At 42.6% G+C, this 71,229-nt stretch overlaps 3 protein-coding genes across 4 annotated transcripts in view; 2 read left to right on the forward strand and 1 right to left on the reverse strand.

Annotated features, from left to right (window-relative positions):
* Positions 1 to 4,408, reverse strand: part of BRCA1 (breast cancer 1, early onset) — a 74,367-nt gene extending 69,959 nt beyond the window's left edge. For both annotated transcript variants that reach the window (XM_006832701.1, XM_006832700.1), the window contains exon 1: positions 4,353 to 4,408. In XM_006832701.1, coding sequence (XP_006832764.1) covers positions 4,353 to 4,381 — 29 coding nt within the window. In that variant the 5' untranslated portion in view covers positions 4,382 to 4,408. The remainder of the gene's footprint in view (positions 1 to 4,352) is intronic.
* Positions 4,409 to 10,749: 6,341 nt separating this feature from the next.
* Positions 10,750 to 31,546, forward strand: NBR1 (neighbor of BRCA1 gene 1). Its single transcript, XM_006832702.1, has 20 exons — positions 10,750 to 10,854; positions 13,940 to 14,002; positions 14,716 to 14,734; positions 15,650 to 15,672; positions 18,051 to 18,245; positions 18,589 to 18,666; positions 19,275 to 19,489; positions 19,974 to 20,141; positions 20,410 to 20,619; positions 22,358 to 22,517; positions 22,612 to 22,902; positions 23,825 to 23,974; positions 24,382 to 24,457; positions 24,940 to 25,050; positions 25,293 to 25,457; positions 26,560 to 26,977; positions 27,752 to 27,846; positions 28,533 to 28,590; positions 29,276 to 29,381; positions 31,373 to 31,546. The coding sequence occupies exons 1-20, from the start codon at positions 10,753 to 10,755 to the stop codon at positions 31,544 to 31,546; spliced, it is 2,877 nt and encodes a 958-aa protein (XP_006832765.1). The 5' UTR covers positions 10,750 to 10,752.
* A 2,879-nt stretch (positions 31,547 to 34,425) lies between these two features.
* Positions 34,426 to 39,053, forward strand: TMEM106A (transmembrane protein 106A). The gene is made up of 7 exons (XM_006832703.1): positions 34,426 to 34,636; positions 35,272 to 35,335; positions 37,149 to 37,302; positions 37,781 to 37,921; positions 38,030 to 38,073; positions 38,617 to 38,670; positions 38,933 to 39,053. The coding sequence occupies exons 1-7, from the start codon at positions 34,426 to 34,428 to the stop codon at positions 39,051 to 39,053; spliced, it is 789 nt and encodes a 262-aa protein (XP_006832766.1).
* Positions 39,054 to 71,229: the final 32,176 nt, after the last annotated feature.

Below are 71,229 nucleotides of genomic sequence, written 5' to 3' on the forward strand. Positions count from 1 at the left end.
TAAGTACAATGGAGAAAAATTAAGCAAGTAAGGGGATAAGGTCAGGGGTGCGGATGCTGCAATTTAAAATCAGGTTGTCTGAAAAAGCCTCTCTGAAAGGTGGGTATTTCAATCAAGATTTCAAGCCATGCAATTACCGGGGAAACTTTCTGGGGAGATAGAGATGTTTTATATCTTAATTGGTGTTTGGGTTACAACACTTAGCAAAATTCACTGACTTGCACAATAAAGTATGTAGATTTCACTATATGCAAATTATACCTCTGTTTTTTTTTTTAATTAACCAAATATTCTAAATCTATGATTCATTTTACAGATGAAGAGAAACAAAGGCCAACTCAAAGAGACAGAAATACTTGCTAAAGGACTTTGAGTATGTGTTTGTGAAAACATTTTTATTTTTTGGGGGGTGGGGGTATGTATGAGTAATGAGTTAGAGTGAGGCTAGCTCTAAGTCTTTGCTTAGCATTGTTAGGGTTATGGTTACGACTAGCATTAGTGGGGTTGAGCTAGGGCTTGGAGTAAGACTTGGCCTAGTTTTAGAGATGTAGTGGTGGCTGTGTGCCATGGAGTCGGCTCCGACTCATAGCGACCCTGTACAGGGTTTCTGAGGCTGTAAATCTTTATGGGAGAACTCCTCATCTTTCTCCTGCAGAACAGCTGGTAGTTTTGAACTGCTGACCTTGTGGTTCACAGCCCAATTTGTAACTGCTATGCTACCAGAGTAGCTAGGTTAATTTATTTTATTTTGAAATCAACTTGATTTCATCTTCAATTGGTAGTTCTAAAACCACATTGTCTCTTTTATTTTGTAGGGTTTTTTTGTTGCAAACAAAAATCTCTGGTTCTTAACTTTTAGTATTGTAGGTTTGTTTCACTTTGGATACTTTTGTATCTGGGTTGAGTTCTGGGTAATATTGTCATGTATATTGACCTCAGGTTGTTGGTTCTCTGTCTAAGGAACTCCCTTTACTATTTTTTTCCGTGGTTGGTCTACTTTTTCAAATTCTTTTAATTTCTGTTTATCCAGAACTGTTCTAATTTTGCTGGGAATATTACTCTTGATCGGTAATTTTTTTCTTTAATTTGGTTTATTTCATGCCATTGTCTTCTAGTCTGCATGGTTTCTGGTGAGAAATCAGAACATAGTCTTTATTAGCTCTTTGTAGGTAATTTTGTTTATCCTGAGCAGCTCAGAATTCTTTGTCTTTGGTTTTGAAAAGTTTAATTACATGAGTGAATAAAAAATTATCTGCACTCTGGCTATAGAATTTATTTTAATCAACTTTTAGAAAAGCCAAATATATAAGTTGTTCAACATGATCTCCATGCTTTTCAATACAAGCTTTTGTATTTCCTTATTAAAAAATGTTTTAGGCTGAGCTGTGAGCCACAAATGCATTGTTGTCTTCACTTTATCATAGATGAATCTTCGCCCTCGAAGGGCTGTTTTTAGTGGGCCAAACAGGAAAAAGTCTGATGTAGCAAGATTAGGACTATAGGGAAGATTCTTTAACACCCCAAGACAAAGTTTTTGCAGTGTCAACAGTGTGGGCAGAGGTGTGTGGACATGCACTGCCATGCAAGATCATAACGCCATTGAGTAGCAGTCCTTTGCATTTAATTGAAACTTTATGCTTCAGCTCTTCAGTAAGCATCTCACTGTAATGACCACTGTTGATTGTTGAACCTTTTTTCCTGATAATGTTCTAATACTGACCCTTGAGAATCCCCAAAACTGTAAGCATCAATTTTCCAGCTAATGGTTGACTTTTGAACTTTTTCTTGGTCAGCGATTAAGGATGTTTCCATTCCATACTCTGTAGTTTACTCTCAGGCTCACAATGATGTATCCATGTCTCATCACCAGTATACTTTTACCTTCCTTCGAGTACCAGTCCAAATTGTTCACAGATGTGCAAGCACTTCTGTTTATGCTCTTCTGTGAGTTGTTGCGGTACCTATCTCACACAAACTTTTCAAAACTCAAGTCTGTCATGGATTATTTCATAGGCAGAGCCATGATTGATTTGCAAATGATTTTCCACATAATCTACTGTCACTTGGCTAGTCGAAAAAACCATTTCCTGTGCACACTCAATGTTGTCATCATTCGTGGGTGTTGACAGACATTTTAGTATAACTGGAATGCAGATAATTTTTAACTCACCCTTATAATATGTCTTGGTAACTTTCTTTTGTGGGGTCTATCCTGTTTGGAGTGCTTTCAGCTTCTTGAATACATATCTTCTCATCTTTCATGATGTTAATAGTTTTCCTCCAGCAACTCATTGACGAGACTTTGGTTTTTGTTTGGGGAGGGGGTGGATCTCTTACTATTCTTGAATTCCAATCACACTTAAGTTATTTCTCTGGATGGTGTCCCAGATAAGCCTTAGGTTTTCTTTCGAGTTTTTTGTTCTTTTTTTTCTGATTGTTCCTCTAGCAGATGAATTTTGAGAGATATGTCTTCAAGATCATCAATTTACCCTTTCATTAACTGAATTCTACTTCTTAGCCTTTCAATGCAGTTTATTTCTGAAGTTCCAGGCACCGTGGGCTAATGCACGGGACTGCAAAGTCGTTTGAACCACAAGGTCAGTGGTTCAAGCTCAACAGCTTGGAAACCCATACTGGGTCGATATGGCTCAGAACCAACCGATGGCACTGAACAAGTATTATTAATCTTCAGACTTTCTCATTGCTGCTTTTGTATGGTTTCCAGTTTTTCATTTGTCAGTTTGTTTTTATAGTGTTTTCCAGAATTCAAGTTTTATCTATGTTTTTCTTGATCATTCTCTCAATTGTTGAAGGTATCTAAATATCATTCTTTTAATTTCCTTATCTGGTAATTCCAATACCATTTCTGGTATTATATTTTCTGGTTCTCTATTTTGATCACTTGTTTTAGGGATTCTGTATTGTTTCTGTGTAAGCTGACATTGTGGTCTCTGAGACATTGTGATATCATTGTAATTATATGTAATTGATGATTTATGTTGGTGTCTTCTCCTGGTGGATGTGATAGAGACCCGAAGTGTGTACACAATGATCTGGTCACTGTTTGTGTAGTGTAATTCAGGGTGGCTTTGTCTGATGTTGGCTGTTGATGATCATTGATCAGGTAGTCATGGAGTGAACAGTGGCACTTACCCAGTGGGGTGGAGTCACAGGAAGTACAGATGTGGCTGGGCCATATAAGCACAATAGCTATCTCCCCAAAACAAACAACAGCAATAAAAGATCTAATGAGGTAAAATTCATGCATATCCACATTCAGGGGTTTTAGGCCTGACATCAACCCTGAGCAGAGCAGAGATGCAGGATTACGTACCACTAGCTACTGGCCAGGTGAGAGGGGAACTAACCATGCCCCTGGTTGCCATAAGGGCTCAGGGAACAAGGGAGAACCAAACCCTCCTTGATGCCAACCTCCGAAACGCTCCCTGTGTCTCCAGGCTGCTGTAGCGAAAACTGTTCCCAAAAGCTCAAGATGGTCATGCTGCTCCAGACCATCTTGCTCCTGCTCAGCTTCGTCATCCCATTATCACTCAATCCACCTCTCTATCCTATCCTTCAGAGCTCAGTATTTCAGGATCACCATCCATATCTGCTTCAATCTCTTGTGTCCCTGTTGCAGCGTGTCTGCTGACTCTGCCACGTTGCCCATAAACCCTTTGATGACTTGCAGTGTTTTCATTTATATACATAGGGCTACTTTCAGTCAAGGAGTCCTGGTGTAACACTGTAGGAAAAGCACTCCACTGCCAGGTCAATTTGAACCATGAGGTCAGTCGGAACCAACTCGGTGGCACTTAACAGCAACAGTATCAGTGAAAGGTTCTCCTAAGACCTATTCTCTGTTATTGTTGTGAAGTGCCATCAAGTCAGTTCCAACTCATAGCGACCTTGTATAGGGTTTTTGAGGAGTGGCTGGTAAGCTTGAACCTCTAGTAGACACCAATCATTCATGATTTTATTTTACCATCACGAACTATGTCTACTGCAAGTGATAAAGCTAGTTTTAGAGCTAGAAGCTCAACTGTCACTTAACCCAAACAAGATTCCTGCCCCGATGCACAATCAAGACATCTATGGATTGGGAAAGATAAAGGGTTGTGTGCTTTGAGGGGGCCGAAAAGAGGGGAGGAGTAAGAGTGGAGAGAAAAGAGCTATTTTCTATAATTTAAAAACTATTCAGTTAAGAAAAACAACAACTATAATAGCCTGATCTTAAAAACTTCTTAGAGTAACTTTTTCTCCCTCAGCATAAATAAGATCATGTCTACTCATTTGCATATGAAATACTCATGTAAGGAAAATTTTAAATCAATACTCTTCTGTTGACTTACCAGATTGGACACTCTAAGATTTTCTGCATAGCATTAAGGACATTTTGTACTTCTTCAATGTGAGCCAAAGGTGCATCCATTTCTTTCTGTTCCACTGAACACATAAAATAAATGCAAATACATTACTTAAAAAGGCTTATAAACACAAAAGCTGAAATTTGTGCCATTTTTAAATGACAGAAGCTTAAGACTGAAGTGATTTGGAATTACAACAATCCTGTAACTGACAAAAAAAATGTCACAGAGCTCGGAGCCCGGAGCCCTTCCGGGGCCTGTCTGGGCAGATGTTGTGGCCTCCTCTTCCTGGTTATTTTCATGTTTAAAACCAAAACCAACTAGAGCTTCCAGTTCCTACCCTAACTCATTTAGTCAATTCACCTGTACTCATCTCTGAATCCTCCTCAAGCACATCACTGTCCTCCCTTCTCCTTTGGAATATTCCTGCCAACAACACTTGCTACATTCAGGACCTCCTATTTCCCTTTCTTCAAACTTTTGACTTTACTCAAAAAGGCATATGAACCCAGTTCTTAAATTAAAAAAAATTTTGTGGACTGAGTGAGCAAATGCATTTCCCATTCAACAATTTACACACATTTTGTTTTGTGAGATTAGTTGCAATCCCGTCAAAGTAACAATACTGTGCCCACTCCTCTCTAGGTTCCCCATCTCTATTTGCCCACCTAGCCTGCCCCTTCTTCTTGCCTTCTGAATTTTGGTTTTGGGCAAATGCTGCCCTTTGGTCTTATACATATGGTCGGTTGTTCTGAGAAGCATGGTGTTACTATCCACTTTCTAGGTCTGTCTATTGTGTGGCTGAAAGGTGATCTCCAGGAGTGGGTTCAGTTTCAGGTTTGACGGTGTCTAAGGGGTTTCATCAGTCTCCATCAGATCAGTCATTTTTAAAAGCCTGGTCATTTTTTAACTTTGATTTTTTGTTCTACATTTTTCTCCCACTCTGTCCAGGGCTGTAGCAGTTCGAAACTACCAGCTGTTCCGCGGGCGAAAGATGAGGCTTTCTGCTCCTGTAAAGCTTTACAGGCTCGGAAACCCTGTACAGGGTCGCTATGAGTCGGAACCGACTCCATGGCACAAAACAACAATCAGCGTAGTCAGTGGGAGCTGTGGACCATCTAGTTCTGGTCTTGGGCTGTGTGAACCCAGTTCTTTAGGTCTCTTGGCAACAACAGCCTGTTCCTCTTCCTCTGAGTACCTTTCCCATTTCTTCTTTAGGGTTTCCCCCGCCTTCCAAAATAAACCAGGTCATCTTCTTATCCTCATGTTCCCCCAGACACATTCCGTACCTTCTTCCTTCTCCTCAGTGTCTTCCTCCGGTCACCGGTACCTGCCCACCTCCCCAGACTTTTCCCATAACGTTCATCCCCCACCATATAAACACCCATCTTGCTCTCCTTCAAGGCCTCTCCTTTAGGGTTCCTCCCCTTTCACTCTCGAAAACCAGTTTCCCGCTTGCTCCCAAAACACCCCTTCAGGGCCCACCCACTCCCGGCCCGGGGCTCTCTCACCCTAATCCAAAGCAAAGCTTCCGGGGCCTAGTTATCGGTACAGCCCCTCTGGGCTGTCTCCGCTCAGAAAGCGCCCAAGAGTTCCAGCCGAGAAGTCGCAGTTTCAATTTATCTGGAATTCCCGCGCTTTCCAGTCGCCACGGAAACGGGCGGCTGCTGATGAACGTGAGCCTCTCAGAAAGCAAGAGCTAGACGCGTCAGCGGAAGGGCAGGGCAAAAGGAGCCCAGTCTTTCGGGGCTCGGATTGGCCTCCCGTTCTTTCCCTGAATGATGTAATTAGACAGAGCCGGAAAAGAAAGAATTCTACCCGTGTTTTCTATTAGGCACCGCCCCTTCGTCGCCACGCTTCTAGGTGCGGGTTATTACGTCACAGTAATTTCTGCCCTAGGGGCAGAATCGCTAGCTGTGGCCCGAATATGGGCCTACGGTAGTGCCTAAAACAGTCGCAAGAAAAGGGCCTATTCCCCAGCCCTTTCCGTCGCAATGGAAGTATTCAGTTTAGGTAAATGAAAGGGTCGTAGAGGAAAAACTACGATTTCCAGCATGCATTGCGGAACGAAAGGCCTTAACGACAGTGTTCCTTGGAAACTGTAGTCTTATGGAGAGGCACTGCCAATACCGGAAGCAGGCACGAATCTCACGGAACCAGAGTTGCTAGATTAGAGACTTCCGCGTGCTTGTGGACCTTGACACCTATGGATTGGAACGGTATTATGTTTTCGCATCTTGACAGCGGAGAGTAAGCTAAAGAACACACAAATTTTAGGAAGACTGCAATTCCAATCCGGCCCCATCAGTCTCGGGCTAGTAGTCCTCTCAGGTCAGTAACTGGAGGGAACACAGAAAGTGCCGTATTTGCCCAGAACCTCTCGGGCCCACGTCTGCACACGCCTAGTTCCGCCTCCTCTCCTCCAGTGTTTGTTTTTGTTGTGCGATTTAGGTTGCTTCTGTCCCGCCCCCACCGGTGCTGTCTCAGCCAATCAACGGGGTGGTAGCTTTGAAGGACAAGTATTACGAACCAATCTCCTTGTTGGAAACGCAAGAGAACCAGGACTAGGCCCTGTTTCTGTCCGCCATGTTAGATTCACCCCGCAGGGGTAGAAGCAGAGCAGGCAGCGGACGGTCTGTGCACTGGTCTCCGGCAGGCGCCCCCCGGGGGCGGGAAGCTGGTAAGGTAGCAGCTGTGGTTATCTCGGGCTGGGGTCATGTCGCACTTAGTAGGCTGGGGAAGGTTCAAGGGAGGAATTCTGCAGAGGAGAGGGGCGACTTATTCCGTGTGGGGGGGGGCAGCCAATCTTTTCAGAGACCTGATGAGAGAACTGTTCTTGACCGAGGGAGTGGATGTAGCCGTGGAGATTAAGCGTCCGCAGCTTAGAACATCCAGCTTCTGCGGCTGGAAGGCCGAAAATTCCCAACACAAAGAAGGCTAGGCAAAGAAAATGAGAGGAAATCTTCAGAGGGTGGTGACATTATCTTGGGGGCTTGGAGTGCTAGGGAATGATTCTGTACGACAAAAATGAAGTCTGCAAGAGAAAAAGAAATGACTTGACACTACTCACACAGATTCCGCCCCCTCTTTTTGAGAACCTTATAAAGAGGGCTCCTTGTTAGGGAACCTCCTGTTTGGGAAAGCCACCGTTTTTCCTTTTTGTCAAACATTCAACTTTCAGGTCACCCATTTTATTTTAAGCCTATCCAGTAATCAAAGGTCGGATTCCCAGTTGTAGGTCTGTTTTATTAAAGGGATTTTTTTAAGGTTGAAAAAACTGACAAAAGGGGAAAAGATGACTTTGTGCCAAGCAAAGGTGAGTCAATGGCAGGAACTTAGTAATGCCAGTTACGAAATCTCAAGGCCTAGGCCCATGCTGCCTGACTGATCTGACTTCCAACCTATAGGGACAGATTGAGCTAACTAGTTTTGGAATTTCCACAAGTTTTGATGAATGATCTTGCTGAAAATTTTCACATAAAAGGCAAAACAGAAATAGCCAGTTCTTTATGAAGACCTGGATATGATCCAGTTAAGTTAGAATCTCCCACTTCCTGTTTTCTCCCCATCAGCAGAGCAGCTGGATGCCTTCCATATTATCTCAACTAATTTCCATTTGTGTAATTTGAGAAAAGAGCAAGATTTCGTTTCCTGTAGAGCTCTCTAAAGTGTAGAACTGTGTTTTAGAAGTCGGAAAGTAGGAATGTATTTCAAAATAACCCACTTTTGGCAGACTGAATCAGTCACTTCCAGTCCCTGATTTTTTTTGTTTAAAGTTCCTGGGGGAGCTGGACATTCTCTCCAAATTATAAGACTCCAAGAATTGCATTCCTTGTGAATGAAATCTACAGGTCAGCAGGAATGGTGCTCAGGACTGGTCTTTTGGAGGTGAACTCTTGTTTGAATCAGTTCCCACTTAAAGTGACGCTTTATCAGGTTTCTCTAAAGAGCAGCTGGTGGGTTTGAACTGCTGACCTTTTGTCGAAGCTCAGTCTGGATCCAATAGCCCTACACCAGGAGTCTGAACTTAGCTGTAGGTGGAGACAAAATGGAAAAAACTCTTGATCCTCAGAGTTCAAGGTCATTTTGAATGACCCTATCAGCTGTGTTGCTTCACAGGGCCGTGGATGATAACTATGAAAATTAGGATTGTTTTAGGTTCTAAAGGTTGATTTATTATAATAAATTTTTATATCTCAATAACATGGTACTGTAGGATAAGCACTAGACTGCTAACCACAAGGTCAGCAGTCCAAACCCACCAGCTGCTCCTTGTAAACTCTATATGGTGTCGCTATGAGTGAGAACCAACTAGACAGCACCCATGACTCACGGTGATCCTATATAGAGTTTCCAAGGAGCAGCTCGTAAATTTAAACCTTGCAGTTCAAACTGACCTTGTAGTTGAGTGCTTATCCTACAGTGCCACACCAGGACTCCACTTAACAACAACAATGACATTTCTTAGGAGTTTGCTTGGGCACACATTGATCTTAAGATGATATTATGAAGTGGGCAAAACAGATATTAGAACTACAAAGAGGTTAAATGACTTGCTCAAGATTATATGGCTGCTAATTTACTAGAGCCAAGTCTGGAACCGATTCCTTTGCTCCTCATAACAGTGTAAACTCCCAAGATCTCATCTTGCTCCCCTTCTATATTTTGTGTGTAGAGCTCATTAAATATTTGATGCTGAATATGTTTAAGAGCTGACTTCTTTCACTACAACTTAAGTTCAGATTTAAACAACTTAAGCAATTTTTCATAAGGGCATAAATACAAACTAGTTGACCAGTGATAAACACAAACAACTGACCCCAATATAGAGGTTTGATATCTATTAAGGAATTATTAACTTTTAAAGCATGCTTATAGTATTGTGAAGTCCCATTGTGGTGCTGTAGATAAGCAGTGAACTGCTAACTCCAAGGTTGGTGGTTCAGACCTACCAACTGCTCCTTAGAAGCCCTCTATAAGGTTGCTGTGAGTTGAACCCACCTCTACGTCACTTAACAACAATAACATAGTATTTGGTTCTGTTTTTTAACATTAACTTTTATAGGTATGTGCTCATTTATGGTTGAAATGATGAAATTCTATCAAAATGTTCCTAGTAAGTCCTTTATTGTTGTTGTATGCCATTAAGTTGGTTCCGACTCATAGAGACCCTGTATAGGGTTTCCAAAAGCAGCTGATGGGGTTGAACTGCTGACTCTTTTGTTACCAGTCCAGTACTGATCCTATAGTGCATGGGCAGATAAATTGTGGAAACTAGGTTATGGATCCATTGTTGTTTTGTGCCGGTGAGTTGATTCCGATTCACAATGATCCTATATAGGGTTTCCAAGGAGCAGCTGATGGATTTGAAGTTTTGACCTTACAGTTCAAACTGACCTTGCAGTCTAGTGCTTATCCTCCAGTGCCACACCAGGACTCCATAGGGGTTCATTATAGTATTCTGTCTACTTTTGTATAGTTTTGGAATTTCTGATGAGAAGTAGATTTGTTTTGTTTTTAATTAGGTAATTATCACTTGTTTAAAACGTTGTTAAGTGCCATAAAGTTGGTCCATGGTGACCCTGTATAGTGTGTTTCCAAGGAGCAGCTGGTGGGTTTGAGCTGCCAGCCTTGTGGTTGGAAGTCCAGTGCTGATCCTACAGCGCCACACCAGGAGTCCATTAGCTGACTACAGTCAATTCAGTCCTGGTGTTGACATGGGAGCGCAGGGGATGGGATGTAGCTGAAATGAAGGTAGCTCTGAATTGGTTGATAGTACTAATTATTCATTGCTCTCCTCTTTTATGTTTGAAATTTTCTAGTGGAAAAAAATCACCAGACTATAAAAATACACCTAAACTAGGATGAAAGGTGCTGCGTGCTACTGCCCTCATGTTGCTTTGTTAAAATTGATCCAATGGAGAACCTCAGTTTAGTTTAGGAAGAGGCTGTTTCTTAAGAAAAATGTTGAATGTAACTTATCAGTCTTAGAAAGGTGTTGAGTTCCCTGAGGGTAGAGACTTCATCTGTTTTGTTCATCTTATGTAGTATTTCTTACTGGTGGCACTATGGGTTAGGCACTGGGCTGCTACCCACAGGGTCTTGAAGTTCAAATCCACCAACTAACCCTGGGGAGAAAGAAAAGGCTATCTGCTCCTGTAAAGATCTACAACTAACATTAAGATTTGATTTAAACTCCCCACTAGATTGTAAATTTCATCACAGCAAGGATACTGTCTATCCTGTCCAGTGCTGTAACCCGTGCCTGGTCCATACTGGGTGCTCAAGAAGTATTTGTGGAATGACTAAATGTTTATACAATTGATCGGACCCTTTCTAATGTGTTTTTATCTCTCACCTACCCTCTCAATGCTAGCCCCACAGCATGGAACCACCGGTTACTCTGAATGTGACATTTAAAAGTGAAACTCAGAGCTTTCTGGTTTCTGATCCAGAAAATACAACTTGGGCAGATGTAGAAGCTATGGTGAGTGTTACTTTGTTTTGTTTCTCCATCATTTAAGCAAAGACATTTTTTCCAAAGGTAGCTGTTTCTTTCTTTCCGACCATGTTATTTCATAGCTGTAAGAGTCGTCATGTTTACTATTTCTGGGTCATTTTGAAATTGTTCTTGTCAGGGGTTCAGTAATCAGATAAGAGATGTGCCCCATAAAAGGCAAAAACAGGTTAAGTTCCTTTTGGAGAATTTAAAATGAGAAGATAAAAATTATTTTTTTTAGTGAGATGATTTTAAAAACCTATTTATTTTGGAAGCAATCTGAGGAATGAATTGGTTTGGGTCTCAGCCCAGCTAGACCCCAGGGGAATGTCCGGGGAGCAGATAGGTACTGTTGTTTGTGGGCTACCAGTGATCTAAGCTGTGTTTTGTAAAAACTGATGGATTAGCTTTGTTGCTATGTCAGAGACTGAGTGTCTCAAAACTGAGCAGAAAAGCCTCCCCTCTGTCATTAGACAGCAGGTCGACGGCGCCTTTTTGTTTTTGTTACTGCTTTCTCTGCTCTTGGTTTGCCCTTTGTACTCAGGTTCCAGGGGTGAATGTTTTACTTCCTGTGCAGCTCTGTTTATCTAACAGAACTACTTCGTAAAAAGCCTACTTTTATCTGGTTATGTGTGATGGTAACTAAAAAGAAAAAGAAATGATAGAGACCGGAAGGGGATTTGATTTAGTTCTCCACCTCCCAGCAGGCATCTGTACTTCCTAGACAGATGGTTGTCCACAGAGAAGTTGGATCTTGTTTGCCAAGTAATCTGAAAATCAAACCGTCAGCTTTCTTTTCTTTTTCCTTAACTTTTTATTTTGAACTGGGTGGCGGCTTACAGACAAGATCATCATCAGCTCTACATTCAGCAAACCGTACCCCTTGTTTCATCTCAATGATTGCAGTCCTTCCCTGCAACAACATTTATCCCACTTCCTATGGCTCCCCATTTACACCTTATATTTCACCAACGAATAAGGCAAAAACACTTGATGTACACTTACAAAACAAGAGAATTATATATTCATTTAAATGTCCAAAGAGCATGTTCTGCCAGCCAGCTTCCTGCCACAGGCACACAGCCACCTTCTCTGATGGCACTGCTTTCTTTTCATAGTGAGAGCTGGAACCGGGGTAAGGTGGGAATCTGGTAGAGAAGGAAAACACAAATATTTTCAACCAATAGCAAGCGATAGAGAACTGCCCTGTCAAACATGGAAAACTTTCAAGCCCTGGAGAAACAAGTCAACTCTCTTGACATCTGGCTCTCACAGGTTTCACTGTAGTTAAATGAACTGGCAATTTGCTTTTGTTCTTAATTGTAAGTTTTAATTATAAAAGTAAATGCTGATGATGCATGCTGTGGAGTCACTTCCAACTCACAACAATACTATGTCGTGTTCCTGAGGCTGTAAATCTTTACAGGAGCAGAAAGCCTCATCTTTTTCCTGAGGAGCAGCTGGTGGATTTGAACTGCTGACCTTGTGGTTATCAGTCCAACACGTAACCCACTATGCTATCAGAGCTCCTTAAAAGTATAATACATACCATTACAAGTCCTGGTGTGATGCTTGTAGAATAAGCATTAGGCTGCTAACCAAAAGATCAGTGGTTCAAACCCACAAGTCGCTCCTCAGAAACCCTATACAGGGTTACTATGAGTCAATACCTACTCCACGGCACTAAACAACAACATAAGAAGTCAAACAATCCAAACATGGACGGGTATTCCTGCTTTTTGAAAGTTTGCCTGATGCCACTTCACTTTTATGAAAAGACCTACATTACTACCTTACTTTGACTGACAAAAAGAATCCGAAGATTTTCATTTTAGGGGAAAAGGAGACAAAACTAATGTCCAGTGTTTGTTTTGCAACAAGCCATTAAAGAGGCAGCTGGCACCCTGAGCAGTAGTACTTACGTCACCAAGCTTCTTTCTCCAGGAACTGCACACAATGTCAAGATGCCATCACTTTGAACTGTGTCTGTGAACACTATATGTTAGTGTGAGTTTAGGTTTCATGTGATATTTGGTAGGTTATATTTTGGGTGGAACACTCAAAAATTTCTCCCACATAAATGAACGGTAGTTGCATCTTTGCTTTACAGTATTTTGGCTTATAAAAGTTTTCATAGGAACGTTCTACTTTCGAATAGTGGGGGAAACCTATAAAAAGGAAAAGTTCATGTTCCTCCTCACCCCCTATATTCCCACCTTTTGGGGATTACCAGTATTAACAGACAACCCTCTGTGGACTTACCTACATTTTCCATGTTCATATGATTAGCAACCCAGTGCTTATCCTACAGCGCCACACCAGAACATGGTATATAACCTTATAAGTGAGATTTCTACAGTAATGAACTCCAAGGGAGAAGGATGAAGCTGTCTGCTCCTGTAAAGATTTACAGTCTTGGAAAACCTACAAAGAGTCACTATGAGTCAGAATCGCCTCAGTAGCACTGGGGTTGGTTTTGGTTTTAGATTTTTATTGTCAGATTTCTTTGCAGAACAATTGTTAGATGCCGTCAAGTTGGCTCAGATTCATAGTGACCCTGTTTAGGGTTTCTGAGGAGTGGCTGGTGGGTTTTGAACCGTCAGCCTGTGGTTTAGCAGTCCAGAGGTTATCCTACAGTATGAAACAGATTGAGTGTCCTCAATTCTGGACAGTACTGCATTTTAAGGCTTTAATTTTTTTTGCTGTTCTGATAAGATGGCATCTCATTTCTTAAATTTGCTTTGTTTTGACTATTGTGAGGCTGAACAGATTTTCATCTATAAAGTATGCTGATCTCGTCTATGAATTTTCAGTACATTTTTGCCCATTTGTACCTGTGTTAGTCTTATCTTTAGTAGTTTTGCAAATGCTCTTCATTTATTACAGATATTCACCCTCTGTAAGGGGCTATGCATGTTTTTCTCCATCTGTTACTTGGGTTATGTAATTTATCATATAGACATTTAAACTTTTCATATACAAAGTAGACCCATCTTTTTCTTTTTGACTTTTGACTTTTTGTCATAATTTGACATTTTGATGTCTTATTCACATAGTGTATTTTAATTTGTAGGTAAAAGTTTCATTTGATCTGAACACTATTCAAATAAAGTACCTGGATGAGGAAAATGAAGAGGTAAGGGATATTATGGTACTCGCTGCCAGCCCTCCAGAACAGGGATCTTACCTTTCAAGAGTGATTGATGTGTGGGGCTCAGAATGTTCAGAATAGTGTTCATCTCATTGGTGCGGTGATTTAAATGCATTTGGTAATTGCATGTTCTGAGCAGAGTAGTGGCACCTGTGATGGAGTTGAGACCTAGGGAAGTAATAATGAAGAAGAAAATCTGAGAAATAACTAAAAAATAACATCATGTTTTTAAGTTTAAATATAGTGTAAGATTCCATTTAGGATATTATATAGAATTAATAACCTTTGTTAAGTGGCTACAACATGTCAGACTAACACCACCACTATGTGTGAGTTACATTATTCTCATCATTGCTGTTTTACCCATGAGGAAACTGAGGCACAGAGAAGTGAAGTAACTTGCCCTAAAGTACATAGTTTAGAAATAGTGGAGTAACAGTTTAATCCGTACCCTCTGACCCCAGAGCCCAGGCTCCTAACCACTCTATTATGTTGTCTATTAATATGACTGAAATAAAGGAAGGCACAGGAGTTAAGCAATAAAATTCTTTAATTATTATTGATGTCTGGCTTGTGATACTGGAACAGCTGAACCCCAGGCTTGAGATTTTGTGTCTATTCCGTGTGGTTTGTTTAGTTCTTGTCTTACAACTGATTGATGAGATGCTTCTAATTCGCTTCACTTTTTCCCTTTAAAGGTATCCATCAACAGTCAAGGTGAGTTTCTGGATAACTGTTTTACTTTTATTGAAAAACTGGGCTTATGCATTTCCAAACTTTTTGACAATATGTTGTTGTTGTTGTTGTTGTTAAGTGCCGTTGAGTTGATTCCGACCCATAGCGACCCTGTATAGGGTTTCCAAGAAGCAGCCGGTGAGCTTGAACCACCAACCTTGTAGTTTCAACCGACTGCAGTCTGACGCATTAGCCCACAGCACCACACCAGGACTCCTTTTAACAAACAATATAAGGAGCTTTAAAACGTTTGTGGGGAAAATAGCGTCAAAAGATAATGGAATTCCTCGGTGCACTTTCTAATTCTAAGCCCCCTCAAATTCATTTTAGATTAGAATTGCATATGCAGTAAAATGACACTACATTCATTCATCCACAGGCATTAATGACATCAGGGTTTTTTCTTATATAGTAGCCTTTTATACTAGGGTGATGAACTTGAATAGATCCTAAGGACCGCTTTAATGAGAGCTTCTCTTCATAGTTAAGATGCTGCTACACTGAAAATCATAATGCTTCCCAGTTTGACACACATAACGTGCTCTGATGTTGTATATGTTCCTGACTTCTACATATGTTGGTGTCAACTTATAAACATAGTAACACTATCCATGAACTCCCTGGAGTCCTGAGCTTCAGTAAGCCTCCTATGAGGGAGTGGGGTTGAATTTTATAACTGGAGGGATACCAGTAACAAAGAAAGGAATTTAAAGCAAAGAAGTGTTCTGTAATAGCTTATGCTTGTGATGGGATGAGAGGAGAGTTTTTCAGCAAAGAGGTAGTAGTGGGTCATGTATTAAGAATGTTAAAGATTGTAAAGTCTTGGTTGCCTATACGTACTAGAATCTTTTTAGGCTGGTGAGGAAATATCACAATGTTTATTCTTTGTCCTTTTAGGGGAATATGAAGAAGCCCTTAAGGTAATGGTTATTTAGTCTCATTTTCCAAGTAATTTTGTTTGTGTTAACTGACTAAAACTCACACCTGAATTCCAGTAGGCTGGCAGTGGAAGTAATGAATATAAACATAGTGAAATTTATTTTTAGGGAGATTCAAATGAGTAGGGCATGCCATCCAGCAAAAGGAAGCGCCTGGTACAAAAGGTTCTTTCCAGTTATCTTCCCATCTGGTCTCAGTGCCACCATCCAAGTGTTTAAAAAATACAGCAAGCACTCTGATAGGATGCTTTCTGGTTCATGCTTGTCATTTTCTCTAGTCATGGTATTCTCTATGGGATGTTGCAATGAAATATGGGAGAATTTAGAGTTTAAACCATAGATATGCATACAATCTCTTATTATAAATTAGTTATACCGAATTCCTTGAGGTCATTTATTCTTGCTGGTATACCAGTCTATCTTTTCATTACCACTTTGGTGATTAAGGTTTTTCTTTAAGGTTTGATGATCTTTTAATGAGCTTTTAGTAAGGAGCTCTAGTAGCATAGTGGTTACGAATAGGACTGTTAACCTGAAGGTCAGCGGTTTGAAACTACCAGCTGTTCCACAAGAGAAAGATGAGGCTTTCTGCTCCTGTAAAGATTTACAGCCTCAGAAACTCTGAACAGGGTTGCTATGAGTCGGAACCGACTCTGTGGCACATAACCACAACAACAACAGTCCAAGACTAAGCTATTTTTCGTAATCATTTTTATTCTACGGAGGGAAAGGCAAGATATTTTTCTAACTGGGATTGGGTCTACCCTTTTTCGCTGCTGGCAGTGGGACCAGTGTCTTATAGCATTTTTCTCAAGTTGTTGTTAAGTGCTTGTGAGTCAATTTTGACTCATAGTGACCCTGTTTCCAAGGAGTGACAGGTGGTTTGAACCATTATCCTTGCAGTTAGTAGTCCAGTGCTTATCCTGCAAGTACCATGCCAGGACTCCTTTTTCTCATTGGCATCTTTATTTATTGGCATCACACTTTGCTTTGGATATTCAGACCTTTCTTTGGTTTTCCTTAGTTGAAATACTCATCTCTATACATAACTTCTCATTTCTGGTGGGGTTTTTTCTTAGCTTCAATTTTCTTGTGATTTTCTTATTTCATCGCTTCTTTTAAGCTATTCTAACATGCTGGTCTCCTGCCCTCTTCATTCTTATCCTGCTTTTCCTGGCTTTTTTCTTTTCCTATTTCAGAAACTAGAGTAGTTTCAAGTCTTCTAAGGAGCTCTGGTGTGGAACTAGATAAACACTGGACTACAAACTGCGAGGTCAGCAGTTCAAAACCACCAGGTGCTCCTTGGAAGCCCTGGAGTCAGAACCGACTCGACAGCACTTAACAACAAGGTTTTCTAACTTTTCTACCTTTCCCACAGCCTCTGTTAGCTTACCTAATCATGCCAGGAAGCTCAGTCCAAGTAAGCCTGTCTTGCCCTGGAAAGCAAGAATATATTTTGATATATTTCATTACAATCTTTTCTTGAGCAGTTTTCCCCACAGGCCCTCCAAAACATTTTATTAAAAGTTTCTTGGTTAACAAACTTCAGCCTGTCTTGTAAATAAAATTTCATTGGAACATCGCCTTGCCATTCATTTATGTGACTTCTGTGTGCCACAACAGCAGAGTTGGATAGTTGGGACTGAAGCCGTATGGCCTCCAAGCCTAAAATATTTGCTATGTGTCCCTTTAAGAAAACATTGGCTGACTCCTGGGCTAGAACTATAGCTTTCAAACTCTTTGGCCATTACAATGCTGTCTGTAAGTGTGTAAAAGATGAAAGAAGAGCTGCTCTGGTTAGCAGTTGAAAGCACTAGGACCCTTCAGAGTAGTCCCTGCAGTCTAGACCCAGAGGTATCCTCATGTAACTCCCAATGCCCCTTAAAGTATCGTGTTCAAATTGGTTTCATGCACTTCAAGCATGTTTTCCAAAATACTGTTCTTAGTGAAAAAGTAAACAATTACAGAACTTGGTTTTAAATCTCTTGAGTTCTGTTAGCATGAGATTGATTTTTTTTTTTTTTCTACAAAATTGAGATTCGAGTTCCTAGATATGAATCTTATATAAAACTCATTACACAGGAACATTGTAAGCCAGCTATTTCACATGAAACATTGCATCTAATCAATTATTACACTATGAACTTTCATTTGTGTTGTTTTTTGTTAACAAAACCGTTCCTAATGAAAATTCTTGGCAAAGTATAGCAGCACATTGTATGTGTTATTTGATAAAACAAATACAAATCCTGACATTGTCCCATGTTATTGCTTATACTCTTCTGTTGATGTGTTTTTTGAAATTCCATTTGGGAAAGGAGACTCGCAAGATAATTTTGTTTTATAATGTATGCTCTCAGATGGCAGTTAAGCAGGGAAACCAACTGCAGATGGAAGTCCATGAAGGCTGTTACATTATGGATAAAGGCCCAACCCCAGTTGTATCAGAAAAACAACTAGCTTCCAGGGCAGGCAAGAAGCCACTTGCGCATTATTCTTCCCTGGTGAGAATCTTGGGTTCAGACAAGAGGCCCACAGTGGAGAGTGCTGCACAGGTATGAAGGGAAGGGATCTGTCTTTACAATTTTATTAACCTTATGTTTTCTCGTCTTTGCACATGGACATTCATCAAAGATTTGGGGGACATCGTGATCTTTCTCCATCTCTGATTGAAATTGGTAGCAGTGCTTGCTTCTAGAAAAGGGGAGTGAGTGGGATAGAGATTTTATTTTCAATACTTCATCATGCTCTTGGGTGGGGTTTAGGTTTTATTTTGTTTTGTTTGATCATATGCTTATGTTACTTTACAAAAGATAGCTCAAAATAAAATATTTTGGGGAAAGTATTTTAAATGGAAGCAAAGTAACTGCCAAGACTTTAGACTGTGTTTTCTTGCAGCAGTTTCCACTTGCTCCATGTGATGCAGACCAGCCTCAAGACAAGCCCCCAGACTGGTTCACAAACTACTTGGAGACAGTGAGTGTTTCCCCTTGCTTGGGATTTAACAGCATTGTTGACACAGGTAGAATGTGGAGGAATAGAAAGCCAAGCCCAAATGCACAGGTATGAAGAGTTGTAGCTGATATTGTTTTATCTAGAGCAGTTCCATGGAAAAACGCCTTTAACTTTTACAGTGAGGTACCCAGAAAAAGGAGGAATCTAATTCTAAGAATATTCAAGAAAGGAGGACAAATCTCTGCTTAAGAAGAAAAAATTGGAAGAAATATGCTCATTGAAAATATGTCTTATTGTTATCTCTGAATCAGGTTAGCTGAAGGAATAGACCTTTTGCTCCATTTTTGTCCATTCACTCAGTAGCTATTAGCTATTTATTGTTCTGGTGTGGCACTGTGGGATAAAGCACTAGACCACAAGGTCAGTTTGAACTACAAGGTCAGCGGTTCAGACTCACCAGCAATGCCTTGGAAACCCTATACTACAGGGTCGATGTGAGTCGGAACCGACTCAGTGGCACTTAACAACAAATATACTAGAGATTGTGAGGTTTCAGGTCTCATTGGTATCTTCATATCTTTTTCCAGTATTGGAACTGAATTTTTCCCCACCTTCTGCTCTGTATCTAGTTCAGAGAGCAAGTGGTTAAAGAAACAGTTGAGAAGCTTGAACAGAAATTACACGAGAAGCTTGTACTCCAAAGCCCATCCTTGGGTTCCTGTCCCTCAGAAGTCTCAATGCCTATTTCAGATGAAACACTGTTTTTGCCAGAAAACCAGTTCAACTGGCATATTGCTTGCAGCAGCTGCCAAAGAAGAATCCTTGGTGTGCGCTACCAGTGCAGGTAAGCAATAACTTAGAGATAGTTGTCTTTGGTCACAAGCTTGCTGGCATTCTATATGGGTGAAAGAAATTGGATGTATTTTATCTCTGAACATTAGATGTAGTAGCACTGACTGGGAGATACAAATTGCTCTTCACTCATTTGCTTTCTGGTTTCAGAGTTAAGTATTCAAATTGTTGTGTTCAGGTATGCACACTTGGATTAATAGGCAGAAGTATGTTCTCCAAAACAAAGCTAGATTACCAGAGGTTGTCTCCCTGTTCTAAATACAGTCATATCTTACTGCATCCTATAGATTTCTCTTTGAAATAGATACAAGTTAAATGTTATTATCCCCACTTTATTAATGAGGAAAACTGAGACATGACATGGTCAGATGACACGCTCAGGTTACCAGCTAGCTGGCAATAGAGCCAATACGGAGGTCTAGTCTCCTGTCTGTCTACCTCGGATACTTCCCACTGTGTCATTCTTTCCTTCACAGCCTGTGCCCATCCTATAATATATGTGAAGATTGTGAGGCAGGGCCATATGCCCATGACACTAACCACATCCTGCTGAAATTGCGGAGACCTGTTGTAGGACCCTCTGAACCATTGTGTCACTCAAAGTTCTCCACTCCTCGTCTACCTGCCGCTTTGGAACAAGTCAGGTAAAACATAGCTCTCTGCTTTCCTGGTTCTGGTGAGAGGGTATGAGTCACAAAACTATAGCTCATGTCTATAGTTCCTGCGTAGTTTCAACTGATGTGCACTAATGAAGACAATTATCCAAAGCTAATGAAATGGAAATGGTAGCTAGAGAATGAAATTAAGAAATGAAACTAGAATCTCATGCTCATGAAGACTGCATGCAATTGGCTCAAAGTACCTTCAAAGCTAGGATGTGAGGTATATTTTATTTACGACTTTATCTTATAGGCTCCAGAAACAGGTTGACAAGAACTTCCTTAAAGCAGAAAAGCAAAGGTTGCGAGCGGAGAAGAAACAGCGTAAGGCAGAGGTCAAGGAACTTAAAAAGCAGCTGAAACTCCACAGGAAGATCCATCTGTGGAATTCTATCCATGGACTTCAGAGCCCCAAGTCTCCTTTGGGCCGACCCGAGAGTTTGCTGCAGTCTAACACCCTGATGTAAGCCTCAGGCCCAAAACGGACCGTTAGTTAACTCATGTCTCATCTATTCAAACTCCTAACACCCAAATCCTTGCAACTTCTTGTTGTTTGATCCTAGCTTTATTAACCAGTGGTTTCGTTGTTAGCATTTGGGCTTCTTTACTAGGCTTTTGTTTTTCATCTTTATTTTCTTAATTTTAGGTTTACAGAAAATTGTGCTGCTGAAAGTATAGGATTTCCACATACACACATTGTTTCTCCTATAATCTTGCATTCCTGTGGTACATTTGTTAAAATTAAGGAATCAGTACTGGTACACTATTATCAATTTCTGGAGTTTCTATTAGGGCTTACTCTGTTGTACAGCCCTATGGGTTTTGACAGGTGCTGATATCATGTGTCCACTATTACAGTATCATACAAAATAGTTTTACTGCCCTAAATATTCCTACGCCATACCTGTTCATGGAGTCCTGGTGTGGCTCTGTGGGTTAATGTGCTGGACTGCAAAGTCATTTGAATCACAAGGTTGGCAGTTCAAGGTCACCAGTCACTCCTTGGAAACCCTATATAGAGTTGCTGTTGGTCAGAACTGACTCAGCGGCACCTAACAATGACAGCATTCCTGATCATCCCTTCTTCCCCCTGAACCTCTGGCAGCCATGTCCCATTTTACTGTCACTCCTGGTGTGGTGTGCTGCTGTGTACTGCAAGGTTGGCGCTTCAAACCCACCAGCTTTGCATCAGAATCTCTTCACAGGGTCGCTATGCGTTGGAACTGATTTTGTGGCACTTGACAACTCTAGCTTTGCTTGTCTGTCTTTTTTTTTTAACATGTTGTTAGGCCTCTTCTCCCAGGAGTTCCCACCCACTGTCCCAAGTATGGTGATTTCTTTCTTGTTTTTTTTTTTAAGTTTTTATTGTGAATTGAGTAATAATTTACATGGGAGAAATCGGTTATACACTCATTTCATTGCAATGATTACAGTCTTCTCCGTGCATCATCATTCAACAGTATTTGCTTCTAGTCCCTGTTTTTTATGGGTTTTTTTGATGTACACAAAAACACTCAGGAATATATAATCATTTAAACAACCAAAGGGCACATTGTGCGGGTCTGCCTCCTGGCTGCCAGCACACAGCCTTGCTCTTTCTATGAATCTAGAGTCAGTTGTTATAGCTTTCCATGTCCTCATCTCTTTGCCTGTCTCTTTCACATTGGCACATTTTAGGATTTGTTAAGTACATTCCCAGGCAGGTGTTGTTGTTATGCTGTTTAATAACTTTTTTATTGTAAATTGAGTTGTAGGTTTACAGACAAGATATCAACTTTACATAAGTTTTCGTGTTACTTGGGTACTTAGGAGCACTTTTGCTGGATGGGAGTTAGATGTGACCCTTGCTTTGCTGCCTTCTTTAGAAAGATAAAAAACCTGAAAGGTTCAGAGCTGGGCTTGTTAAGACCTTTCTTCACTGGAAGCAGTCTATACTGGAAGCCAATTAACAAATACTTTCAGAGTTTAACTCTAAAAGGAGCTCCATTTATGGATTGTCTCAGATATCCTCACCACAGCATCTTAGTTCTGGATTCAAACCCCTGATTCAAAAATATTTTTATTAGTCTTATTTATAAGAAAATGCAGACAGACATTCTTGGTATCTTAAGGAGTCACTGCCAGCTGCTCAGACCACAGCGGTTTATGTGTACAAGGCCTGTCACCTGGCGGCAGGTGACAAATGATGGATTTCTGTGCAGGCTCCCTTTGCAGCCCTGTGCTCCAGTTATGCCAACCCTCAGTGCGGCGTTTGTGGATGAGAACTTGCCTGATGGGACCCACCTTCAACCAGGAACCCAGTTTATCAAACATTGGAGGATGAAGAATACAGGAAATGTAAAATGGAGCGCAGACACAAAGGTATTCATTCCCACAGAACCTGAAGAGGATACGATATGGAGGGTAAGGTACTCAGCTGACGAACTGTCTTTGTCTTGTCACTGTCCTTTTTCAGCTCAAGTTCATGTGGGGAAACCTGACTTTGGCTTCTACAGAAAAGAAGGATGTTTTGGTTCCCGGCCTGAAAGCTGGCCATGTGGGAGTTGTGTCTGTGGAGTTCATTGCCCCAACCTTGGAGGGAACGTACACTTCCCATTGGCGTCTTTCTCATAAGGGCCAGCAGTTTGGGCCTCGAGTCTGGTGCAGTATCATAGTGGATCCTTTCCCCTCCACCGAGAGCCCTGGTCACAATGAAAAGGGCCTGATCAGCTCAAGCGAAACAAATGATCTCAACTGCCAGCGAGAGGTGAGCGTGCATGGGCTTTGGCCAGTATCCCAAATAGACCGAGAGAAAGAGTGAGTGAACGAAAAGAGTCTATTCACAGCCGTTCATCTGCTCAGAACTCATGAAAGCCTAGGCCTCGCTTCCCCCACCACATTTATTTGTTGAAATCTGGTCTAGTCCTCAAGGGTTTTGTTGAGTGTGCAGAACATCTTGGGGCAGGCTGTCTCTAGTGCATTTCTGTCCCCACAGTGATGCGTGGCCAATGTCTTTGCTGCTCAATGGAAAGAAGGGCTGCCTGGCCTGGCCTGGCCTAGCCTATGGAACTAGTGGAACTAGCTTTTATTCCTTAGCATTCTCCCTGAAGTATCCCTTGTGTATGTTCCCTAAATATTAATCAACCTTACCTTGTTACTCTGTGTGCAGTTTTTTTAGACAACTTCAATTAGTGGTTGTACTTTTAGATTGATAACAGCTTAATTTTAGGAGTAATCACTAGTAGTGTTGTTGTTAAGTGCTGTCGAGTCTATTTCGACTCATAGTGACCCTGTGTAGGGTTTCCGAGGAGAGCAGCTGGTGGGTTTCAACTGCATACTTTATGGTTTGCAGTCCAGTGCTGATCCTACAGCAAAACACCGAAAGTCCAATCACTAACAGTGCTATATATATAACTAAGGAAATGTTAGGTGATGAGTACAGCAGGACAGCTCACACACAGACTTCCTCCTCCTACAAAAGCAATATATGTTTGTGGTAGAAGTGCCAAAACATGAAGGGGGGGAGAAAGAAAGGACCAGTGGTAATACCCGGTTTTAAGTCTAAAATTATATCAAAACAATACATTTTTTTAAACTGTAGCGATACAGCAATGTTTTGTTTTGTTTTTTAGGGAGGCTCATCAGCTCGTTGAGGGCCTAAAATCTGTCCTGATGATTTGTCTCTATAGGAAACTTTTCTTCTGGCCAAAGAAGCAATCCAGCTAGGTGGAGTGACTGAGCAGACAGAAGGAACAGGAACATGCATCCCTCAGAAGATAAACAAGGTTGCCAGTGAGAGGGAACTCTACATCCCATCTGTGGACCTTCTGACAGCCCAGGTGGAAGATTCAACCCTTTGAGAGGCGAGGGATGGAGAGTACGGGGAGAGTGTTTATCAGGTTGACAAAAGGGTGGCAGCCTTGAGTGGCACCAGGACAGTCTTTATGGCCACTTTGATCCAGTCAGAAACATTAGTGGCAAAGGAGCTCACCCATGGAAATAACAGCTCTTAAACTAAGTGTTTTGACCTCCTGTGCTTCTCTTTAGTTGCCTTTCTTGCCTGCTGTTTGGTTATTTGAACATTTAGATCCCATTTAACACTCCTTTTCACTTGGCTGATATGAGGCATGCATTTGAATAATGCTGAATCTGACTACTGTAGTCCTTCGTGGCCTGTAAGTCCTTTGAGGCAGAACGGTCCTATTGTGCCCCATAGCAGCCGGACATCGCTTGTCTCTTTTTCCAGGACCTGTTATCCTTTGAGCTGTTGGATATAAACATTGTCCAAGAGTTGGAGAGAGTGCCCCACAACACCCCCGTGGGTAAGAATGTTAATAGATTCCCCTTGTCTATTTTGTTATTTGATTCGAAACTACTGCAGCCTGGACTCTGGTAGTTAGTGTTGTATCCTCTGTACAATGTAATATTGAGGCTGCACCCACAGGTCCAGTTTTCATCTTTCCCCATCCCCTCATATGTGAGACTTCCTCACTGTAAGGGGACGCTCTTCTCCATTTTTCCTTGAGGTTTTGTGTCCCTTACCCCTTTCCATTCATGGTTCTATAACTTGGCCTTGACCTTCCAGGCCAGACAATTATTTATGATCCATCCTATGTTAATTAGTCTGTCTGAGATACGTGGATAGCTGATGTTTGGGAGAAACTCTACAACAGGCCTTCAAGTCCATCCCTGGGTTTACTTCTGCCTCACAGGAGGCAAGAAGCCTGGAAAGTGCTGCTTTGGGACCATGACTGTTAATGTGATGCTTTTTCCTGTTGATGGTTTTCCTGTCTTCATTCTCCAGATATGACTCCCTGCATGTCTCCTCTGCCACATGACAGCCCTTTAATAGAGAAGCCAGGCTTGGGGCAGATACAGGAAGAGAGTGAAGGGGCGGGATTTAAAGCACTTCCTGGTAAGGGATTAAGTCTTTGTGAAGCACTCACATCCTCCTTTTCCAGACTATACCCTATTTTTACACTTCCCTCCTACTAACCTGACCTGACCTTGGTGTGTGGCTGGGTTTCTGTGGCATCTCATTTTTCAGAGGCCATGTCTTCAGGTGGCACATCTAGCAGCTGTTCTTTGGCGCACAGCATGACAGGAGATGACTGACGATGGCGATGGCACCTTAATGTTTCACTTCATCTCTTCCAGATTCCACAGCATCCTGGAAGAGTAAGGTGGAGAACACTCCTGCAGTGGAGGAAGCAGAAGACGACCTGAGCGGGACGCAGTTTGTGTGTGAGACTGTGATCCGATCCCTTACTTTGGATGCTGCTCCTGATCACAACCCACCTTGCCGACAGAAGTCCCTGCAGAGTGAGTGTCCCCCATCTAGTAGGGTGGCACCCGAATATGGCTGCCAAACATGGTTACTGAGAGAGGTGCTCTTCCCTGGGAGTGAAGGAATTTCTGGTCTCAGTTGTTGCTCATGCACTCTCCATAATTTTAATTAGAGCTTTAGGAACTGAGAAATCACCGGGCCTCCTTTTTGCACTTTCTTGGGGCAAAATTAGAACTGCATTCCGCAGCATTTCCAAGCTGCCTGGCCTTGGGCAGTGAGGGGCCTTCCTGTAAACTAGCAGAGAGCCCATTGGCAGCTGAGCTGTCAGCTTTCTCCTAGGACAAAAGTCCAGGAAACAGTGGTAGAGGCAGGAGTCTCCCAAGGTTAAATTCTGCTGTAAGAAAACTTCTAGGTAGCAGATGTTGCTAAGTGACGTTGAGTCAGTTTTGACTCAGCGACCCTGTATAGTGTTTCCAAGGAGCAACTGTTTGTGAGTTTGAACTGTCAACCTTACAGTTCAGGGCGACCGTGCGGCCAGTACTTATCCTTCTGCACTACACCAGGACTCCAGTATCATAGGTAGAGCCAATACTATGTTTTCAAGAGCGAAAAATTCAGATTCTAGTGTATCAAAATAAAATGTAAAATTCTGAGTTTATTTGAATGAAATTTGACTTGTGCTTTTAAATATTTGATTTCTCTCACTTTTTTGGTTTAAAATATATGTATGTACAAATGCCTAACACTAAAGTCTGGAAGAGTTTAGACCAAAATGTTCACAGTGGTGACTTGTGATGAGACTATAAGGCCGGTTTTTATTTTTTATCAGTTTGTTTGGAATCTTGTCTCAGTTACAGTAACCATCATAGGAAGGGGAAAATGGAGGAATCCTCACGTTTAATATTCATGGTACTTCTCTGAAGCCTGGGTGTTTCTGTGAACTTTGGGCTTACTCAGTTTTCCTGGGCTTCAAACTGGGACCATGGCCATCATTCCAGCAACAAACTTTCCCTTTGGGTCTTCCCTCTGCTTTGGCATTCAGAATCTAGCCTGTGGCCCACAAGGCTTTACCATTTAAGGGTAGCACCAGAGACTGCTTTTATCTTCTCTTTAAAATTGGCTGCTTTCCTCCTGTAGGGAGATCTGCCGTATCTGAAGGAGAGGGACCACTTGGTGATGAGAGAGAGGAGATTGTCCATGTCGCAGAAGAAGAATGTGTTGAGGAGGAAGAGGAGCTCAAAGACGAAGTGCAGAGTCAGTCTTCTGCTTCTTCAGAGGATTACATCATCATCCTGCCTGAGTGCTTTGATACCAGCCGCCCATTAGGGGACTCCATGTACAGCTCTGCCCTCTCTCAGCCCGGCCTGGAGCGAGGGGCTGAAGGCGAGCCCGCAGTTGAGGCTGGACAGGAACCAGCTGAAGCTGGCGAGAGACTCCCTGGAGGGGACAACCCACCACAGGGGCAGAGCATCAATGACATCCTTATGACCTCACAGACTCTGGAAGCTGTGCCCCTAATACCAGAGGTGGTGGGGCCTCCATCTCCACTGTCCAGGTATCATCCACACCCTCCTCAGCTGGGCTGTTCTTCAGAGGTGGAGTAAAGAGTGAGAGGAATCAACTTGATCTCAAATCCTGTTTCTTCAGTCTGAGAAGACTGTTTTCCTTAGGAAAGCCTGAATTTAGATGAATAATAGTTGTTGTTCTCAGCTTTTGTGAACTCCGGATTTAAAGAATTGCTAGTTGTAGTCAACTGTAATTATCTAATCATTTGTGTATAATCAACTTAAATTTTGCTTCCTTAAAGCCATTTTTTTAAAACATAAAAATCCCTGTACCTCTCCTCCTTGTTCTAGTGATTCATAAGCAAAGGCAACAAAAATGCATTCTTATATTAGTCCCCAAAATTCCTAAGCATAATTAGGAATTTAAAGTCATTATTGTGGTGGGGAGTACTCTGAAATCAAATAAATTATTGGTAATTCTCTACAGAGCTATTTGGATCATTGCTCATACAGTGTGGAAACTGCTGGAGGCTTGACTATAGTTTAAATTGTTTAAGTTGTTCTCCTGGTGAGCTTGGCATTATGTCAGCACCACTTAGTGTAGAGTAAGCCAGACTGAAGCTAGTCTTTCTAGCTTGACTATGGCCAGAGAGGAAAAGAAGTAGAATGCAGCCCTTTGACCCAATCTCTAAATATAGGCATGTGAGCTGGATCCCAAATGTGAAGTGTATGTAGAGTATTTGGCACTGTTGCGCTGTGTTTACTGTTTCTCCACCGTTACCACTGGTACTGTGTCAACTCTGAATATTGTGTCTTTCTGAAAGGAGCCCTCCTTGTGTACAGCAGCATGGTTCCCCAGGAGTGGATTTACCAGTTACCAGGCCAGAAGTTTCTTCAGTCCCTGATCAGATCAGAGGAGGTAATGACCAATCTGGGTTTTATTGCTTTTTCTCCGCTCCTTTCTAATGGCTACCAGCCGTTACATAGGCTGTCTGACTCTTGGCAGTTTTTAGGAGCTTGCCTTTTCAGTCTTCTGTGCTCCTCCCTCACACTCTTCTTTCTGTTCTCTAGCTTAGTATTAAATGGGACATTAGAGAGGTAGGCATTGTGCTGTACTGCAAAGAACGCACGTCTTAGAGCCAGACAAGTCTAGGTTCCAACCCAGCTCCACCTTTCCTCCCTTGTGATCTGGCAGCCATTGAACAGGTGTCAGACACCTGTAGGTCTGGTTCCTCTCTGGCAAAATTAAGAGAGTAACCTTGTGAAGTTGTGCGTAGACCTTCAAAGTCACTTCCTTTTCTCTTCCTGCCTCAAAATAAAACCTGAAAGTTTTTACAAATTAATAAATCAGTATGCTAGTATTGTAGAATTTGTTTTTCAGATTCAGTAAGCTCTTGCCTTACATTCCGTTTTGAACAATTCCTCATCACTTACTTAAACCATCCCCCACAAAATTTCCCAATAAGAAAAATTTCAGAATAAGAAAAAGAACTTCAAACTCTGCTATCAGAATGCTACTTGCTACAAAACTCAGCTTTGCTGGGAGTTAGGGAAGACTAGGTGCTTGTGGATACTGCATCTAACCAACAGCTCTTTTGCTTTTAGAGCCCAGAGGCTCATCAGGACTTGTAAACAGCAGACAGAAGAGCTATGACCACTCAAGGTAACTGGACCTTGTGCAGTCTCTTCTCCAGAAGCAGGTGGAGATGCTACTATTGCTTCTGCTTAAAGAGCTCTGGAGAGCAGGGAAGGAGAGCCAGAGTTTATGCTTGTTCTCATCTCCTACAGCTTTGGAGCAGCACAAAGCAAAGGGCCAAAGCAGATGCTCAAGGGTGTTCCCATCCCTGAGTCTCAAGTGCCCTCACCCTTGGTGCCGAGAAGGCAGGAAGGGCAAGCCCAGTGTGCATCTTAGTAACTTTTTTCTTAGCTACACCTGTCTTCCTGCTCACCTCAGAGCAGTGCAGATGAGGTCTTCCTGACAGAATACGGGAAATCCTGTTTTCTCTGGGAGGTGTTTCCTCTGAGACTGGGGAGAGATGGACTGCTGGTACCCCAGTGTATCCTTGACCATGGTATGTGTTTCAGCTAGGACTGAAAGCTGACATGCTACTCAAAGTGGTAGGGGCGTCTTTGTTTTTGCAGTGCCCGCCCATATCTTTCAGCAGCAGGACTGGTCCTATATCAAACTCAGATTTGTAGCTCTAAAACAATCAGTCGCATTCTTGCTGTAAATCTAGTGTTTCTCCTAAGGAAATCTCTTTCTTTCGAGGATTCAGTTAGAGCCCATATTGCCTTGTAGGAAGGCCCTGGTTCATTTGCTGAGGGAGATGATTTGGTTTCCTCCACAGGCACCACCCAGGGAACAGCATTGCAGGAGGACTAGTGAAAGGGGCTTTGTCTGTTGCTGCCTCTGCATACAAGGTCCTGTTTGCTGGCCCACCAGTCACTGCACAGGTCAGCGTGAATTTTATTTTCCTGAACCAAACCTGGTGATGAATGAAAACAGTGGCGTTGGAGTCCAAGAGTAGCATGGTATATGGAAAGAACATGGGCTTTAGATTTAGTCTTTGGTTCGTGCACAACTCCACCAAATTATCAAGTTATGACTGACCAAGTTACTTAAGAGAGGAAAGGGAAAGGACCTAATGTTTGCTGAAGACCTACTGTGTGTGAGGAGCTACTCCAGACTCAGACTGTAAGATGAAAAGATACTAGGTCCCCCTAAAGCTTGGGAAATGCCAGGTAAAGAGACATTTACAGTACTGAGTAAGATCTGTACTGGTGCTGTCAGACAAATAGAGCACCTCACTAGGTTGCTGGGGCCCGAGGAAGGCTTCTGAATGGTGGTGGTACCGGAACTGAGTCCTGAAGGGCAAAGTAAGTGTTGGCCAGGAAAGAGGGAGAGAGAAGCTAGAAAAAAAAAGTCTTGGAAGTGTAAGAGAGCAAGTTGTATTTGGGGAACAGGACCAGTTAGTCTGAGAAAAGAGATAAGACGAGAAAAGATCAGATGTGTAGACAGGAAACAGATCATCATGTTCCTTGTGTACTGTCTTGAGGAGTTTGGGTTGTAAGGCTAATAGGAAAATTAGCCATTCAAGGGTATTAAGGAAGTGATTCTCAAGAAGAACTATAGAAACAATCAACAGGACAAGATCAGATCTGGTCTAGTAAGAGCATTCACTACAGTGAAGATGTTGGCATGAAGCAGGGAAAGCAGTCAGTTTGACAATCCATGTGTTATGTAAGAAGGAAGGATAAAAGAAATAGTGCAAAGGTAGAATTAAGAGAACTTAGAGGCTGTGATTAAATGGCTAAAAGATGTCGAGGATAAATACTAAGTTTCTGGTTTAGGTGATCAATAACAGGATATGCAAGAAGACAGATATATTTGGAAGAGAGGAGAGAGATTTAGATCTGTTTTGGATGGTATTAACTATTAGGTATTCGTGTCATATCCAAGTAATGATATTCAGAATGCAGTTAGGCAAAAAAAATCTGGAGCCACAGGGCAGAGATTTGGCCTGGAGACGAAATTTGGGAGTTGCTCGCATGCAAGTTATAGAAGGAGCCATGTGAATGGATGCGATCATCCAGGAAGAGCAGACCAGATAAGAAGCAGCCTTTAAAGAATCGAGGGAGGAAGGAGGAGCCTGGAAAGAAGATTAGTTACTAAGGGAAAATGAGGACCATTTTGTGCTGAAACTTAGGGAAGGGAGTTTAATAAAGGAAGATTGGTCAACACTGTCAAATGCTACAGAGAGGTGTGAGTGGGTGGTGAGGAATTTCAAGAGTGCAAATAAATAAGCCCCACTTCTCAAAGAGCTGGACTACAAAGTAAAAGAATATGCTAGTAGTGAAAGCAGTTAAAGATAGAGAAAAGGAAAAACATTTCTGAGATGGGAGAGGTAATGAGATACAAAGCAAAGTTACTGTGGCAGAATTAACCTGGAACAAAAGGACAGCCTATTCTGAAATGAGAGGGAAGAAGGGAACCTGTAAATAAATAGAGAAGGACATGCCAGAGACTGTGTTCAATAACAGTCTCATTGGAATTCTATCAACAACCCTACAAATTCTGTATTTTGTACATCCATTTTCAAAAATACAGGTTTGTCTTCACCAGCTTTCTTGGGCTTAATTTCATTTGACCAAAGAATGCTTCGTTCTAAAAGTCTCCTCTGAAGTATCCTCTTCCTAGTTTTAAGGACAGTTCATGAGTCCCTTAATTTCCTTCCTCCTATCAGCCTAAACATACCTAACCTATAGCAGGGCCTTCCCACTCCTTAGAAGACCTATTTGTACAAGCTAGACTAGATCTTTGCGTTTCGTTACCTACTAGGAAGTGTAGTATGTTTTCACAAGATAAACTTTTAACAGTTTGAAATTTTACAAAATAAGTGCTTAAATTATACAGAAAATGTTCTGTTTTTCTTGTCTGTACACAGCCAGTAGTTTCAGAAGACCAAACAGCAGCTTTGATGGACCGCCTCTTTGAAATGGGATTCTGCGACAGACAGCTGAACCTTAGGCTGCTGAAGAAACATAATTACAACATCCTGCAGGTTGTGACAGATCTCCTTCAGGTCAACAACAATGAGTGGTACAGCCACCGCTACTGAAGAGTTTTCGTGTATTAAAGAATTGCCTGCTGCTCAGAGATGCTCTTTACTATGTTATTGGGGTGTAGGGTAGAAGCCCTTGTTTGTTTTTTAACCTGATGAATATTTATATAACCCATTGAATTATCAAGGCAATACCGCAATACAGTATTTTTGGGAGCCAATTAAAGACCAGAACTTAAATTTTCACTTTAGACACTGGATGAATAGTAGGAAGACCGTTTTTTAAATTGATTGAAGTAAAGCCCCTTTCTCTGTTGTAGTGTATTGAAGAGTATAATTTGAACCTCGTGTAGAACCAGTTTTCTTTCTGCTTGTATTGAACCTAAGTATTTTTGTCTAATTAATGTGGGTGTTTTGTGGGGATATCTATTAATTGTCAATTTTTAAATGAAAGGACCCTTGGAAGAAAGGCTATCAGCTGTTTTCAAGAATTCTTGTAATATAATTTCTCTAGCCCTACCCCAGCCTCATAGCTCTATGGATTAAGATGACACCCAGGACATGACAGAAACATTGCTTCGCTTCCTTTCTCCAGGAGAGTGACTTTTCCTTTCAAAGATTTAATAATACCTTTGCGTTCTAAAGACCAGTTGATGTGTTTAAGATTATCCACTGTTGGGGTCTCTGCATTTCAATGAAAGGAAGGAGGAGTGTGCTAAATAATGAACCCACCAGCACCTATTGCGCTGCATCCCTTGTAGTAATTTTGCTTACATTTTTCTTCTCTTTAAGGAAAAAAATGTTAGGTAGTATATGAAATGTTTTGCTAATCCTGTGGGGAAAGAAAAGAACCCTTCCTTTAATAGGAAAAAGTAAATTTAACTTTTTTTTTCTAAATGTCAGGGCAGATCTTACTTTCCAGCAGAGTGTGGGGGTGAATAGAAACATAATGAAAGGCCTATGTTAATCTCAGTAAACTTCAAGAGTGGGCAAGTGAGTGTGTGTGAGGTGTATCCTGATGGCTTGAGTGTCTGCAGTTGAGTTAAAGGTGTTTGCCCTAGACAGTCAAGAACAGGAAAAGACTGGTCATTTGCAAAACGTGGGCTGAGGGCAAACTCACTGAAAAAGTTTAATTTTAGGATGAGAGAAAGAGCTTGTTTGGAGCCCAAGTCCATACTGTTTACAGAAGAGAATCTTGAGTGCAGTTAATGAAGGAAGAGAAAGGGTAACAACAACAAAAAAAAACCACGCTGATTTATTCATGAAAATGACTTCAAGAAAAGAGAAGAATCCGACCCCCAGCCCTAAGGGGGTAGGATAGTTAAAATAGTATTATTTAATCTGAATGGTGATTTAAATTAATCATTAGCCATAGTGTTTATTTACAGGGTAACTGTTGAATGCTGTTAAATAAAACCAGGATTCACACTGCAAGCCAACCAGGCTGTTCATTATTTAAAAGTTTTTTATGGGGCTTCTGGGTGGAAAACTGAGCGGCAGGGTGTGTCTTTGGGGTGCGTTGAGATCCTTCCGGGCCGGACACGTGTGAACTACTTGAGTCGTGAAGTACAGGTTCCGGAGGGCGGTAGGTCGGTCGTCCACTTCGTGGTACATGTACAGAGCTACTTAAAGAATGATGAATAAAGATCCTTCGAAATTCCTACCTGAACTGGCTGATCCTTGTGGAAGCAGCGTTCACAGCACTGGCTTGCGGCGCCAGAGAGCGTTTGCCAACGCCTGGGTCCAGTGGGCGGGGCGAGGGCGGGGGCGGGGCTCCCCGAGACTTCCACTCAAAGCTCGCGGCCGGGGCTGGGCTTCCGCAGTTTTGATTCAGCTTGCTGTCGTTTCTGTCGGTGTTTCCGGGGGTAAGATGCTCTCGGGACCCTTTTTACCTGTTTTCCCTTTCGGTGGCGAGCACCAAGGGGTCCCTAACCCAACAGAGCCATATGGCTACCAAGCTCAACGGCCTCCCTGGTATTCTGGTGGGACTTGAAATTCCAGTTTTTCTCCCTAACCTCCGAGGAGCGCGCTCAACAACTTTGCTCTCCTCAGAGATAGGTCCCTGGGCCCCGCTCCCTTCAATGTGGACCATTCGCTCCCCCAGGACCCCGCAGAAGTGGGGCTGATTGCGGAGGCAACCCTAGCCTCCGCACAGAGGCCTTTCTCCCCAAACACCCTTGGAGAAAGCTTGCCCTCTTGCAGCCGAGAGGAGCCACAGCTCCCAAACCTGAACCAGGTGAGGCTGTTTAGCCTAGGTTTCAGTGTGGCCCACCTTGTCCTCTGAACCTTTTGGGAAGAGTCTGGATTTAGCCTTAACTCTTTGTCTAGTAAAGGGCAGACCTTGGCATTACTAAGAGCCACCCCAAGTCTTACTTTCCTAAGCAGCCTCAGAGTCCATGAGGAAGACTTCACACACCCTGCCAGAGCTGCAGTTAAGTAGATTCTTTAGCCACACCTCTGACCTATCTCACTCTCCCTGTTTCAAAGGGTCCCTGCTTCCCTACTGAGCCAGCGCCTGCCCAGGCTCAGGAACGGACGTTTTTCTTCCACAGCTGAGAGGCTGAACAAACTGTCCATACTGCTGCCTCCCAGCTCTAGGCAACTTCCTTTAAAGTGAATGAAGGCAACTTTCTCAGGAAAAAGAAAGCTCTGCTATTCACAACGGAAGTTCCCTAATGTGAAATAACTTCTGCTTTTCTTCCTCTTGTAAGCAGACTGAGCTTTCCTACATGAGGAAAAGAGCTGAAATGCATGACAGTTTCTGACCTAAGAGCCCTAGGTAATGGCGCAGTTTTACGTACTTGAACCCCCTTAGTGGGAGGCTCTTTGCCAACCTTGAGAGCTTCAGATTAGCATTACAGTCTGGCAGTGCTGACAAGCTGAGCACCGAACTTGAACTTTGTACTTCTCTTATTAGTGAAAAATCCCTCTGAAGGATGGATGAGACTCTCTCCCAGCTGGACTCTCAGAAGGATGAGAGCAAATTGATCCTGTCTTCGGACCCAGCCATTGACAGCAAAACCACCATCTACTCCAACACTGCAAGCAACACGTTCTTTAGTTCCTGTGTACCTTGTAAAAAGGCTTCTAATAATGGGGGCTTTGTGACTTGTCCCACCTGCCAGGGCAGTGGGGAGATCCCCCGAGGTGAGTAGGCCAAGATTCTGAGCTTGACCCAGGGCCAGACCTCCTGAGTGCTCCTTGAATGAGGTTGGGTCTGCTCCGAGCTCTTGGTCACCTAGTCTCAGGCCAGCCAGGGGAGGCTAATTACTCCCGAGCTTGCTGTGGATTGTATTCGGTTGTATTCCCAGCTAGGACTTCCCGATCACTTTGTTGCAGGAGCCAAGCTCTTTGCCTTAAGAATCAGGAAGTTAAAAATGATCTCTCTAAAGCTGGGTGTCTCCGGAGTTGCTGGTTAACTTTCAGAGGTCCCTTATACTTGTTAATGAAAATCTCACTCCCAGGAAGTAGGATTAAGTGACGTTTCATTGTGGGGAAAGCAATCAATGAGATGAAACAAAACTGATCCGCTCTGTAAACCTTCACCCAATTCACAATGAAAAATTAAAAATCTCACTTCAAGGATAGAGATGGAAAGCTGAGCTGCCTACTTGGGTATGTCCTGCTGTGCGGTGAACCCCATCATTCTGGGAGGAGGGCGGAAGAACAGAGGCAGCAGGCTTCTGACATTACTCTAGGAGATAGATGCATCTTTTTGGGAGACTGGCAACGTTGGTCATGACGGCTTCTTGGTCCTCCCTCTCCCCCTTTTCTCTCTACAGCCCTGGAGAAGCAGTTAGTGGCTCTCATCCCCTACGGGGACCAGAGGCTGAAGCCTAGACACACGTAAGTAAGCCTCTCTCTTTCCCCTTGCTCCCCGCTGGGGGCTGGTCCTCTCTGTCTCTCCTATTCTACTGCCCCTGACTTGTCTTCACTGGTTGTCCCCTAGAGAACCTGAGCTTCACTGGGCTCCAATGTACTAGCTCCTTTCCTGGTTTCCGAAGCCCCACGCACAGCTGACAATGCCTTCCGCCCCTTGGTGTCCTTCCCTGAACATCACTGCTCTGCCTGGCACATGCATAGGACCTCTTGGGGCTGCCAGCCCATCCAAGAAGGAGGGGGCAGCCCTGGCTATACTTGGCTTTGGGCCCATTACTTCTCCTCAGAGCTTCCCTTGCCATGGCAGTTGAAGCCTGCTCATTCTCTTCTTGTAGAAATGGAGAACCAGTTGCTCCCTGTGCTGGGACATGCCAGAGTTTCAGAGGCAGCCTAGGGTTTCACTAGGTGCCCTGTGACTCTGATTTTCATCCAGGTTCATTTGACATGAGTCCTTGCAGCTTCCGTTTCAGCCTGGGAGCTCCCACTCAGCCCTCCCCGATCAGAACCTTTCCTAAGATACTAACCAGGTGCAGTTGCTTCATTGTTGTGGTTATTAAGTTACCTTGAGTCCCTTCTGACTCCAGACACCCCACATGTGCAGATTAGAACTGCTCCAGAGAGTTTACAAGAAGCAGATCAATAGGATGGTCCTCTGAGCTGCCTTTGGGTGGATTCAAACTGTCAACCTTTCAGCTGCTAGTAGAGTACTTCAGGATATGCACCACCTATGGACTCCTGTGTCTTTTGTACATATCTGAATTTTGAATCGGATGGCTGGCTGGCTGATGTCCTGTTCCTGAATATTTAACATTAAAATTCAGAAGTCAGGTGGACTCATTTCTACTAGTGCTGAGAGCTGACAGTTTGAGCTCTTGCCATGTGTCACGGCCTGGGATGATTGGTGTTCATAACAACCTGGTATAGGGTTTCCAAGCAGCAGCTGGCGGGTTTGAACTGCCAACCTTGTGGTTCACAGTTCAGTGCTGATCCTAGCACGCCACACCAGGAGTCTGTAGGATCTGAAACGAGTGCTCTCTTATGCATTAAACACCAACTTTCATTCTAATTGATGGCAAGCCCAGGTAGGTCAGATGAAAGTGTGTTCCATAGAGGTTTCAGTGGCTGAGTTTCTGCAAGCAGACCACCAAGCCTCTCTTCTGACATGGCTCTGGATGGATTCCCACCTCCAGATTTTTGGTTAACAGCTGAGCACATTAACTGTATTCACCTCCAGATATTCGTTTCATACATTGTTGTTGTTAAGTGTGGTCAAGTCTGTCCTGACTCCCAGTGACCCTGTATAGGGTTTCCAAGGAGCAGCTGGCGAGTTTGAACTGCTGACCTTGTATATCAAACCAATCTTGCAGTTGAGTGCTTATCCTCTAGCCCCACACCAGGACCCTTTCATGTATTAGCCTATAACAAATCCTCTGAGGTAGGCATAATTATTATGTCCATTTCAAAGATGAGGAGCCTGAGACTTAGAGGGGGAATCACATGGTTTGCTCAGAGTAGTTTGTCAGCAGGTACAAAGGGAATGGAGACCAGTCTGCCTGCCTTGTCCTGCACCCCTTCCTACCCATGTTGAGCCACATTGGATCCTGGGCTGGTCCTCCACATCTGGGAGCTAAATATTGTTGCCGGGAGAAAAACAAGAGCAGAGCATTGTGGTTGAAGAGGAGGGTCTGAACCGCTACCCCACCCCCACCCTCACACACATCCATCAAGTTTCCTTAGTTTTCAAAACCTCTTCTCCAACCCGGCTCTCACTCTCCCACAGGAAGCTGTTTGTATTCCTGGCGGTGCTCATCTGCTTCATGACCTCCACCCTCATCATCTTTTTCCTATTTCCCCGGTCCACCGTTGTGCAGTCTGCAGGCCTCAACTTTTCCACAGTGGCCCTTAATGAAACTGGTATCAGCCTCAACTTAACGGTTAGTGGCTGCTCCTGGGCTCCAGCCCCCACCCTCCCAGCAGCCTTTCTTTGGAGCCTTTGGCCAGCATTGTAACCTGGGCATGGGTAGCTGGGGTTCTGAGAGCACCCAGAGGATGTTGGAAGCCTGGGGAGAAGCAGGGGCAACCATGAGCCGCCAGAAAAGATTGGGGCTCATGATCCCAGATGATCCCAATGAGGGATCAGAATTGAGACCTGATAAATCATAGGATGCAAGGTAAGGGTGCCTGCCACTCCAGAGTGGCACATGGGAAGGAAAATCATTTGGGGTGGAGGAGAGCTCCTGAGTCAGATTCATGTCTTGAACATCACCCTTCACCATGAGGGGCCCCCTGGTACCAATTCTCCACACCTGAGATGCATCATTCATGGAGAGAGGGGCTCAATCAGAGAGGAGAGCAGGGGTTTGGAATTTATTGTCAAGGAAGACCACCCTCATCCCTCGTCTTCATTTCCAGAATGTCTTGAAAATCTCCAATCACAATTACTGTCCTATCACGGTGACCCAGCTGGCCATTGAGGTTCTACACCTCTCACTTGTCGTAGGACAGGTCTCCAAGAACCTCCTCTTGCCCATCGGCCCTTTGGCCAGTGAACAGGTGACTCCCCTCTCCCTGGCCAGCCTGCCTATTGGCAGGTGGATCTGTGTGGTGGTGGGAGGGGAGCACCTGGCATTGTCACTGACCCTATGCCCATTTGGTTGGCAGATGTTTTATGCAGTGGCTAGCAACATTCGGGATGAAAATACATAGTGAGTATCCCTTGATCGCTCTCCTCCCTTAGCTCCTTTACAGCTTAGCAAACCCTGCAACCAGTGTTTGGCCTGCTCTCTTGTGGCCAAAGCTGCAATGTGCAAGGGTTCAGCATCCTCCGCCTCTGCTTTGTTGCTATTAAGTGCCATCTAGTTTCCAATTCATAGCGACCCTGTATAGGGTTTCCTAGGAGAGGCTGGTAAGTTTGAACTGCCAACCTTGCACTTTCAAATCAACATTGCATTATCCCACAGTGCCACACCAGCCTCTGCTTAAATTTGGTTAATCCTTCAATTGTGACTGGTTGTGGAAGATGAGTGTCTTGCTTTCTGCTGAGGGTAGAGCCAGCATGTGTCTGGGGTAAGAAGGGGAGGATTGAGGATTGGGGAGGTGCTGCTAACAGAGTGCCACAGTCACCTTAGATGGTGAAGAGAGCAAGGGAAGGGTGGGGAGGGGGAAGGAGAGGAGGCTGGGACTCTGAGCTTTCTGACTGACTGCTTCATATGAAATATGGTCCCACGTTTAGTCTTTCTCTCTCTCAGCAAAATCTGTACCTGGCAGAAAATCAAAGTCCATCATGTGCTTTTATACATCCAGTAAGTAGACTTGGGGCCCGGACTCCCCTCCCCCACACTGACTCCTGCCCCAAGCTGTCTTCACAAATCTTTGTTGGCTCTTAAGAATAGCAAAATTAGTCCCTTCTATAGGTTGTTACATGCAATTATTGGTGACAGTCACAGAGTTATTGGGAAGCTACAGGCGTACAGGTGGGGCAGTTGTCCCAGATACTCTAGCTGGCAGAGTAAGGGGCAGAAGGAAGTGGGGAGGTCACAGCCCAACACCCTCTTTCTTCTCCAGGGGCACCTTGACCTATTCCTACCTGAGCCATTCAGAGCAGGTGGTTTTCCAGAGCTATGAGTATGTGGACTGCCGGGGAAACTCATCGGTGCCCCACTTGCTGACCCCTCTCCCACCATGACCTATGAGCCCTGCAATCTGGGTACCACCGATCTGTATCTCCCACAATTCTATTGTGCCCAAGGATGGACTATTGTGACCTTGCCCAAGGAAAATTCAACCACGTCCTGCCTCTCCCCTGTCTCCTCCACCACATGCCCACATTCACGCCATCTGATTTGCCATAGGGGCTTGAATTGGATCTGCCTTCAAGACCCTATGCTGAGCACCTTGTTGGCCGAGCTCCCTGGGGCTGACTGCCATCCATGCACCCTTTTCAAGTTCTCTACCTAGTGATAGCAGAGGGACTTTGGGGAGCATCCAGTGCTGCCTCCTGTCCCTTCCTGCTTTGATCATGTTACACAGTGATGGTGGCACTTTTAGTATCTTGCCCTCCGCCCATCTGACAAAATGATTCACCAAGTTCTGTAACCCTGTATCCTCCCTGGTTCATTGTTGCCTTAGGTTCCTGGGAAGACAGAGCTGGGTTCTTCAGGGAAACGCTCCTCTCCACAAAATAGTCCCCATAAAATAGCTTCTCCTCACATCAGGAGTCCAAGCAGAAGAGGGGGTGGGGTGGGGATAGGAGAGTCAAGAGACACTGGAGCACAGGGAAACAGAGCCAAAGCCAGTCATGTTAAAATCGTGCTTATTAAAGGAGAGTCCTGGCCAGTGGTGAGCCTGGGTGAGTGGACACAGGCAGGTCAAACAAAGGCTCTTTGTCCTAGGGGGCCCAGTTGCATTCTCCTGCTCCCCTCACCCCCTCCCAGCCCCATGGAGGTGAAGCTCTTGGTTTCTAGCTAAAGCTGCTTGACTCTGCCCCCTTCCTGCCTTAGCACGGCCCCTTTCTCTGCTCCCAGGAGTCTCTTGCTGTCCTCCCAGCTCTGTGGCAGCACATTGGCAGGAATAGGTCTCAATCCTCTCCTTCATGGTACTCCACTAGTGTTAAAGCACCAGATAACCTGCAGGTACCCACTGGGCTCTATGTGGAGGTGAATTTAGTTCTTCAGCTGAGCAGGAATGGGGTTTGCTTGCTGAAGGGAGGCTGTGGTTTCTATGAATCAGACAGGTGGAGAGAGGCAAAAGTCAAGTGTGCAGTAGGATGGATGGAGAAGGGAAGGATGGTACCTGGCACCTAGTTGGCCGGGACAATGAAGGGAAGGAAGGAGTCCATGCTGTCTCCATGCTTTCACACCTGGGTATTGGGGTAAAGGTGATGCCGTCAAGAGCAAACACGGCCAGAGAGGCCAGGCTGGAGCGTCTGCTGTGCCTAGGTCACTAATGTAAAGGATTTATGTACTAACCAATAAACTACATTTAACAGTGTCCCCAAAAAGTCTCCTGTGAGTGGGAAGGGCTGGTGGACACATCCCTGTTGTGCAGCCTTTTTCTCATGTCGTGGTGGGTGTTGGGGTCTCCTTTCCCCGGGCCCCCAGAGCTCCTCTGAGAGATTATACGCATGAGCTTGCTGGCTGGCTCTTGTTCTCTCATTTCAAATCTCTAAGATCCTTCCAACTTAAATTGGAATCACATCCCTGTCTGTCCCACCCTACCCACCCCAAGATGCTTCCCTCAGGAAATATCCCTGCATTGCACTGAAATAGGTAGGGCTCCTTCAGTCTGGCCCAAGGTGATGTGCAGGCGACAAGGAAAAGACTTTTGGGACCATCAGACCTGGATTTGTGATTGGAGATAGTGGCAGGAAAGGAATTCCCAGAGTTTGTGTCTTCCTGAAGCTTTACCCGCAGGGTCTCCTCAGACCTGCCCCCTCTTCCACCTTGGACTGGTTTGAGGGTGCCTTTGCCTGTTGGAGCCTCATAGTGTTCTCTTCTAGGGGTCGGAACTGATTCCACGGCACATAACAACAACAAAAAGTGTTCTAAGTTGAAAGGTTGAGACCCAGGAAGGGAGATGCCTGTGTAGTTTAAAAGATAAGTCTTGTCTCCAGCCGTATGGCTCCAGGCCCCATGAGCTCTTGGCTCTTCATCCCCACCAGCCCCTACCTTCCTTTCCACAGGCTTACACTGCTTGCTCCCTCAGACTCAATCCCTCGTTCCCCCAGCTGTATGTAAGTTATAGGGGGAAGAGGTCCCACTTCCAATGACAGCCACAAACCCCAAGTCCCCAGCAGATCTGCCATTGCTGAATAAGGCCTAGTCATGGAGTTAGAGATTTGGAGGTCCAAGGGCTAAGTTCTCCCATTGGCCTTGCCTAGATAAGCTTCAAACTGCCTTCCACTCTTTTTCCACCCTGTCCTTCCCCTTCATGGGTCATCTTGCTCACTTCCCCACATCCCAGTTTCAGAGATGACCAATCTTTTGATTGTTTCCAGGAAGAAGTCACATTTTATTTCCAGCTAGCCTCCCCTTCTAGAGTGTAGAGCAGCAGCCAGGGGGTGGTTTTCCAAGTGTAGACAGTACTGAGTGGGGAGGTGAGCCTGTTCTGCTAATGGCCAGCAGAGTCTGGAGGTCTATTTCTGGATCACCACTGTTGTTTGTAATTTGTCGACTACGGGGAGAGAGAGAAGCCAGCAAAACAGGTTAGTTTAGAAGGTTTAGGGAGTGATGTAAGATGTTAGAATAGGCAGCTCCAAGCTCCTGTTCCCTTACAAAATATTGAAAAACAAGTAGAAATTGTCAAAACCAACTTGGTCGGAACTCTGGAAAATCCTGGAGCTGAAAAGTATAATAACAGAAGCAAACAAATGCTAAGTCAAGAACAAGACAACTTCCAAACAGGAGAGCTTTGAGGCTCTTTTGCTTACACACACTTTACCCCTCTTTGGTTCCAGCAGTCTTAAAAACTGAAGCCCACAATGCCAGTGTGTAAACTCCCCCACCTCCCATTCTGGAGGGAGCAGAGTAGAACTTTGCAAATGATTGTGTTCATCGGGTCTAACCTGCCTGGGGCCAGCCTGAAAGACACAGAGCACTCATGGTTTCAACTCTCAAACTCACTCAGGGCTAGAAAAACAGCAGGTATTGCTTGAAAGCACTGGTAAAGGCCTACAGTCAATCCACAGCCACCTGGGGCAGAAGAGTACATTTGAGAAATACAGTCGACCATGAAGACTTGGGAGGAGATGCCAGGGAAAGAATTTCTTTGGGAAACAAGCACATTGAAAAGTGCTCATGTATAAACATGGATGGGGCACTAATCATCTCAGCTGTAGTAAGTGAGTGTTGTTCTACTTTATAAAACGCAAATAAACCCTGTACAATAATAGAGAATGTGACCAATGTCACTGTACGTATGTGTAGAAATTATTGAACAAAAACCTGCTTGGCTGTAATACTAAACCCCATCACCTATGGACAACTTGATTTTCGACAAGGGATCAAACTGTATCCAATGGTGAAAAAGGTTTCTTTAATAAATAGTGCTAACAAAACTGAATACCCTCTTGTAGAAAAATAAAAAAGAACCTATACCTCACAGCATATAGAAATGAATCCAGGACCTAAATGTTAAACCTTAATAGAAAATTCCTGGAAAAAAACCTTGCTCCTAGCTCTAATCCAATTCTTACCCCTAACTGTAGTCTAACCCTAATCCTGACACTAAACACAATCCTAGACCTAGTTAGTCTTAACACTAACTAATTCCTTACTTCTACACACACATACACAAAATCCTAGACCTAGTTAGTCTTAACACTAACTAATTCCTTACTTCTACACACACATACACAAAATCCTAGACCTAGTTAGTCTTAACACTAACTAATTCCTTACTTCTACACACACACACACACAAAATCCTGGGCAAAAACAATCTTTTGTAAAAGGATAAATGCATTTTAATAGAAGGCAAAAGAGATAAATGGGACATAATAAAAACATGTTTATCATGGGTAAAAAGAACCTACAGACTGGGAAAAAAACTTAAGGACCTAACCTCCAAAGTGTATAGAAAACTTTAATAACAGATGAATGTTAGGTGCCATGGAGTCAGTGCCGACTCATAGCGACCCTGTCTAGGGTTTCCGTGGAGCAGCTGGTGAGTTTGAACCTCTGACCTTGCAGTTCAAACCGACCTTATGGTTGAGTGCTTATCCTACAGTGCCACACCAGGATAACCGGTTATAAAATGGGCTAAGGACATGAACAGAACATTCACCAACTGCAAGTAGCTAACAAACCCAAGAAAAGATGTTGGTGATCATTAACCATTGTTAATGATTTTTGTACCATTGAGATGATTCCAACTTATAGCAACCCTATGTAGGGTTTGAGAGCTGCTGGTTTGTTTGAACTGCCTACCTTGAGGTACCAGTCCAAAGCTTATCCTACAGCATCACACCAGGGCTCATTAGCCCTTGTTAAGTGCCTTGGAGTTGACCCTGTATAGCAGGGGTGGTGAATGTCCGGCCCTAGAGCCATATTGTTGTTAAGTGCCGTTGAGTCAATTCCAACCCATAGAGACCCTGTATAGGGTTTCCAAGGAGCAGCTGGTGAGCTTGAACCGCCGACCTTGTAGTTCAAATGGCTTTGCAGTCTGGAGCATTAACCCCCAGTGCCACACCAGGACTCCTAAGGCCCGCGAAATCACTTGGTGTGGCCCTGTCAAGGCAACCACAATTCTAGCTGTCACGTAAAGTGCCGTCAAGTAGGTTCTGACTCATAGCCACCCTGTATAGGGTTTCCAAGGAGCAGCTGGTGAGTTTGAATCGCTGACCTTGTGGTTCAAACCGACCGTGTGGCCCATTAGCCATTGTTGTTAAGTGCCATTGAGTTGGTTCTGACTCACAGCGACCCTGTATAGGGTTTCCAAGGAGCAGTTGGTGAGTTTGAACCACCAACCTTATGGTTAGCAATTCAGTGCTTATCCTACAGCGCCACACCAGAACTCTATTAATCATTGTTGTTAAATGCCATTAAGTCCATTCTGACTCAGAAACCCTATGCAGGGGTTGCTATGAGTATGAACCACCAACCTTTTGGTTAGCAGTCCAGTGCTTATCCTACAACACCACACAGATATGTGAGAACAGGCGTGTAAATGCAGATACAAGGGGCCTCAGAGTTTATGGAAAAATTGCAATGCATTTTTTTCATGAATTTTTGAAGCCCCCTCAAGTAAGTAGACACATATATTCATTGAAAGTACAACTACAATTACTCCTCAGACATAACTAAACATCTTCCAAGATTGATTTTCTGAGCTTGAAGGGTTAGGACCATAGTCTCATGGGACAACTCTGTTAATTAGCGTAATGAAGTTCACAAAGTTCATGCTCTGCATCCTAGTGATGCAAGTAGCATCTGGGATATTGAAAGCTTGTGAGTGTCCATCGAAGATACAACTATTGGTTTGTCAGGGGCAAAAGAGTAAGAAGCTAATAGAAATCACAGAGAAGAAACAAGGCTGGCCGCGTATGTGAACCACGATTTCAATTACCCTGAGACCAGAAGAACTAGACACTGCCTGGATACAACCACTGAAAAACCGGACCAGGAGCACAATAGATGATCCTGTCTAGAATGGGAGAAAAAGACAGAAAAAAAAGTCAAATTCTTGACAGACATGCAGGCTGCACAGCTGTGAAAGGGAGAGTAGGAATACACCCACAAATAGATACACGTGTGACAGAGGATCTTTGTACATGGGTACAAATACATCCCATGAATGTAGGGGAGCATACAGGGGACAAAGTTATGAAAACTTTTTAGACATAACCAAACACCTTGAAGGAATGAGTCACTGGATCTTGGGGACTCAGGACTATAATCTTAGGGGAAAGCAAAGTCAATTGTCATAACAGTTCACAAAGACAATGGTGACACATAAAAAAAGAATGTGGATTCATGATCTAAATGTAAAACCTAGAGCTATAAAGATCATTGAAAAAATAGGGACAAACCGGGGTTCTAACACATGGCATACATACACTATCAAACATTGCAAAAAAACCCCACAAACAGTAGAAGATAAAATAGATGATGGGTCACCCTAAAAAGTAGAGACTTGTGTGCATCAAAATATTTCACCAAAAGAGTTAAAAGGGAGTCCACAGACTGGGAAAAAATTATTTGCAATGACATACCAGACAAGGGACTAATTTATAAAATTTATAGAACACACAAAACCTCTAAAAGAAAGACAACGAAGTTAAAGAATGGGCACAGGACATGAATAGCCACTTCACCAAGGAAGGCATTCAGGCATCCAACAAGCATATGAAAAAATGTTCATGATCATTAGCCATTAGAAGCAAATCAAAACAACAATGAGGTATCTCACACCAGCATTAACAGCGAAATTTAAAACCAGAAAAACAACAAATACTGGCAAGGGTGTGGAGAGCCTAGGGCCCTCCTACATTGCTGGTGGACTGTAAAATGATCCAACCACTCTGGAAAATGGTAGGACACTTCCTCAGGAAGTTGGAAATAGAAATACCCTATGACCCAGCAATCCTCTATTTGGTATATATCCACAAGAAATACGAGCCAGGACACAAACAGATACATGCACACCAATGTTCATTGCACCACTGTTCACAATAGCAAAAAGATGGAGACAGCCTAAGTGTCCATCAGTGGAAGAATGGATAAACAAACCTTGGTACATACACACATTGGAATACTATGCAAGAATTGAATAATGAAGAATCTCCAAAACACTTCAACATGGATCAACCTAGAGCACGTTATGCAGAATGAAATTAGTCAATCACAAAGGGAAAATATTGCATGAAACCATTATTGCAAAAGCTTAAGAAAAGATACAAAGACCAGCAGCACTGCCAGCTCAATCCCACTAGGATTCTTCTCAACGCAAGAAGTTAAGAAACTTGTTGGAATCAAGTTGTTCCCAGCAGTGGATGAGACATTTTGATAAAAGAAGTTGTTGTTAAGTGCCATCGAGTCAATTACAACCCATAGCGACACTGTATAGGGTTAAAATTCAAAGAAAAAATTGAAGCAGGACAATATCAACCCAGAAAAACAAGTGCAAATTCCTAAGCTGTTCCTGAATTTTTCACAAAGATTGCAACTATTCTTGTTGCTACATTAACCTTGGGAACATAGTCAATGTCAATACTATTAGGGTAAGTGTTGGTATTGTTCCATATGTATAACTCTTTATAGTTAAAATGATCAAAGAACAGGAATCCATCATTCAGACTATGAATACTTGAAATAAAATGGTGTAAAATATACTTAGTTTTAATTTAGTAAGAAACCTATATTTTAAGGAAAACATTAAAGCATAGTCTAAATGGGATAGAGATCTATAGTGATCTGTACACAACCTTGAACAACAGTGTCCTGGGATACAGGGATGGAGACATAGTCTGAATGGGAAAAGGAGAGGAAACAATGTTTAGGAATGTGACTGTCTTGTGTATTAATTTCACTCCTCGGAAACCCTATATAGGGTCGCTATGGGTTGAAACCGATTCGACGGCACTTAACAACAACTATTGTAAAATAGACATTTAAGTGTGATAGAAATGAGTATTGGGAATTATGATTATGGAAAGCTTGTAAGTCTATCACTGATTGAATTTGCTAAAGGGGGAATTAGAATTTGCCCAGGGAAGTAGGTTTCTTGTTAAGCTTTTGTAGAGTATGGGGCCGTAGTTGGAATCCTGAACCCACCCAGAATCTTCTTTTCAAGTTGGGACATTCCCACTTGAAAAGACATGTAGACCAACGCAGAACTGCTGGGAGAAGAGAAAAAGCTTATTGAAAGACAGACTTGCAGGAAAAAAAGACTGTTTAGCTGTTTGAATATAAAAAAAGCTGTTTGCTTTGAAGACATCAAGGCAAGAAATGTCAGTCCATCAGGGAAAACTCCCTTCTAAAACTGAAATTCAAAGAGATCCTGCAAGCAGTTTCGTATGCTTTCTGGTGACCACCTGGGTTTATTTGTGAGTGGAAGTGGGGGAAATGCAGCAATGAAGACATGGGCTGCGTTTGGACATGTTCCGTTGACATCCATTGACATCGAGATGAGAGAGAGGTGAGGAAGGCCTGGCTGGTCTAAAGTTTAGCAAGATGTGTGAACTCCCAAGCCCCTGGGCACTGACCTAGCTACTAGAGCTGAGAGTGAAGCGGCCAGCTGGTCTGAAGTGCAGGAAGGTGTGCATGAACTCCCAAACTTGCAGCTAGTACCCATGTGACATAGCTTGTATGGCTAGCTTACCAGAGCTCAACCAGATGAAGACAAAGATGCTTGATACTGTAAGCAAGAAAATTGCTACAATTTGATGAACTGGACCTTTGCTTATGGATACATTTGCTCAAAATTCCAACTAGCATGGAAGGATTGTTCGTATCAAGGAACAAGTTTGTTTCCTCAGTGTGCTGGGTTGATAGGGACAGGCAATGTAGATATTTGCTATCAAAAATAGGGGGAGGGGAGGCCATAAAGGTATGAAGTGGCTGGCTTACAACCTTCTTGAGGGTGCTTAGTTTCAGAAAAATGAGGGTAAGGTAGAATTCCCACTGAATAGTTTTCTTCTTTTCCAGATGGATCTGATGAAAGGGAATGGGGGATGATGGTGATAAAATTTTATGATTCAATTGTGAGTAATTGCTATCAGGATTCATTGTGATTGTCACAACTAATTGTAGAAGATGTGTAACTAAAATGGAGGAGTAGTTAATCCTTCATTTAAGGAGCAGATGATCCCAGGACCATCTAGAAGGATGATCATAAGTGGAGCATGAGATCCTACCTAGAAAAGCGGTAACAGCAGATACGATGGCAGAGGCAATGACATGGAGATATCAGGCAGCTGTGGGTTCTAGGTCCATTGACTGACTAAGACTGTGTGCCTGCAGAACATACCCTTTGGACATTTAAATGAATATGTACTTTTTTGTTTTGTATGTGTACATCAAATATTTTTGCTTTGTTCATTTGTGAAAATATAAGATGTAAAAGGGAAGGCACAGGGAGGAAGTAGGATGACTGTTATTGCAAGGAGGGGATTGTAATCACTGAGATGAAACAAAGCATGTGATTGTAAGGGTGATGATCTTGTCTGTTAACCTTCACTCAATTCACAGTGAAAATTAAAAAAAAAAATGATGATAAAGCCTAATATATCACCTAAAAAAGTTAAAAATAATAAAAGCAATGTCAGTGGGAAAAAAAAGTGAGGAGCTAGGGTCTTAAATTTAAGATGCAACTATTCATCTCTTCTTAGCCAGAGGAAAGAAGAGTGATGAAATTGAAAATATATAGTAACAATCAGTCCAATGTACTAGTGGTCCACAAGAACATCAGTCTCCATGACTCTGAGAATAGATGAGCTAGATCATGCCTAGCTCCCACTACCAACTACTCTGAAATGTACCACATTAGACAGTCTTGGATAGAGTGGGAGGAAAATATGGAACAAACTCAAAATCATAAAGACCAGGCTTACTGGTTGGATCGAGACTGGAAGAACCTCCAAGACTTAGTCCTTAGTCACCTGTCAGGTCTAGAAATTAGCTTGTCTCCACCCATGGCTCAATTTCTAGCCCAATAGGTCTATAGGGGAATTCCTGGTATGGTACTATGGGATAAAGCACTGGACCACAAGGTCGGTTTGAACCACAAGGTTGGTGGTTCAAACTCACTAGCTACTTCTTGGAAAATCTATACGGGGTCATTATGAGTCAGAACCAACTCAACAGCACTTAACAACAAAAACAAGGGGAAGGATAACCTTAATGAGGTATGCACACTTTAGAATAATCAATCATTTGAAATCAAAAGGGCAGCATTTACCCAAGGACAAAGTTCAGAACGGTTAGGGGAAAAGGTGGAATGGCAACAGGAAACACAGAGGGCTAAGTGATGCTACATTGTGTGTTAACAGTCACTGAGATGAAACAAAATGTGTATGAATTGTTTAGTGGAAAACTCATCTGCTCTGTAAACCTTTACCCAATTCACAATAAAATGGACTAACAGACCACAGGAGATTAGAGGGCTCCCTGAGACTATTACTATTGCCCTGATACACTCTAAACCTTGAACCAAAACTATTCAGAGATCGCCATCTAACGGAAGCTAGAGTAACACAAAGTAAAAGATAAACGTGTTGAATCAGTTCTCTACTAAAAGCAAAAACAGTAGTACAAAGGGGATGTCAAAAAGATCATGGAAATTAAAAAATAATGGCATTTGTCCACGAACTTTTTGAAGCTCTCTAGTATGAGTCCCAATAGTCAACAATTAAATGTCTAATTCTCAATTAGAAATGGAACCAGAACACAGTAAATGAGAATTTACACATTGTAAAACCGTAACTAATGTTATTGCCCAATTTGTATAGAAACTGTCAGAGAGGAATCTAACTTGCTGTGTAAAATTCCACCAAATCACAATAAAATGTTATTTTAAAATAAACATCATATTGAGAATTGAGAGTTCATCAGTTTGCATTCAGCAAATCATACACTTTGCAGTGATTGCAATCTCCTCCATGTATTTACCTCTATTCGCTTTAACTATTGCAGTCTTTCCTGTGTCTATCTCCATCTTCATCTTTCCTCTGCCAACCTCCCTCTTGTATATTGCCTGCCCTGTCACCCATGTCAACATGTGTCTACCCTCTAGCTCATAAATAATTTTCCCACCTGTAACCATCATAGATTTTTTAAATTAAGAAAACCTTTTCTTAACTTTGTACATTGGTCTTTAACAATATTTGGTCCTTTTGTGATTGACTAATTTCACTCAGCACAATGTCCTCCAGGTTCATCCATGTTGTGAGGTGTTTCGTAGATTGTTATTCTTCAACATTGCATAGTATTCCATTGGGTGTATGCACTGTTTGTTTAACCATTCTTCTGTTGGTGGACATTTAGACTGTCTCGATCTCTTTGATGTGTCTCTTGTAGACTGCATTTTGAAGGATCATGTTTTCTTTTCCATTCTGTTCTATCCCTTGATGGGTGCATTTAATCCATTTACATTCAGTGTAACTATCAATAGGTCTGAATTTATTGTTGTCATTTTGCTGTGATTTATTTATGCTGCTGGTGGTTTCTTTGTTTGATATAATTTTCTACACTGAGTTCATTTTGTTTGTGGGTTTTGTTTTCATTTTTGTTCCTGTCATTTTCATTTGTGCTAATGTTTGACATATTTTTCTGATTTGTCCTTTTTAAAATTTTGATGTGCATGTATATTAATTTTCAGGATGAATTACAAGTCGTCCTGTAATTCATTAATTTCTCCCCTATTTAACACAGGCTGCTTTATTTTGAAATCTACTTGACTTCCTTATCATTTGGAAGTTCTATATGTACACTATTCCCTCTTTTTGCTTTGTAGGAGACTTCATTATAAATTGCTATCTCTGATCCCATATTTTATGTCTTATAGTTTTGTTTTATATTAACTACATCTATATCTGGGTTGCATTCTGGTTGGTGTTGTCATGAATGATAATCTCAGATTGTTTTCTGCTGTTGTTGGTTTGGTTCTCAGTCCAAAGAACACCCTTTGGTGTTTTTTGTAAAGTTGGTCTGCTCATTACAAATTTAATTTCTGTTTATCCAGCAATGTCCTAACTTTGCCATTATATTTAAGGGACAGATTTGCTGGGCATTGGATTCTTGGTTGGAAATTTTTTTCTTTCAGAGTTTTGTATATGGCATCCATTGTCTTCTTGCCCGTGTGGTTTCTGATGAAAAAAACAGAGCTTAGTCTTATTGGTTCTCCTTTGTTGTTAACCTTTAGTTTTTCCCCAAGATGCTCTCAGGATTCTTTCCTTGTCTTTGATTTTGGAAAGTTTATGATATGTCTGGGTGATTTTCGTTTAACTTCTTGTGTGCTTATTTTCTCATCTTTCATGATGTTAGGGAAGTTTTCTTCCAACAGCTCTTCTACAGTTTTCCCTGTGCTTTTATCTCATCTTGTTCTGGAATCCTGATCACCTCTTCATGTTGTTCCACATAACTCTTAAGCGTTCTTCCGTTTTTCTCTTTCTCTGTTCTTCTGGTGGTGTTGGTGTGCCGTGGAGTCAGTTCTGACTCATAGTGACCCCGCATAGGGTTTCTGAGGCTGTAAATCTTTATGGGAGCAGAAAGCTTCATCTTTCTCCTGTGGAACAGCTGATGGTTTCGAACTGCTGACCTTGAGGTTAGCAGCCTGACTTGTAACCACTACGCTACGAGAGTGCTTTGATTGTTCTTCTAGCATACTAGTATTGAGATTCCTCTTCAAGCTCACTAATTCAGGCTTCCTTTGCTTCAAATCTACTCCTTTGCCCTTTCAATGTATTGTCCATTTCTGAAATTTTAGGATTAATCATCTGGATTTCTAACTGCAGGTTTTGTATTGTTTTAAAATTTACCATATATTTTGTCATGAATTCTTCAAAAAAATTTTCTGTGTTCACCTTGCTTTCTGATCTTTCTGTCAGTCCTTTGAAGGTACCTAAATATCACTCTTTTGAATTCTTTTTCAGTTAGTTCCATTTTCTTTTGTTCCTCAGAAACGTTTTTCTGGTGCTGCATCTTGGTCATTTGTTTGAGCCATTCTCTCATTTCTTCATGTGAGCTAAAATTGCCTACTATTGGTCAGGGCATTGTGGGTTATCATATTTGTTTTTTGTTTAATTTAAGGCTTTATTGTGGGTTGAGTGAAAGTTTACAGGGCATATCATCAGTTTTACATTCAACAAATCATATACCTTGTTTCATTACATTAATTATAATCCCCTCCCTGTACCATCAGTTAACAGTATTTCTCTCTATCCACTTTAGCTCTTTTTATGTTGTTGAAAAAGATATTTTCAATGAATAAGTCATTGGTCTTGCAAAATTCTGTCATGCAATCTCCAACATTGTTTCTATCACCAAGGTCATATTTTCCACCTGTGGATCCTTCCTCTTTGTCTCCAAGTTTCATATTTCAATCATAATTATCAATGCATCTTCATTGCATGTTTGATCAATTTCAAATTGAAGAAGTCCGTAGAATTCCTCAATTTCATCATCACTGGCTTTAGTGGTTGGTACATAAATGTAAATAATAGTGGTATTAACTGACATTTATGTAGTGGTATTAGCTGAACTTTATGTAGTGGTAGTGTGTATCATTGAGTTGGTTCTGTCTCATCAACTCTGTATAGCATTTCTGAGGCTGCAAAGCTTTCTGGGAACAGAAAACCTTACCTTTCTCCCTAGGAGTGTCTGGTGGATTTGAACTACTGACCTTGTGGTTAGCAGCCCAATGCATAACCCACTATACCACCATAGCTTCTTGATCTTCCTTGTAGGTGTATAAATATTATCCTATCACAGACAGCTTGAGATGCTCTTTTTCATAGTGAATGCGATGCTATTCCTTTTGAATTTGTCATTTCTTGGTCCAGTAAACCATATGATTCTCAGATTCAAAATGACTGACGCAAGTCCATTTCAACTCAGTAATGCTTAGGATATCAATCTTTATGCGTTCCATTTCATTTTTGACAACTTTGTTTTCCTAGATTAATTCTTCATACATTCCATGTGTCAATTATTCATGAATGTTTGCAGCTATTTCTTCTCATTTTGAGTTGTGCCCCATCAGCAAGTGAAGGTCCTGAAAGTTTAATTCCATCCACATCATTAAGGCCAACTCTACTTTGACACCTCAGTCATATTTGAGTGCCTTCGGAGCTGAGGGGGTTCATCTTCCAGCACTATATCTGACAATGTTTTGCTGCTAGGCATAAGACTTTCAGCGGTTAACCGTTCAGAAGTAATCTACTTCTCTTTCTTTCTAGTCTGTCTTCATCTGGACGCTCCACTGAAACCTGTCCACCATGGGTGGGTGACCTTGCTGGTATTTCAAATACTGGTGGTATCGTTTCAAGCATCACAGCCACACCCAAGCCACCACTGTATGACAAACTGACTGATGAGTGGTATTACCCGTTTGTTGTTGTTGTTAAGTGCCGTTGAGTCGGTCCTCAGTCATAGCAACCCTGTACAGGGTTTCCGAGGAACAACTGGTGGGTTTGAACTGCTGACCTTTCGATTAGCAGTTCAGGGCTTATCCTATGGTGCCCCCATTAAGTCCCCAAAAAAGAGTCAGTATAACATTGACCTGAACTCTGCCTTGATCATTAACTGGCACAGCAGCCCCTCTCAAAAACCTTTTTTATTTTTCTTTAACAAATTTATTCTTTCACAGTTAATGAGACTAGAAGTCCAGAGTGCCAGCTCTAGGGGAAGGCTTTCTCATTTTGGGATTATTTTGTTTTTTTTCCAACTTTTTACTGTGAATTGAGTGAAGGTTTACAGAGCAGATCATCAATTTCATTATTCAACATAGTATATACTTTGCTTCATTACATGGTTGCAATCCCCTCCATGTACCAACCGCTAACAGTATTTAGCTCTATTCACTTTAACTATTGCAGTCCTCCTCGCATCTCCCGCTGCCTTCATCTTTCCTCTGCTAACCTCCCTCTTGTTGTATATTGTTGTATATTACCTGCCGTCACCCATGTTAACATGTGTCTACCCTCTAGTACTGACTGGTGTGGCACTGTGGGTTAATGCGCTAGACTGCAAAGCCATTTGAACTTCAAGGTCAGTGGTGCAAGCTCACCAGCTGCTCCTTGGAAACCCTATACAGGGTCGCTATGGGTCATAATCGACTCGATGGCACTTCACAACAACAATCCTCTAGTCCATGAATAATTCACTCTTCTGCCCCCTCCCCCAGTAACCATCATAGATTATTTCTTTTACCAAGAAAACCATTTGTAACTTTTTGCAACATTGGTCTCATACAATATTTGTTCTTTTGTGACTGATCAGTTTCACTCAGCATAGTGTCCCCTAGTTTCAATCATGTTGTGAAGTGTTTCGCAGATTCATCATTATTTTTCAACATTTTGTAATATTCCATTGTGTGTATATACCAGGGTTTGTTTAGCCATTCTTCTGTTGATGGACATTTAGTTTGTCTACATCATTTTGATATGTGTCTTATAGAAAGCATACTGAAGGGTCATGTTTTCTTATCCATTCTGCTTTCTATGTCCCTTGATTGGTACATTTAACCCATTTACATTCAGTGTAATTCTCGAGAGAGAGGAATTAATTACTGTCATCTTTCTGTGTGTTTTTTGGTGGTGCTGCTGGATTCTTTGTTACACATAATTTCCTGCAATGAGTTCCTTTTGTTTTCTTGTCACTTTAATTTCTGTTGTGTTAATGTTTACTATATCTTTCTGGTTTTCCTCTTTTTTTGTTTTGCTGAGCAAGTGCATTGTTTTTCTTTTTGTAATTTATTGATTTTTTCCCCATCCTTAAAAAGTCTGTTTTATTTTGAAATCTACTTGACTTCCTTGCCATTTGGAAATTCTATATTTACACTATTCTCTTTTTTGGCTTTGTAGTTGACTTCATTATACATTGATGTGTCTAGTTTCCTATCTTCAGTCTTATAGGTTTGTTCAAGGTGTCTTCAAGGGCAGTGGTTCAGATTCACCAGCTGCTCCTTCGAAACCTTATACAGGGTCAGTATGAGTCAGAACCAACTCAATAACAACAACAACATCTGAATTGAGTTCTGGGTGACGTTGTCATGTGTGATAATCACAGGTTGTTTTCTGCTGTTGTTGGTTCTCAGTCCAAAGAATACCCTTCAGATTTTTGTAAAGTTGATCTGCTCATTACAAATTCCTTTAATTTCTGGTTATCAGGAAATGTCCTAACTTTGCCATCATATTTGAGGGACAGATTTACTGGGTATATGATTCTTGGTTGGCAATTTTTTTCTTTCAGAGTTTGAAATATGTCATGGCATTGCCTTCTTGCCTGCATGGTTTCTGATGAGAAATCAGAGCTTAGCCTTATTGCTTCTCCTTTATAGTTAACTTTTCATTTTGCCTGAGTTAGTTTCAGGATTCTTTGCTTGTCTTGATTTTAGAAAGTTTGATTATGACATGTCTGAGTGATTTTCTTTGGGGATCTGCCCTATTTGGGGTTCATTCAACTTCCTGTATGCTTATCTTCTCATCTGTCATGATGTTAGGGAAGTTTTCTTCCAACAACTTAGACAATTGTCTCTGTGCTTTTTATTGTCTCTTCCCGTTTTCAAATTCCAGTCACCATAAATTATTCCTGTTCATGGTACCCCATATAACTCTAACTTAGGGCTTGATTCAGATTTTTTTTCAAATCTTTTTCCTGATCGGTTTTCTAGCATACTAGTATTGATAGATATATCTTCAAGTTTACTAATTCAGGCTTCCATTGCATTGAATCTTCTCCTTTACCCTTTCAATGTGTTGTCCATTTCTGAAATCTTAGTATTAATCTTTGAATTTCTAATTGAAGTTTTTGTATTGTTTCAAAATTTGCATTTATTTTGTTTGTTCTTGTAGCATTTCCCCAAATTCTTCTAAAGATTTTTCTATGTTCTCTTTGCTTTCATCAATCTTTCTGTCAGTCCACTGAAGATAGCAAAACATCATTCTTTTGAATTATTTTTTAGTTAGTTCCATTACCTTTTCTTCCTCAGAAATGTTTTCTGTCTTTGCATCTTGGTCATTTGTTTGAGTCATTCTCTCTTGTTTCTTTGTGTGAGCTAAAATAGTCTGTTGTCATGGGCATTGTGGGGTCGTCTTATTTGTAAAAACAAACAGTTCCGTTGTTAGACCTGGAATGGAGAAATCTCTGGTTGGCTCCTGCAATTTAAGGAGCTCATGAAGTTGTTGTGGAAGGAATGTGATAGCATAGTTCCTGGCAATAGATGCAGTTCCCATTGGCCTTGATATTATCTATGTTCTGGGTACTCAATCCAGAAAGTAGTTCATGGTGGCCCTGATGGAGCTGGTTTCAGTGTCTGTTAGGACCACAGGGAAGCTGGAAGTAGGGTGACTAGTTAAATGCTGATCTGCTGACTCTGAGGATTTGTAGGTCTGGATCTGAGCCCACCTGAATCCAAGCACCAAAGTGGGACACCAAAATGGTGCAGCTGGTCCCCAACTCACACTGATGTGGCTCCCAACCACGTGGCTCAGAAACCCCCAGAGAGTAGGGTCTATGGTGGGGATGAATGTGGATGTGAGCTGGCCACACCTCTGCTCACCAGGGAAGTGTGGAGGAAAAGAAAAAGTTGAACTTTTCCCATTGCCCTCACAAATCTGCCCTGTCATTCCATTCTGAGCTACCAAAGCTGCTCATAAGATAGTCAAGCTGTGTCTGGCCAGCCGTTCACCAGTCTCCCTCTCTCACCATCCTGGTTGGCCTCGCCTCCTAGTAAGCACTTCATCCACCTCTCTAATCTTTCTTCTGGAGTTCAAGGTGCCAGAATTTTCATCTTCCGTTGAAAACTGTCTGCTTTATTTGGCCGCTGATATCTTTGCTGTAGAAGGTCCATATAGTGTGTCTGCCTGGTCTACCATCTGCTGGAAGTTCAAAACGTTCTCTTTTTGTCAGCTCTGGGGAAAGGTCCTTGTCTCCTTTCAGTATATGTAGGCCCTTCGTTCCTTGGAGATCTCCATGTATCTTGGTATCAATCTCCCCCTGGATCTAGGAGTTTCACAGTGCAGGGACCGCAGGTCTAGAGGATGGACTCAACTGCTGGCTTTGCTTTCTTGGTAGTGATAGGTCTCTGGAAGTCATTGTTTTGAAACCAACACAAAGTGAGACTTTGTTGTTGTTATATGTCATTGAATCGATACTGACTCATAGCAACTCTATGCAAAACAGAACTAAACACTGTCTGGTCCTGGGCCAACCTCACAACGTTGCTACACCTGAGCCCATCGCTGTCGCCACTGTGATAATCCATCTCACTGGGGATGTTTGGTAAGGTGGAGGGTCAGAGAAAAAGAGTTGCTACCAACTGGATGGCACCTAACAACAACAACAACAACAACAAACCTCTTTCTGGTATTCACTGCTTTCAACAAGATCCATCTGACGTCAGCAATAATATCCCTCATTCCACGTCCTCTTCTGAATCCGGCTTGAACCTCTGGAAGTTTTCTGTCAGTGTATGATTGCAGCGTTCTGTATTATCTTTAGTAAAACATTACTCACATGGGATATCAATGATATCCATTTGTGTCATCATGGTCAACTCTACTTTGAGGAGGCAGCTCTTCCCCAGTCATATTTTGAGTCCTTTCCAACCTGAGGGGCTCATCTTCCAGCACTGTATCTGATGATATTCTGGTTCTCTTCATCATGTTTCACTATTCAATAATCTGGTGCTAACAGTGTTCCACTGCTATTCTTAAGGTCTTCAGTGACCAAATATTCAGAAGTAGTCCATCTCTCCTTCTTCCTGTCTGTCTTTGTCTGGAAGCTCAGCTGAAACCTGTCCACCACAGGTGACCCTGCTGGTATTTAAAATACTGTGGCAGAGCTTCCAGAATCACAGCAACACACAAGTCTCCACGGTACAACAAACTGATGTGAGTGGTGGCAAAGAGACTAAGTCAAGTGTATTACTGAGAGAATTTGTCTGCAACAATCTACTGATTCTAAAGATATGCTTAAGCACCTTTTGTTTGGAATAAACCAGTGCAGGTATGAACTAGAACCCTAGTAGCTATACTTTTTTTACTTACTATTATATTTTGAAGTCCTAACCCCAGAACCTTTGAATATGACCTTCCTTAAAAATAGTGTGTTACATAGGATAGTTTGGGTGCCGGAGAGGGGAGCGATACGTAAGAAGGGTGAGGGGAATAGAAGAACAAGGCAGATGGGAGAACAATTAGGCAGGTTTGCATGGGCTAAGTGGGCCAGAGGTAAATAATGATGTATGCACAACCTTGGAAAACAGGGCCCTGGGATACAGGGATTGAGGCATGGTTTGAATGGGTAAAATCAGGGAAATAATGTTAAAATGCTTGGCTTTCTTTTGATTCTTGGTTTCCCTTGCATACCATTGTAAAACAGACACAAGCGGGAGAGAAAGAAATAGCCAAAAATATAACCATAGAAAGCTTGTAAGTCTGTCTTCTGCCTATAACTGATTGGAATACCTAAAATGGGGCTACAACTTGCCCAGTGAAGGAAGCTTCCTGTGGAGCCTCTGCATTACATAAGACTATAGGTGGAAGCCTGAACCCTATCCAGAATCTTCTGAGGTGGGAAATTTCCACTTGAAAGGACAAGCGGACCAGCCTGGAGCAGCTAGAAGAACAGAAGATACTTTTTGAAAGAAAGAACAACAAGAAAAATACAAAACAAAAAGGACAGTCTGACTGATTACTACAAGAACAAACAAGTTGCTCGCCCAGGAGACATCAAGGCAAGTGGTTGGGTCCCTTCAGGGCAAACCCCCTTCCAAGAGTAAGACTCAAGGGGAATACATGAACAGGCATGCACTCTGACTGGTGACCACATTGGACACCAATAAGGGGAAGTGGGGTTCCTGTGTTCTGTTCCAACAACTGTTCAAACAGCCATGAAGCTATGAGCTAAATACGACTATGTTCATTAGACTCCTGTGAACCTGGGTGGAAACCTGGTTAGCCAGCAATAAGGCAAGACCTGGGGACTCCTGGGCCCAGAGACAGTGACATAGCCACAGAAGACTAGAGTGGAGAGTAAAGCATCCAGATGATAAGAAATGAGGGAATATGCACAAGAACACCCACACTTACAGATAATACCCACTTGATCTGACTTCAATGGCTGGATGATTAGAACTCAACTAGAAGAAGAAAGAATAGGAAAAAAAGTAATCTGATATAATTTGATGAACTTGACCTACACCGATGGATGCAGTAGCTCAAAAAGGTAACAAATCTTTACAGCGAGGATCATTCCTGCCCCCTCAGTACACAGGGTAGACAGGGATGGGCAACTTGGACATTGGCTACCCAAAATGTGGGGGCTACAAAGGCAAGAAGTGACTGGCTTACAAGCTTTCAAGAGGGAGCCTAGATCCAGAGGGTGCGGAGGAAGGTAGAATCTCCACTGAGTAGTATCACATCTGTCTGGGTGGGGCTGATGAAAGGAGATGGGAGTAGGACTCTTGTGGTACAATAGTGAATAATTGCTATCAGGACTTGTAGGAGTGGAGGGACATGTGTGTGTGTGAAGCCCACCTGGCAGTCAGTAGCTCTCTAACCAAAAGGCATCTTGATGACAGTTACAAGGGAAGCCTTGCATGCCATTGGTGCTGGACTTGGAACACACTGACCTAACAGCTTGGGGTAGGATCTGTAATTAGGGGAAATAGTTACTATGTGCTTGATCTTTATCTAGTTATTGTTCACTCTTAGCTTTGTACTTAAAGGTTTCTTTGGTAATCATAAACCTTTGATTGATGAGCTGTCTGGATATGCTTCCTGCCTAAGATTGTATTTAAAGCTGTATTGTAGAATAATAAAGTCACTCTCAACTGACCATCTTGAGTCCCCTGCTACTTTACAATTCTCCCTCAGCCCCCGGGAACATGTTCATGCAGGGCTGGTTCCTGCAAGGCCTGACTGTGAGGGTTGGAAATGTAAAGGTAGATTGATTTTGTAGCAAAAAGAAGGGAGGTGTTGACTCTGTAGTCCAGGAGCAGAGGTCCCTGGGACCATCATGAGGAACCTGTGCATAGACCAAGAAGCAGTTGTTTGAACAGAACACAGGAAAACTGAATGGTTTAAAATTAAGAAAGGTGCGACAGGGTTGTATTCTTTCACCATACTTATTCAACCTGTATTATTCAACAAATAATACGAGAAGCTGGGTTCTATCAAGAAAAACATGGCATCAGAATTGGAGGAAGACTCATTAACAACCTGAGATATGCAGATGATACAACCTTGCTTGCTGAAAGTGAAGAGGACTTAAAATACTTACTGATGAAGATCAAAGAATATAGCCTTTGGTATGAATAGAATCTCAATGTAAAGAAATCAAAAGTTCTTACCACTGCACCAATGAACAACATTCTTCTCCGTGGAGAAAAGATTGAAGTTGTCAAAAATCTTCATTTTCTTCTCTGATAAACCATCAACACTCATGGAAGCAACAGACAAGAAATCAAAGGATGCACAAATGTGCTGCACAAGACATTTTAAAAGTGTTGAAGAGCAAAGATGTCAGTTTAAGGACAGAGGTATGTCTGACCCAAAGCCATGGTACTTTCAATAACCTCATACACAGGAAGATATTAGAATTGATGCCTTCGAGTTATGGGGTTGGAAAAGAATACTGAAAATACTATATGGTATACAAAAGAACAGTTGATTTACGTTAGAGAAAAGAAAAAGCAGACTTAATCAGAATGGGGCAGTCAGTGGAGAACAATACCACGTCTTGAGAAACTAAAAGCAAAAGAAAACGATCCCCCTAAATAAATAAATAAATGAAAGTAGAACAAAACAGCCTCAACGGAGAAAAATGCACACAAATAAACAGCTTAAGTAATTTCTACTGCCTGTTTTTTGAACAAGTTATTTTCCCCCAAGAGGGGGTGCACCGTTCCTGGAAGTACTGCAATACCAGGTCGATGCGTGGAGTGGACGGAGCAAGCTCCTATTCCATCTCCCTGTTCCAAAAATCCATTTAATATATTGTCCTCGGATAGAGGACGTATCAGATATTAAACTGATAAGAACAGATACTACACTTGATCTTAGCCAAAAGGCCGAGAAGCGATACCGACCAACGCCACCGGCGCCGCCACCCTCCTCCGGTCACGCATATTCAAGTCACGGTGACATTCCTCTCCTTTACTCAAGACCTTTAATTCCTCCACTTCTTCGACAGCACTGTTTAAAATCTTGGGCTCCTCCGCGCATTTTCCGTTCATTGTCTTTTTAAGAGCAGTTCTAGAGCCATATGATTCCGTCGCTTCCAAGACGAGGCGTCATTGAAATTTACATGTCCAGCCCCTCCACGCCCCCTGAAGGCGTGGCCACCTCCGCGGGCTCCACCCTCGGGACCACCTCTGCGCTTGCTGGGCGCCGCCTGGCTGCGTCGTCAGCGGTCTTCAGAACACTCCACACGAGCGCGAGAAAAAAGAGCAATTAATTGGCAGTGGGGCACGGGAGGGGCGCTGGGAGCGAACTATTGGTGGGATGGTGTTCGACTTTTCCTGAAGAAAGCCACCGGGGTCATCACTGTGTGAGGACAGGAGGGTCACGCGGACGGGCTGGGTCGGAACCCAAGGCAACGCCGGGCGATGGGAGCTCCTGGAAAGGGTCTCAGAGGAGGGGACACCTGCGGAGGTCGTCAGAGCCCCTGCCCTGCTCTATCGATAGGCAGGATCTTGAGCAAGTCATACACCCTTGTCTTCCTTACAACAGTACATCCCCGCTCCGTTACAAGCGGTTCCGCAGGAGAACGATGAGGCGTTCTGCTCCTGTAAAGATTTGCAGCCTCAGAAACCCTGTGCAGGGTCACTATGAGTCGGAACCGACTCCACAATACTTAACAACAACAACAATCATTAGTTTAGGAAGCAGTGAAGGTTGAATAAACGCTAATCTGAAATCTTGGAGATGTAAACATGACCCTTCTAGATAAATGGGAGTCAGTGTTCACTGTGGTAAATCACTTGGTGAATTTCCTGAGAAGTTAAAACAGCAAGTTTATTTTCACAAGCTAAAGTAGACTCTCTGCACTCTTGATGTTACAAAGTGTCATGACCAGCTTCCTTGTTTTAACAATTTTATCTCTGTCTAGTTAAAAATCTGCAGAAACTAGCAGAAATCAATGAAACCACTTTCAATAAGTGACAACTTAATTTGGGAGTCTTAATGTCTTGACTAAAGAGTTATTTATAGCTTTTAACTTCATTTGACATTATTAATTTCTTATTCTCTTGAATCTGATGTGGAAACATTCTTAACAGGCAACAAGCAGTTCTTTATCCAGGTTAGAAATCTTGAGTTCAGTCTCTTTTGTTTTTCAAGCAGTAAGACGTTGACCAAAAAAACCAAATTGTTTTCTTTAGAAAAGTATTAAGAAGACAGTCAGTTCAATTTAAAATGGAATTGTAATTTAGATTGGAAATCACCAGATACAGCAGTGTCTTTATTTATATATTTAATTTTCTTTCCTGTTTTTTTTTTCTTCTTTATTTCTTTATTCTGAGTTGAGTGAAGGTTAACAGACAAGATCATCAGCTTTATATTCAACAAATAATGTTTTGTTTCATCTCCATGATTACAATCCCCTCCCTGCAACAGTTGCCCTGCTTCCCCCCTGTGGCTTCCCTTTTGCTTCTTACAGTTCACAAATGAACAAAGCAAAAATATTAGATGCACACATACAAAACAAAAAATATGTGGTCATTTAAATGTCCTAAGGGCATATTCTGCAAGCCAGCCTCCTAGCCACAGGCACACAGCCTTCTTCAGTCCGTGGGCCTAGAGCCAGCAGCTGCTCTATCTCTCAATTCCATCACCTCTGCCACCATTTCTGTTGTTACCTCTCTTCTAGGTAGGATCTCATGCTCCACTCATGCTCTTTCTTCTTGATGGTCCTCTGTCCTTAAAATGAAAGATTAACTACTCCCTGCTTTAAGTTGCACATCTTCCACAATTCCACTTGTGACCATCACAATTAATCTTGCTAACAATTACAATTGAATCATAAAATCCTATCACAATAATGCCCCATCCCCTTTCACTAGATGGATGTGCAGAAGAGAAAAACTATTCAGTGGGGATTCTACCTACCCTTCTCTTTCTGAAACTAAGCACACTCAGGAAAGCTTGTAAGCCAGCCACTTCGTGCCTTTATAGCTCCCCATTTTTTATAGCCAATGTCTAAGAAGAAGGAGAGACAGACTACTTCTGAATATTTAGTCACCGCAAACCTTATGAATAGCAGAGGAATGCTGTCATAGATAGTGCTAGAAAGTGAGCCCTTCAGGTTGGAAGGCACTCAAAATGCAACTGGGGAAGAGCTGCCTTCTCAAAGTGGAGTTGACCATGATGATGTAATAAACTAAAACCTTCGGCACCTTAATTTGCTGATAGGGTACAACTCAAAATGAAGAGAAACAGCTGTAAATATCCATTAATAATCAGAACATGGAATGTACGAAGCATGAATCTAGGAAGATTGGAAGTTGTCAAAAAATAAATGGAACACAAAAACGTGGATATCCTAGCAAAAATGGATGGGTATTGGCCATTTTGAATCTGATAATCACCTGGTTTACTATGCTCAGAATGACAATTTGAAGAGGAATGGCATCACATTCACCATCAAAAAGAACATAAGATCTGCCATGAAGTACAATGCTGTCTGTGATAGGATAATATCCATGTGCCCACAAGGAAGACCAGTTGACCAGTTAAAACCTTTATTATTCAAATTTATGCACCAACCACTAAAGCTAGTGATAATGAAATTGAAGAATTCTATCAACTTCTTTAGTCTGAAATTGATCAAACATGCAATCAAGATGTATTGAAACTTACTGGTGATTAGAATGCAAAGGTTGGAAACCAAGAGGAAGGATCAGTGGTTGGAAAATATGATCTTGGTGACAGAAACAATGCTGGGGATTACATGATAGAATTTTGTAAGACCAATGATTTGTTCATTGCAAATATATTTTTGAAACAACATAAAAGATGACTATACACATGGACCTCACCAGATAGAATACACAGAAATCAAATTGACTATATCTGTGGAAAGAGATGGTGGAAAAGCTCCATATCATCAGCCAAAACAATGCCAGGGGCAAACTGTGGAACAGATCATCAATTGTTCAAATACAAATTCAGGCTGAAGCTGAAGAAAATGAAAACAAGTCCACTAGAGCCAAAATATGACTTTGCATATATCCCACCTGAATTTGGAGATCATCTGAAGAACAGATTTGATGTATTAGACACTAAATACAGAAGACCAGAATAGTTGTGGGATAACATCAAGAACATCATATAGGAAGAAAGCAAAAGTTCATTAAGAAGACAAGAGAGAAGAAACAGACCAAAATGCATGCCAGAAGATACTCTGAAACTTGCTCTTCAGCATAGAGATGCTAAGACAAATGGGAGAAGTGAGGAGGTGCAAGAGCTGAACAAAAAACTTCAAAAGTCAGCTTGACATGGAGGAGATTGTAACCATGGCAATGAGACGATATACGATAGAATGAATGTAAAACTAATGTCCTCCCATGTAAACTATCACATAATTCACAATAAAATATTTAAGAACAAACAAAAAAAAAGTCAGCTTGAGAAGACAAAGTCAAATATTATAGTGAAATGTGCAAATACCTGGAGTTAGAAAACCAAAAGGGAAGAACACACTCAGCATTTCTTTAGCTGAGGGGGATGAAGAAAATATTCAAGTCTCAACTTCCGCTATTGAAGGATTCTCTGGGCAAATTATTGAATGATGCAGAAAGCATCAAAAGAAGATGGAAGGAATATACAGAGTCACTGTACCAAAAAGAAATGGTCAATGTTCAACCATTTCAAGAGGTAGCATATGATCAAGAGCCAATGATCCTGAAGGAAGAAGTCCAGGGTGCATAGAAGGAATTGGGAAAGAACAAGGCTCCAGGAATTGATGGATACAAATTTAAATCTTTCAACAACGTTATGTGGCAGTGGAGGCACTCACTCATCTACACCAAGAAATTTAGAAGATGACTACCTGGTCAACTGATTGGAAGAGATCTGTAAAGTTTTCAGTGACTAAATATTCTGAAGTAGTCCATCTCTCCTTCCTCTGTCCTTATCTCTTTTCAGTAATGATTGATTGGAATACCTAAATGGGGCTACAACTTGCCCAATGAAGGAGGCTTCCTGTGGAGCCTCTGCATTGCATAAGACCATAGGTGGAATACTGAACCCCATCCAGAACCTTCTGAGGTGGGAAATTTCCAGCTAGAAGAACAGAAAATACTTCTTGAAAGAAAGACCGACAGGAAAAATACAAAACAATAAGAATAGTCCATCTGACTTCTACAAGAACAAGCAAGTTGCTCGCCCAGGAGACATCAAGGCAAGTGGTTGGGCCCCCTCGGGGCAAACCCCCTTCTCTTGGAAGACTTGTAAGACTTAAGGGGAATACACGAGCAGACATGCGCTCTGACTGGTGACCACGTTGGTCACCAATAAGGGGAAGTGGGGGAAAAACAGCAATGAAGCTGTGAGCTAAATCTGACCACGTTCAATAGACTCCTGTAAACCTGGGTGGAGAGCTGTTTGGCCAGTAGTATGGCAAGACCTGGGGACTCCTGGGCCCAGAGACAGTGACATAGCCACAGAGGACTAGAGTGGAGAATGAAGTGTCCAGCTGATAAGAAGCGAGGGGATATGCACAAGAACACCCACACTTGAAGATAATACACACTTGACCTGGCTTCAATGGCTGCATGATCAGAACTCAACTAGAAGAAAAAAGAAGAGGGAAAAAAAAAAAAAAAAAAGAGTACTCTGATATAATTTGATGAATTTGACCTACACCTATGGATGCAGTAGCTCAAAAGAAGGAACAAATCTTTACAGCGAGGATCATTCCCACCCCCTCATTACACAGGGTAGACAAGGATGGGCAACTTGGACATTGGCTACCCAAAATGTGGGGGCTACAAAGGCAAGAAGTGTCTGGCTTACAAGCTTTCAAGAGGGAGCCTAGATCCAGAGGGTGCGGAGGAAGGTAGAATCTCCACTGAGTAGTATCCAATCTGTCTGGGCGGGGCTGATGAAAGGAGATGGAGATAGGACTCTTGTGATACAATAGTGAATAATTACTATCAGGACTGACTGTGAGGGTTGGAAATGTAAAGGTAGATGATTTGTAGCAAAAGGAGGGGAGGGGTTGACTTTGCAGTCCATGAACAGAGGTCCCTGGGACAATCAAGGGAGAAGAGCTGAGTGCCGGGACCCTACCCAGAGAAACAGTGATGCTAGATATGGAGGCAGAGATGATGACGTGGAGAGATGGAGTGGCTGGGGACTCTAGACCCAGAGAGGGAGGTGGGCTTTGTGCTGAGGATTGAGGGGCAGGCTTGTAGGATATACCCTTTGGTTGTTTGATGATGCATGGAAGGGATTGTAACCATGGCAATGAAATTATATACAACAGGATAAATGTAAAGCTAATATTCTCCCATGTAAACTATCACATAATTCACATTAAAAACTTTTTGAAAAAGGCTCTTAGCAGATGTAATTAGTTAACATGAGGTCATTGTGGATTAGAGTGAACCCCCAGCCAATATGCTCCTAATAAGAAAACATACAGAGACACACAAGAACGTCATGTGAGTGTGAAGGTAGAGATTTAAAATGATGAATTGACAAGCTAAGGAACACTCAGTATTGCTGACAACCACTGAAAGCTGAGAGACAGGCAGGGACAAAGCCTTTCAAATGAATACACCCTTGCTAACACCTTGATTTTGAACTCTGACCACCAGAACTGTGATAGACAATTGTAAGCCATTCCGTTTGTGGCACCTTGGTACAGCAGCTCTATGAAACTTACACAATACCCATAATAGTTGAAAACAAGGACTCAAGCAGATACTTGTATGCCAATGTTCATAGCAGCATAATTCATAATAACCAAAAGGTAGAAACAACCCAACTGATAAATGAATAAACAAAATGTAATAGATACATACAATGGAATGTTATTTAGTCATAAATGAAATTCTTATACATCTTACTTGGATGAAACTTAAAAACATCATGCTAAGTGAAAGAAGTCAGGCTTACAAGCACAAATATTCTATGATTCAACTTACATGAAATACACAGAGTAAGGAAATTGATAAGACAGAAAATAGAGGTTAAAGGGCTCTGGGGAGAAGCAATGAAGAGTTACTGCTTAATGAGTACATAGTTTATGTTTGGGGGGGAGATGAAAAAATGTTGGAAGTAAATAGTACTGGTAGTTGTACAATATTGTGAGTGTAATAAATGCCACTGAAATGAAGAATTAAAATGGTTAAAATCATAAATAGTATATAACATGTAATTTGTTATTGTTTTCTTTAAATGCTATCAAGTCCGTTCCAACTCATAGCGACTCTGCATAGGGTTTCCAAGGAGTGGCTGGTGGGTTTGAGCTGCCAACCTTGCAGTTATCAATCCAGTGCTTATCTTACAGTGCCACATATATTTAGCACAATGAAAAATTTTAAATAAAATAAATAGGGTCATCATCACATGTTAAAAAAGTTCTTAGACCTACTGGTTTCTGGACACTGTTAAGGGCCTTCAGGCTAGAGGAGCTAGATGAAATGTAACCCAACCAAACCCACTGTAATTGAGTCATTCTGACTCAGCAGCTCAATAGAGGGTTTCTGAGACTGTAAATCTTTATAGGAGCAAACAGCCCATCATTCTCCCACCAAGCAGCTGGGTGGTTTTGAACTGCCAACCTTGTTAGTAGCCCAACACTAACTTTACAATGCCACCATGGCTCTTTTTATGCTCAGCATTGAGCAAAAAACCCTACCCAGATGTTTTTAGGGGCCATTCAGAAGTACCTTTAAATCATCCCAGCCCTCCCCTCTTCTCCCAGTGAAGTTTCTCTAGACTCCGCATGTATGGGCACACAAAAACACACCCACACACAAGCATACTCAGCCAGTGTGTCTCTGCCTTGCTTTCACATTGTCTCTGTCTCACCGAGAATCGTAAGAACTTTGTGTATTTGACTGGGCTAGTCTGCCAGGGGTTCTTGACACCTGATGATGAAACAAAGCACAAGTTACCAGTCCAGAAGTTGTCAAAGATGGGACTCAGCAAAGACTGTCTCCTTACCATGTCCAGGCTGGGTGGTGGGGTGCGGTACAGAATATGGCAGGCTACCCTGACCATTCTCAACTAGGGAGTCACCCGGAAGGTTCCCTGTTTCAGGCCTGATGGGAGATCTACTGATTAGCCTACAACCATCTGACCACCCTACCCCATCTGTCACTTGCATCCTGGAAAGACTGAGGACTCCCTAGCACCTCTCTGCAGAAGTTAGTAGGCTTCTTTGCTGCCCTGGAGTGACACAAATTTACCCCAGAAGGAATGGTCACCAAACCAAGGCAGTAAAGACTGAGGGGCCTGGGGAGAGTCAGAGAAAGTGGCAGATTTCTCAATAGAACTGAAAGCGGAGCAAGGGCCTCTGTTACCACCTCCCCCGACCCCCACCTCAGGCACCTCACTTACCAGGACCTAACAAGGTTTTCTGACCTCCTTGGTATTTAGTGGGTGGTCCTGCAGATACTTGGTCTCTCACTGAGCTGCCCTGAGGACCTGGTCTGCAGGAATCCATGTGTAAATCACACTTGGAGGGCACTTCACTGTTTTGTTGCATTGGCTGTGATGATGAAGGTGTCTCCCGTGGTGGCTTTAACTGTGGCTCCTGAGATGGCTGAGATTTCTTTTCAGGTGGATTTTCTTCATTTTGGAGTCTTTTCCGTTCCTAGCAAAAAGTCCCAGGCAAGTGGTATCCTCCTTCCTCCCCCACGCAGCCACCCATCTACCAGAGGAACTTCCCGGGGAGCCAGACATGCAGAGGTAGAGATGGCCAGATGGGCTCTGTCCCCTGGGGTTGGAGCATGCAGCTGGAGCTCCCCTTGCCCAGTACAGCCACCAAGAATTGTTTCTGTGATGACAGAGTCCCCAGGAAAAGCCCAGGAAATAGTAGTATCCCTGAGCTGAGCACTGCTTTCAGCGCCAGAAGATAAAGAATCATTCCTTGCAAACACTTTGAAATAGCACTGTACAATAGAAATATGTGTGACAGGTAGATCATTTTCTAGTAGCTTCAAAAAGGAGCTCTGGTAGCGTAGTGGGTACGAGTTGGGCTGCTAACCTCAGGGTCAGCAGTTCAAAACTACCAGTTGTTCCGCAAGGGAAAGATGAGGCTTTCTGCTCCTGTAAAGATTTACAGCCTCGGAAACCTTATGCAGGGTCACTATGAGTCAGAACAGACTCCGTGACACATAGCTACCACCACCAATAGTTTTCAAAAGGAACTCTGGTAGCATAGTGGATTATGAGTTGAGCTGCAAAACCATAAGGTCAGCAGTTCAAGTCTACCAGCCGCTGTGTGGGAGAAAGATGAAGGTTTCTGCTCCCATCAAGACTTACAGCCTTGGAAACCCTATGAAGGGTCCCTATGAGTCGGAACTGACGCCACGGCAATAACCACTACCACCACCAGTAGTTTTAAAAGAAACTGTGGTAGCACAGTGGCTTAAGCACTTGACTGCTAACTGGAAGGTCAGCATTTTAATGGCGCACCAGGTGCTCCAAGGGAGAAAGATGAGGCTGTCTGCTTCTAGAAAGAAACTCCATTTAACAGTTCTCCTTTATCCTACAGGGTCACGGAGAGTCAGAGTTGATTTGGAGGCAATGGGGTAGTAGTTTTAAAAGTGGTTTATTTTTAAATAAAGGAAGAAGGTACAGGTGAAACTAATTTAATGCCATTTTTTATTTAACCAAATCAATCAAAAATATGTGACCTATATAAAAATGTTAATGAGATCATTTACAGTCTTTATATTAAGTCTTCAAAACCCAGCAGGTATTTTATAATTAAGGCACATCTTAATTTGTACTCTAAATTTTCTTCAAAAAGATATGATTCAACTTTCTATTTCATAAAATTGAGAGTTGAAAAAAGTAGATTCACATACCCAAATTGTTCCAAACATACTTAAAAGTTTTCCAAAAATTGTATCATGTCTGTTTTTCAATTTGTAATTAGTATGTTACTGTTAAGGCAGCACTGGTAGCGTAGTGGTTACGAATCGGGCTGCGAACCTTAAGGTCAGCGGTTCGAAACTACCAGCTGCTCCGCGGGAGAAAGATGAGGCTTTCTACTCCCGTAAAGATTTACACCCTCGGAAACCCTGTACAGGGTCGCTATGGGTCGGAACCGACTCGATGGCACTTAACAACAACAACAACATGGTAGCGTTGTGTGTTATTGAGTCATAAGGACCCTACGTGACAAAGCAGAACCCCCCCTTAGGGTTTGCTAGTCTGGACTCTTTAAGGAAGCAGATCACCAGGAGTTTCTGCAACGGAAAGCACAATCTACAAATCACCATCCTTTTGGTTAGCAGTTAAGACCTGAACTATTGTGCCACCAGGGTTCCTCATTTATATTGAAATAAATTGCATTTCTATCACATTAAAAACTCAGTTTAGCCACAGTTTAAGGGCTCAATAACAGACTAGCTAGTAGTTATTCTATTGGACTGTGCAGCTTCAAAGGCTCCCAGACATGACCCTCACCCCCCAAATTTAGACTCAGCTGAGTACAATAACAAAGCTGAGTCCCCCAGTACATGTGCCCACATGCATTAACACACACAGAGTTGATCCAAGGGAACCTCCAAGCCACCTTGCTTTTGTCCTGCCCCAGTAAAACAAGCGTTCCTGCCAGCTAGCAGACAGTTCCTAGGGGTCTGTTTTCCCTCCCCACTCCCCTCCTGCCCCAAGATGGACTCTGATGAGCCCAGGCCTCATCTGCACCTGCTCCTGCTTCTCCTGCTCAGCCATCATCCACCTCCTCCGGTCCAAAGCCATCTGCCTGCGCCGGGCTTCCCAGTGATAGGCACTCCCCATGATGCTGGGGGGTGGGGGAGGATGGAAGACCCCCTTGGGGGGGACAACAGGTAGCAGAGCACACTGCCAGACCTGACTCCTCCCACCCCAACCCCAAGGCCTATAACCACACCCACCTCACAATGTGGCCACTACCAGGGCAACTGGGCAGTCCCCTGGCCCTCCACCTTGGGAGCAGGGAAATGTTCTTCCCAAGCCTTTTAAGGATGTCTATAAAAGGAGCTCTGGTAGCGTAGTGGTTACGAATCGGGCTGCGAACCTAAAGGTCAGCGGTTCAAAACTACCAGCCGCTCCGCGGGAGAAAGATGAAGCTTTCTACTCCCGTAAGGATTTACACCCTCGGAAACCCTGTACAGGGTCGCTATGGGTCGGAACCGACTCGACGGCACTTAACAACAACAACATAAAAGACCAGGGTCCTGGAATTGGGAGCAGGTAAGAGATACTTTCTCACCTCATTTGTGAGTCTCAGTGTGCTCCAGGGACAATTCTGAAGCAAAGTCTGCTCCCTTTTCTCACTTCTTCCTCTTACCCTTCTGAGAAGTCCAGCTACCTCAACTGGCCTTCTGCTGACCCCTGCCTCTCCCAAATGCTCTGGAAAGACCTTGCCCTCAATCCTCTCCCTACTGGTAAATGTCTGTGCTGAGTCAAGAGGAAAGTAAGTACAGTGTGGTGGTAGTGGGGAGAGGGTGGGGAAGGAAAAGTCAGGGCTCCTGGT

Source organism: Chrysochloris asiatica, unplaced genomic scaffold, assembly GCF_000296735.1.
Source record: "Chrysochloris asiatica unplaced genomic scaffold, ChrAsi1.0 scaffold00007, whole genome shotgun sequence".
Lineage (NCBI taxonomy): Eukaryota > Metazoa > Chordata > Mammalia > Afrosoricida > Chrysochloridae > Chrysochloris > Chrysochloris asiatica.

What these genes read in the sequence shown, in the direction of transcription:
- TMEM106A (XM_006832703.1), top strand. Translation starts at nt 34,426, where the DNA reads ATGGATGAGACTCTCTCCCAGCTGGACTCTCAGAAGGATGAGAGCAAA. An exon ending in GTATCAGCCTCAACTTAACG is followed by an intron (nt 37,303 to 37,780) that starts GTTAGTGGCTGC and finishes CTTCATTTCCAG; the next exon opens with AATGTCTTGAAAATCTCCAA. An exon ending in CATGTGCTTTTATACATCCA is followed by an intron (nt 38,671 to 38,932) that starts GTAAGTAGACTT and finishes TTTCTTCTCCAG; the next exon opens with GGGCACCTTGACCTATTCCT.
- NBR1 (XM_006832702.1), top strand. Translation starts at nt 10,753, where the DNA reads ATGGAACCACCGGTTACTCTGAATGTGACATTTAAAAGTGAAACTCAG. An exon ending in AATGGAGCGCAGACACAAAG is followed by an intron (nt 22,518 to 22,611) that starts GTATTCATTCCC and finishes GTCCTTTTTCAG; the next exon opens with CTCAAGTTCATGTGGGGAAA. An exon ending in TGGACCTTCTGACAGCCCAG is followed by an intron (nt 23,975 to 24,381) that starts GTGGAAGATTCA and finishes CTCTTTTTCCAG; the next exon opens with GACCTGTTATCCTTTGAGCT.